General features: G+C 45.4%; 1 protein-coding gene across 2 annotated transcripts; it reads right to left on the minus strand.

Moving 5' to 3' along the window:
- Positions 1 to 39708: 39708 nt before the first annotated feature.
- Positions 39709 to 52085, minus strand: LOC111147076 (spermatid associated). 2 transcript variants are annotated; one of them, XM_022502958.1, is made up of 3 exons: positions 52011 to 52085; positions 51629 to 51709; positions 39709 to 41088 (listed from the first exon to the last, which is right to left on the minus strand). In XM_022502958.1, exons 1-3 carry the CDS (start codon positions 52083 to 52085, stop codon positions 39871 to 39873), a joined length of 1374 nt encoding a protein of 457 aa, XP_022358666.1. In that variant the 3' UTR covers positions 39709 to 39870. The 2 variants fall into 2 exon arrangements, with proteins under 2 accessions (XP_022358666.1, XP_022358667.1); XM_022502959.1 differs by lacking the exon at positions 51629 to 51709.
- Between the last annotated feature and the right edge of the window lie 20004 nt (positions 52086 to 72089).

Raw genomic sequence — 72089 nt, forward strand, 5'->3', positions numbered from 1 at the left:
TAGAAAATTCTCCCTTCACACATGGGTGGTTCATGTAAAGATTGAGGAGTGAGAACCAAACAAGGTAGTAGGAGCAGCAGAGCTGAGTGATAGCCAAGAGGCTTTCCAGAAGACAACAATTTGTAAGGAAATGTTGTTCAACCTATTTGAATGGTGTCCTTCATAGTTGTGCAGTGTACAATCTCAACAGCTGTACACAGCAGCCTTGAGTGTGAACCATGCAGGACACATAGGAAAGGGGAGGGTATATCAGCCAAGTTGCAGACAGTAGAACCTAGTTTAGCTAGTTTAAGCAGGAAGAACAAGCAGGAAATTCACAGAAGGTTCAGAGGGAGTCACACAGTCAGAAATAGAGCCAGAGAAAATTCTTGGCTACAGTACAGAATTCTTCTAGCAGAAATACCACTTGTAGTAGCCTTCTGCTGCTTGACACCTTAATGCTAGGGACCAAATACTAGACTCAGAAACTCTGTCACAGCTGCCCCAGAAGAGGGAAGAGGAGCAGAACAAGCCACTCCAAAATATGCCTATAAGAGCTGAGGACATGCCACCCTAAAATATCACCTTGGTATACTGATATTTTGAGCTGTGGGTGGTTAAAAAACATGAAATGCAGGGAAAGGCTTTCTCTGAACTCCCTTACAGGTCCTCCAAAACGAACTCAGTTGTCATAAACATCCTCCCCGAGAGCTTCAACAATGGGAGAGGACTGACTCTTACCATGGAGAGGAGACTTTAAGTTAACACCGCACTCAGACAAACTTCGTCACAAACTATCATAACTCCCTACTACTTTTTAAAGATGTATGTATTAGTTTAGAGAGAGAGAGAGAGAGGGAGAGAACGTGGACAGGGGAGGGCAAGAGGGTTGGGGGTTAGAGAGTCGTAAGCAGATTCCCAGCTGAGGGCAGAGTCAGAGGCGATGCTCAATCTGACGACCCTGACATCACGACCTGAGCCAAAACCAAGGGTTGGACTCTTAACTGACTGTACCACCCAGGAGCCCCTCCTCCCTACTACTTTTCTAAAAGCCCGTTCATCTTTATGAAAAATCATTCCCTTTTCCTAAGAGGCCGAAGTCCCTCCTTTCCTTTCCCTATGAAGATGGTATTTAACCCTGAATTCTACAGCCGTCTCTTCAGCTTACCCATACCTCCTGAGTATCTCCCAGGGAGACATGAGGTGTACATATTAATGAACTGCTTTTCTCTTGTTCATCTTTTATTCCAAGGGTCTCGTCTGAGAACTCAGACGGATAGAGGGAAAATGATTCCTCCTCCCCCTGCAAGAGTCAGATGTCCCTTCCTCCATGCCTGCTTAAAGATCAGATCCCTAAACTCTACGAAGAGCCCTAAACGCCAGGAAAGCTACAAAGGAGAGGTCTCAGCTTTCAGGCTCAGATTTGGTCAAGAAGGCAAACTGAAAGGGGACTGGTGTCTGCACTAAGCAAACCAGCCAAAGATGTCACAGTAAAGGACAGAGCTTCAGGAACAAAACAGGGGATACGCAGCAGCACCGGAATGGTCATCTGAGTTCTGGACTGTTCCCATGCTGGTGGGGCCCTGGGGATCAAGGGGTTAATAATCTGCCCTAAGAAGCACCAAAACCCTTTAAGTAGACTGCATTTTGCCAATAGATCTATTCCTGAAACAATGAACGAAATCACATTCTAAGTGCCACATATGATATTTATTACTGAAAGAATCCCATTGTGAATCCTTTTGCAAAGTGAATAACCGTGCTTCTATATTTCTTTCACGTGAAGTGAGATTGAATATATTGAGCTTTCTTAAATCAAGGTATACCATCCCCTTGGAGCCTTTAAAAGAACGGAACATCACAAATCTCATGAAAGGAGGCCATAAAAAGTCATAGTTTTAACATAACAGGCATGCCGTAACTGCAGATGGAAACTGGCAACCGTCAATGCCATTGTCAGCTCCCTGCCTTCCAAATTAAGAGCTGGAACTCATCAGCTTGGACATGGAAGGAAAGCTCTGCGTGACTCTAATACCCGGCAGTGTCCACTCAGCAGCTAAAATCCTTGGGAGTACCAACTCACATGCAGATCTCGGGCCCCACATGTGCGCCATAAATACCAACGTGCTGGATGGGAGACATTGATACTTAATGCTTTCATAAAAAAGCAGCATGCTGATGGTAATTAATGCCTCCCCCTGTCCCCAACACACAAAGCAGGATTTCTATAGTGGCAGCAACCCGGATCCCTGATTTCCTTTTAAAAATTTCTGCCCAGAGAGCTGGAGGCCAAAAGCGGTGCATTATGAAAGATTTCTCTGCCAGCTCCCTCAGACCTCAGCTCATAATGGAGATTGGTTCTCGTTAATAGATTCATGTACTCCTTTCCCCAGTGCCTTGTCAAATAATAGCACAGTCAAAGCAATGAGAGAGGAGTCCACACTCACACACAACTCACAAGTCCAACGGTGGGAGGGGGCTTGTTTATTACCCTGTTTGGAGCAGAATCAAATTATTTATGGACCATTTAGATGCAAATGTATCATTCATTTAGCAAACATGCTGCATATGCAGACAATTTAGCCAAACAATGGATCTATAAGGACATCCCCACTAATCTCAGAATATCAACTGTGCCTTTTCAAAGGGGATTTGGATTTTCTCTGAATTGATCAAACTTGACAAGTAATTTCTACCTAATGTTCAGGCTAGCCTCTTCTCTCTTCACCATCTGTAGGTGAGAAATCCTATTTTCTGCTAGTGACGAGGTAATGCAAAAGGCTACAGATGCAGGTTAAAGAAGAGGAGGAGATTTTGTGCCCACAACTATGTCTCCACAGAAAATAAAATCATTCTGAAGGATCTATTTTGTTTGGTTGCTTTGAAATTACAGTTACCTTCGACACACGTCCCATCCCCCCAACCCCTTTATGCTTCCTGAGCTGCTGCAGGAGAGGAAGCTGGGAAGAAATCTAAACCATCTTTGTACAAAGAGAGTGTTCTCCACACCTGCTCTCGGGGAAGAATGGCTCTGTCCCTGCCCCTGCCTGGGAATTGTAAGAGAGTAACTCTCTGAATCAATGAAAACCATATTAGGGGAAAAGACACCAAATTTGAAAACTTGCCCCATCTTGGAGCTTACTATCAAAATGTCAGCTTGATTCAGTTGTACAAACCAATTGGCTGAAAGGGAGAAAGGCAAGGTAATATAAGCCCAGCAGGTCAGAGATGTAAAATGGAATCAGACGAATCCACCCCTCCCACCCTTGCCTGTGTGGGCTTGGAGGGAGGGACTGAGGAACTGTGCTGTGGGGGTGGGGGATGAGCTCTCAACCTGAGCCTACAAGTATTCTAATTTCAGGGCTCAGCCCCACACGGATTTCAATGCTGGTACTCTGTGATGGACCATTTTCTTAAACAAACAAACAAAAAAACAAAACCATACATATTTTTCTTTGTCCATATTCAAATGGAGAAATGATTTCTATCACCTGTCCACTGCCTCCTTGAGAAGTCTTTAGCCCAAGAAAGGCCTCCTCAGCCACCAAGAGACCCTTTGGCCTAGTCACTGGAAAACAATAATTAAATTGCCACTGAATCCTTTAACTAGGTTACCTCCATTTAACTGCAAGGCCAACCAACGTTTAGATTTAACTGACAATAATAAAGCGTCAATACTGTGGACCAAGAACACTGGGCTAGACGCCTTTTAAATTTCTTAAGGAAAAAAATTCCTTTTTTTTTAAATTAATTCAACAAGTTCTAAATAGAAATCAAGTCACATGAATTGTCATTTTCTATCCCTAGCTCCGCTCCCCACCAATATGTGCGCCTGCGCAGTAGCGTGAGAACGCACACATTCTGTTCGCATGCTCCTTTCCCACTCTCCACTCTTTCGAAGGATCCAGACTCTTAAAATCTGTCACTTCTACTTCATTAACTTCCAATATCTTCCTTTTTGCATTCCAATGTCATCCCTCACAACTACAGTTCTCGGCTTCCAAGTCACAAGCTACCACTTTCCTGCCAAATACAGTCGCCTCTTTCCAACTTCGTTGTACCCAAACTCTCTGCCACATTTGACGCCGTGGATGTTCATGATTTCCAGGAAATTCCTAAACACCACACACGGAGCTCCTCTAGACACTTCAAACACAGTTTACCCAGGTCAGCACGGACCTGCCTCTACCTGCCGTGGGGGGCATCCCCCCGCAAACGTTGCGTCCTTCGTGAGTCCCCTGCCCTGGGAAAGGCTGCGCTCTCCTCGCAGTGGCCTGGACGAGAAGCCCTGGAGGCATCTTAAAACCCTTCCCTTTTCCTCTGCAGGCTTCTCCAAGGATCAAGGATCAAGGATCATCCTCTTGATCCTTCCCTTACCCCACTGGCTCCCCAAGTCTGGTCCCACATCTCAGAAAATTCCATCACAAATGGCGGTATCACTCAAGGTATGCAAATCCCCACCTAAGACGCCCCACCGGATATCATGTTAGATTTGCAAGGCTGCACCTTCACAGTGATCTTCATATGGGTGAAAAGATCTGACTATTCATGTGGAAATGCATGTTAATTGACTGTAAATAACTTCCTTGCTGTTTTGCCTTTATATTACACTTAGTGCGGGATACTTTCTGAAGTTGCGAGGGTCGTTGGTTATGTTATCCATGAACTTCATTTCAGATGGGGTTGGTAAATACTGCTGGCTCTCAGCTCATATTTGATGTTTCCTTCCCAGGCCCACCACTTCTTTCCAGGTTCTTCCCTGGATCCTAATACTATCATCCGTCCCCTACCCCGTTCCCTGTGTGTCCAGCTGCTGGTGTCACCAGTCTGCCCTTTACGCTGCCAGAAAGATGATCTTTATCCAGAGCCCATCAGACCACGTCGCTCCTTTGGTGCCTGTCCTGGCATCCCACTGTTCTGAGGTGATTCATGTATAGCCATCACAATGGGTCCCTGCTACCTTTCAGGCTGTGTCCCACCACATGTTACCCATCAATACCCCAGATGAGCTTACTCCTCTAGACCTTTGCTTATGCTGCTCCCTCCCCTCGAACTCCCCTTCTCTCCTATCAAGTGTCTAAGCTTCCAGATGACAGTCACCCCTCAGTGATGCCTCCCTGCCCCCCAGATCCCCTACTCTCCTTGAATGCTTTACTTAAACCCCATTCGAGGGCCTACTTCATCCCTCAGAGCACATCCCTCCTTATACCATAGTTGAGTTGTTTACACACTTCTTCCCTAACGGGTGTGTCTTCGGAGTGAGCCAAGATGGTCCCATTCATTTCTGGGTCTCCCTCTGTGCCTAGCACTTTGACATAGTTTCTGTTCAAGAAATGCTTCCTGAGTTGAGTTGAAACAGCCAATCCTGCTATGCTCAAAGTATTTCTGGAGAAAGACCAGTTGGGCGAGCCTGAGGGAAGGGAAGTCTTGATAGCCCTATTAACGGAGCTAAATTCAGGGCTTAGAGTTCCCCCAGGAAAGGCCTCAGACATTTCTATCCTGTTATTTTAACAGAAATTAAAAGCACATGTCAATAAAACGAGGGAGAAAAAAATGCAGCACTCTCCTGAGAGGCCATATTGTAATGCCAATTCGACTTCCAGAGCTTGGCTTCAGAGCAACCCCCCACCACCCCCATTTCTGCCCTGGATGTCCCTCCCAGGGGTACTGTCAGAGTCCGGGGGACTCTACTGCCAATGTTGTTCTGGCTACAAGTGGGGTCCACAGAAGTCATTCAACAGTGGGCTTCAGGCCAGTGCCCATGGGGAAAATGCTTCCCACAGTCAGCTCTAACCAGTAATGATGCACACTGCCATTCACCTGTGTGCCTCCACCCACGGTCACCTGACCCCCACCTGAATCCTTCCCAGTGCAGGTGTCCAGTCTACCCTCCCTTCTGTCTGCCCACTCTGTCCACCTGACCCACACTGATCCAGCTCTCTCACCAGCCCCATTCATCCGCCTTCCCTCACTCTGTTCTCCCACAGCCTTCGGGCCCTTGGACGTGTATGACATACTCTATCTTCAGGGTCCTCACACTGTTGCCTCTGTCTGGAATGCTCTCCCTCCTGCACCCCACCCCAGCCACATTTATCTGAATAATTCTCACTCTTTCTCGTCCCCCTGGGGGGTGGGGGGTTACACTTGACATCTCTGTTTTAACATACAGCTCACACGGGTTTGTTTGTTTTTTAAGATTTATTTTAGAGAGAGAGCATATGGGGGAGAGGGACAGAGGGAGATGGAGATTCTCAGACTCCCCACCCAGCACGGGGCTTGATCTCACGACCCTGAGATCATGACGTGAGCCGAAACCGAGACCCTTGATTGACTGAGCCACCCAGGCACCCTCCGGGCTCATACTGCTTTAAATCCTCCTGCCATGTAACACTCATCACTCTGCCAGTACCGTCTCATGTCTCTTCCCGGATTTGTCTGTTCACCGTAGTACCCCAGGGCCCGACACAGGGTTTGGCACACAAGAGAAAAAGCAACATAACTCTTCGCTGAATTGAAATGAGTTGCCTGCCTGGGTGAGTCTGCATATTTCTGCCACATGCCTGACACGGTTCCCAGAGTGTTGGAAAACAGCCCTGAACAGGGTGAACAAGACGGCAGAATCCCTGTTGTCAAGGGCCTTATATTACAGTGGAAGGAGATGGATGTTAAGAGAGAAACAGATGAAAATGGAATATGATTACTTCCACCAGTGACGTTTTTGAAAAAGTTATACTCCTCCCTTTCTTCATTAACCTCTTTAGGTTGTCAAAGTTACATAAGATCGAATTCCCCTGATGCCCATGATCACCCAATATGGGGGAATCACAAAATGAGGGCGATTGTAGCTGGGAGGAAGTAAGACTGATGGCCTTTTGGTGGAGAGCCCAGGTGTCTGCCCCTCCCCCACTCCAGACTCCTCTCCTGTCACCACTGCAGCACACCACAGCTCCATCCCGCTGCTCTTCCTTTCCGGTCATTCACAGATATATCTCTGTCTCCAGACCTCGTTAACAGCAAGGCACGGACCACCACTTCTTCAGCCCTTACACGTGGCCCACCATCTAGTCGGAGCTCAATTAGCATTTGCTACTTTTGATAAAGCTGACTTTCAAGGCTCGTGTGCCAAAAGGTAAGTCCAGAGAAATACAGAAAGCAAAGAGCAACGTGACTTTAGCAAACGCTGCAAAGAGAATTCCACATGACTCCCCTCCTGGCCTTTCTGACACTGGGTCCCTGTCAGCGGATTTGAGGATTGGCGGGTGTGACCTTGGTACAATTCAACCATCCTAGCACTTTGGTTCACTGTGCTCCCTCTCCACGCCTAACCCCAGATCCACCACCCACGTTGACATTAACCCCTTCTGGGGCCGATCAGGGATATGCTCCCTACTCACACAGGTCTGGGAATACTGCAGTCACCACAGATTCTGGTTTAAGTGTGGCCTCCACATGAGCTCTCACCATTCCTATATAAGTCAGAGTCGAGCCTGATGGACAGGGGAGTCCAGAACGGGAGGCCAAGAAGGAGCATCTTGAGAGCCTAGATTAGAAGGCGAGTAGCTTTTCAAGAATATGACATCAGGTTGTCCTATTTCTCTACCCCATGGGGAAAAGGGGCATCAATAAGAAAGGAGAGGGAAAAAGTACCCACCATTAACACTCAAAGGTGGTAAGGGGGTAAGAGCAGAGATGTGGGACGCGGTGACCTGGAGAAAGAGAGCCAAATTTGAGAATCAGAACAGATGCACGCTTCTCAAACATTAGGGTCCCTGGGAATCACCTGGACAATCTTGTAAACACCCAGGCTCTGATTCCATAGGGCTGGGGAGTGTCTCAGGTTCAGCATTTCAGACAAGCCCCCCGAGGGACAGCCGTGCTGCTGGGCCTCGGCTCACAAACTATGTAATGAACAAGATGATTTCTGAGCCCGCTCAGTGTTGGGACTGAGCCTGTGTTTCTCTGAGGGGTGGGACCCAGGGTCACCACACTGACTCGTGGACGCTGGGAAGAAGAGTCCTTGCTTGTATGGCCACATGCCCAGAAAAACCAGGAGCTCTGGGTGCCACATGAGAAGGAGAGAACAGCTTCTGCAGGGAAAGCTACTGTCTCTGCCACACAAACACAGAAGCTTCACTTGGCACATGCTGAGCACTGGGCTTCCCACTTTCTACGTACAAAGCACGAAGCAGCAGAGCACCTGCTATAAAATGGGCATTCCTGTCAGTCCCACGTCACAGCTGAAGAAACCCAGGCTTCCTTAAGGAGGCTGAAGTAACAGGCCCAGTCACCCAGTTTGAAAACAGCCAAATTAGATTTTGAATGCAGTAGGGCTGAGCGCAGAGCCAAAGTAGTCTGTGACTACTTTGCTATGGCTGGGTGGCGTGAGTTTAAGTAGGACTCTATCTCCTCCTGGCTGTGTTCTCCTGAGCATCCACTAAGGGCTTGATAACAGGGTCTATTATTATGACCATTAAATTGTTAAGACCACGAGGCAGGAAGCCCATGGGATTTAGAAATCGGGAGGAGGGAGGGAGGATCTGGCCAGAATTAAATCTCTGTTCACGCAAAGTCCAGCCCCATTCTCTTGCCTGAATCTCTTATTCCTCCTCCTCCAGCAACCAACCCCCAGCGAAAGCAACACGTGGGCAAAGGTTCACCTCAACCTCAGAGCCACTGTTGTCCTCCCCAAGCATCAGCAAGGACTGGGATGCATTTATTGTCGTGGGAAGAGAACCAGAGAGACACGGCTGAGGCCCGAGTGCCCAGCAGCTGGTCAGCCCAGGCCGGATCACAGGGACCAGGCCCTGCAAGGCAGGTAGCAGTGGGTTAGAGAAGACCTCTCTAGCTGGCACAGGACAAGGAATAGGGTGAGGACCATGAGGTATTCACTTCAGGTGCCAAATTTAAGAAGGTGCCCCCAAATCAATAATGAATAAATACTTTAATGCAGTATTTTAAAAAAATTGATGCCAAAAAAAATCCATGAAGAAAAAAAATCAGAATTATAAATAGACACCAGCTCTGACCTTGCACTTTGGACAACGCTGAGTGCGAGCTACTCACCGGGTCCAGCCTTGATTATCTGGACATGGATAAGAGACCTATATTTGGTATAGAGACAAAATGAGGAAAGAGGACTCCTACCCTTCATTAACTCACCCGTTTGCCCCGCTGAAACAAGGAAGGAGTTGTTAACAACACAGTTGCTTGCTGGGCCGACAGAAGTTGGCGCAATAATTATGGAGAATAAAATGTCAACATCGGTCAAACCCTTCAAATAGGCAGGCACTTCAAATCAGCAATTCCACTTCTAGGAATTTATCTGGAGGCAATAATAACAGATGTGCACAAAGACATTCATCATTGCCCAGTTTGCACGAGAGAAATTTTCAAAGCCACTTAAATGGCCCAAAAATAAGGAATTGATTTTAAAACAATAACAAGATCCCTGTATAATAAAATACCATTCTGCCCTTTAAAATGATGCTGTTAGAAAAATGGTTAATGATGTGAAAACAAGCTCCTGGCATACGGTCAAGTGACAAAAGTAACTAAATATGTACGTATAAAAATCACTGCTAAAGAGCTAAACGTGATTACCTTGAGGGGCAGTGGGATTATTTGCTAGTTTACATTATCCTCTTTATTACCACCATTTTCTAAAACGAATTGCTCTTAGATCTTAGCGTAGTATATATATTTTTTTAAGAAACAAGGGCTTATTTACAGACTAGTAGAGCCCCGAGAGGAAGGAAGTGGGCAGGGAATGCTATCCTCGGGGCTGAAAAAGCCAGCCAAGAATGGTGGCCCATGAGAAGGGAGGAGAGCATTCCAGGAAAGGCCGTGGGCACAGGCAGGGCAAATGGCCAGTCTGGCTGGAGCAGGAGAAATGCCCAGCAAAGTATGGCATCCTCAACCACACTCCTGTGGCCAAGGGACACGGGAGCACAGAGCCAGGAGTGGAGGGAAGTTTCGTCGTGCTCAGAACCGGAAAGAGCTGAGCACACAGATGCCAACTCCAAAAACCCTAATAACCCTAGATCCTGCACACAAAGGATCCAGTGACCTGCTCCATCAGAGACGGAAGGAGCCACTGGCATCATTCAGAGGCCATGATGAAAGCTCCAGCAGCTCCTCCGATGAAAACTGCAAATCCGTAACTCTCTGCCTAATCCCTTGGTGAAAAGGGAAGATTAGCCTGTGTCCCAGCCCTGATAACTTCTTCTATCCCTTTAAGTTGCATGTAAAATTTCAGGCGTCTCCCTGGAGACCCCAAGCTGGGTTATTGTCATTGCTCTCCCACTAATTGGAAAACTATAATAAGAAAGTAAACATTGCCGATTCTGTAATAACCTGAATAATAGATCAGCCTGTCTTGTGCTCCCTGATTACTCTCTCCGTTTACTAAATACACTTGCATGGCTTGGAAGGATGAATGATGGGGGCTATTGTGAGCCCTTGATGTCACTGCATTTTTCATTATATTAAAACAATAACATCTGTAGTGGGAGAGATCATTTGGTCCAGAAAACCTTCGGACTCCTGCAGGCTGGGAAGGAGGCTTTGCAAATGTGAATGACTCCCTTTGGGGACATAAAGACATGCAGCTTTCTTTGCCCACAACTGAATCATTAAACCACAGCAGGAGGAGAAGGCAGCATGAACGAACGCAGGCGCCTGGGTGAGGCGATGGCTTCTTCCTTTCCTTTTTTGTTCCAAACCATTTCATCTCTGGCGTCTGCAGTGTCTTAGGAGGCTATGGCCATTGAAGGTAGAGGGGGCAAGGGGACTCCATGGAGCGGGGAGGCATGGAGCCCCTCCAAGCAGGAGTAGAAGATGCCCCCCGACCTAGTCACATGGTCCAGAGAGCTGAGTGGTGGCTGCAGCCTGCCTGCTGCACCCAGAAGAGACCCAAGCTGTCGCCAGCGCACCATCAAAAACACTGCATTCCCAGCGCGGGTGGCTCTTATTGGTCAAATGACAACACAGCAGTCCAAAGACTCCTAAAGCAGAACCCACTGATTTCCTGATAGTGTCCCAGAATGGCTACTCTTTTATTTTTTTCCCATATTTTATTTATTAGAGCATGTGGGGTGGGACAGAAGGAGAAGCAGACTCCCTGCTGCCAGGGAGCTTGACTTGGAGCTCGCTGGATCATGACCTGAGCCGAAGGCAGACGATTAACCAACTGAGCCACCCAGGCTCCCCGCAAGAGAATTGCCACTTTTATTGCTGAGTTCTACAGAGGTTGTCCTAGAGAGCTGCGGGAATGGGACAGGGCTGTGCCGAACACGGTGTCAGGATGTTTACGTTAGTTCAGTCATTCTCCAAGGCTTTTTTCTTGCATTAAGTGCACAAAGGTATTAAAACCTTCCAGAGCTATTAAAATAGTGGACAGTATTAATGGAAATATAATAGAGCAATACGCTTTTAAAAGTATCCCATTTGACACACTCGGGAAAGGCATTAATGAAATTTTAATGAGAAGTCAGATTGCAGTAATTTAAAAAGTAATGATTATCTTCATTCCAAAAACCATTTTGAGTAACCATCTCCACAGTGATGCATGGAGTTAGAGAGGTATCTATTACTAACAAAACCAGGCCACAAATCGGCCACAATGGTTATTTTTGCATAAGAGAGGTGGAGGGTGTTAACTGAGAGGCTGTCTAAGGCTTTACACAAAGGAATACATTTTTTTAATGTTTCCTTCATCTGAGATAAAATTACAGGAACACTTACACACATAACAAAAGAGGAAGCCTTTGACAAATGTCAAGCCGATTTCCGTGGCATGGGATACCGCAGATAACACCGTTTCGCTTTACCCAGAGCGAGCACTGGACAGTAAGCTGTACTTGAACCTCAGAGAATGCTCAAGTCCAGGAAAAAAATAGGAGCCCCCTGGCAAGGCATGCATTAGTCTCTAGGTAAGAAGAGAGGAAATTCTGGGGACAGAGCATAGCGGGAGGAGAAGAGGAGGCTGCTGTCTGCAGGTGTATGGCAGCCCCCAGCACTGTTCATCATTGGGCCTAATCCCAAGGCCATCCCATTTTGTAAACCCTTGCATGTTGGGGCTGCACAAAATTTTTAGAAAGAAGTTTTTCCAAACACGAGACAATTCTCCTCTACACCATAATTATAGCTAAAGCTTATGAGAGCGGTCTTTCTCAAGTTTTAACAGGCATATGCATCACCTGTGGATCTTGGTAAAATGCAGATTCTGATCTGATTGGCCTGGGGTGTGGCCTGAGAGTCCTGCAGAAATACCAAGTTCATAGGTGACATGAATGTTCCTGGTCCCATACACCATACTTGGAGAAACGACACTAAAGGTTATCATGAGCTAGGCACTGTGATACACGTTTTCTGCCTAGTGTTTGCTTGTTCCAACAAACCACTTCCTTACGTGCCATTATTTTTCTCCCCTTTCGTAGGTGGAGAAATGTGGGTACAGAAAGGTTATGCACCTTGCCTAAGGTCACACAGCCAATAAGGAAAGAGCCAGGATTTTACCCTTGGCAGTTAAATGCCAGAATCTGGATCTCTTTAACAGCTGACTTTTAAAAAAATCAGGTTTAATTCTTAGAAACAGAGTTCCCTGTATACCCCTAACCCACCATGAAGCCACACCTGCGGGTGCAGATCTCTGCTTGCATACATATCTTAACACATTTATTTGACAACATTTATGGAGCAACTATTGTGGGCCAGACCTGTTATTAAGCTCTAAGCTTGTAGACAGCCTGCCTAAAGGAGCAGGGGAGGCAGCGGGTGGGGGCACTGCAAGAATTCAAGTACAGCTCAAAGTAGCCCATCCTGAGATCACAAGAGACACCAGCCATACTCACGGTTCCAGCATGGCCAAAGCCAGGCTACTGTTTTCTTTTTTTCTATCGTAGAAGGGAAGGGAGGACAAGGGAAATTAAGATTTTTTTTCAGATCCCTAAAACATGATTAAGCCTTGTACATCTACTACCTCATTGACCCTTTACATCAACCTGAAACACACATGATATCTTCCCTACTTGAAAGCTCTATCAGACCCTGTCCCATGTCACCGAGCTAGCCAAGTAGGAGCTGACATTCGAACGGACCTACAACTGACTCCAAAACTGGTATTTCACCATATCCCGCTGGTCCAGCTATGTGCTGGTGTGAAAGTATCCCAAGACTCAGAGGCATAAAACAATACCCATCTGTCTATGCTCAAAGCTTCTATAGGTCAGAAATGTGGAAAGGGCACTGCGGCTCCACAGTGCCTGAAGGATCCCCTCTCAAAGGGGCTCCATTACTCATGGGCCTGGAGTCTGGGTCAGGAGGACTTCAGGTTGAGTTTGGTCAGATGGGACTTTCCCTTGGAGCACCTCCCTGGGGCCTCTCCAGAGTGATGGTCTCCAATCATCAGACTCTGTACCTGGTGGATCAGGACTCTGGGAGAGGGTTTCCACAAACAACACAGAAGCTACATGACAATCAATGACCTAACCTTGGAAGTCACATACCTCGCATTGCTTCCCCTTCCTCTCTTGGTGCACAGTAATCACAGAACCCACCCAGACCGAAGAAGGGACGTAGACCCCAACCTCTCCATGCGAGATGTGTCAAAGAACTGGGGAGCACATTTTAAAACCACCACAATCACTCTTACCCCGAAGGACCAGCCACATGTGTAGTCCTGGCCTTTGGAAAGCACAGGGAAGCCATTTGATAACCCAACCCACCAGGACCTCAACTAGTACAATGCAGGTATACTGGGTCCACACCCAGAAGGGTGAGTTCCTGAGTGGCTAGGAGATATCAGAGGATGAGCTCACCTCCAATCCACCCTGTGGGAATGCCCTAAGGACCACATGTGTAGGGAACCACGGAATTGATATGACCTCAGATCCAACCCCATGAACACCCTGTGCTGCTGTCGAACGCTAATGCGGAGGATACTACTGATGCAGAGATAGCTTTCGACCTATCCACATCTTTCTTGGATCTGCCTCCTCACCACAGGCAGCAGTGGCTCCTAGATGAGGTGCAAGGGATAAAAGCTTCACTTCAGGCTTGCATAAGTCGGAATCCCCACAAAAGCCTTGGTTTCCAAGGGACACTTACAGAGGGGACCTTTGGCTACCAACAGGGAGATTCTGTCCACCTCTACTTAGATGCGGGTCTTCTTCCATCCTCCTCAGAACCTTATCTCACAAACCCCCCACCTGTGAAATCTTGACCAGGAGCCAGAAGGAGCCATTCACCATTCAATATGGCTGACAGGTGAGCGCCAGAGATGATAACTGATGCAGAGTTGATTAGACAGGAAGCCATTTAATCAATCTGAGCAGGTGCTGCAGACCACTCATACAGAGTTCAGTCAGAAACAATTGACATGTGAGAAATGCCTCCTTTACTGGTTCTCACAAATGTGGTGCTCTTCTCTCCACTCGGTGTGGATTTATGTTGCTTTTGCCGTAATAACTTTGGTTGTAATATTGAGGGCTTCTAACAAAATGGAGTCCTTCCTTCTTTCTCCCCTCCCTCCCTCTTATCTTTCTTTCCTTCCTTCCCTCTCTTCTTCCTTCCTTAACAGTTTACTAGACAGTCTAGGCACTGGGAAAACATCAGTGAAGTGAACAGACCAAAGTCTCTGCCTAGGTTCCATTCTGGTTGGGAAAATATATGACCAGTAAGCACAATCAACAAGTAACATATACCTTGTGAGAAAGTGTGGTAAAAGCTACGAGAAAATTAGGGCTGTGCAAAAAGATTATGTGTGGCATGAGATGGTAGAGTTTTAAATTCAGTGGCCGGGGTGGGTGTGGAATCACTGTGAAGATGGCACTTGAGCAAAGATGAGGATGAAGCAGGGGGTGGTTCTCTGTGGGGCCCTTTCAGAGAGAATGGCCACCTCCTGGGGAGGGGCAGGGGTGCCTGGCATGACTGGGACATGCAATGTCCCTGAAGCTGACTGAGCAAGATGGAGTCACAAATGAGGTCACAGAGATATGAGAGGGCCCAGTTAATGGATTTGGGCTTTGATTCTTGGCGAAATGGAAGGAGAAGGAATTATAGGGGTTTTAGCAGCAGAGTCACATAATCTAACTTAACTTTCCAGAGGTTACCCCAGCTGCTGTATTGAAAGTAAACTAGAGGAGGATGAGGAGGGAACCAAGGAGACCATTACAGGGGGAGAACACTGCAGGAAACAGAGGATGGTGGCTAAGTGCAGGGAGGGGGCAGTGCAGGTGCTGAGATGCAGTCATATTCTGGATCTATTTTGAAGACAGCATGAACGGAATTTACTGCAGACGGGATATGGGATGCAAGAGGAAGAATGGAAAGAAAGGTGACTCCAGAGTTTTGGACCTGAACATCTGGAAGCATGGGGTGGCCGTTGCACAAGATGGTGAAGAATGAGAATGGAGAGAGGTGTGTGAAGTTAGAGATGTCCGCTAGACAGCTAAGAGGAGATGTCAAGTAGGCAGGTAGTGCGTATTAGCATTAACTTCTGGAGGAACCACCTGAGAATCGGCCATTTCTGGAATGATCGCTGGATGTTCACAGGGAACTGCCGGCAGGAGCAGATTTCCCTAAAGATATGAAGGCATTGGTCAAAATGGAGATCAAGTCTAAGGTCACTCAGTCAATTAGCAGGCATCTTCCGGGCCCCAGCCACGTGACAACACTGTTCTAGGCACGAGGGATGGAGCAGGAGCCTCAGACACAGAGGTTTCTTTCAAGATATCTTTCAACTTTGAACTGATCGAGCTGCACCAAATCAATGAACATATAGAAATCCAAAATACAGACGATGTGCTGGGGGCAAAGGAAACAAAAAGTGCCAGGACACAACCAAGAGAGTCATCTGTAGTCAAAGGGGCAAGACATAAGCTGTGAAAACTTAAGGAGAAATCTTAAGAAAGTCACTAATGTAAAATAAAAGTAGGAAAATCCCCAGCAAATGGCATTCTACTCAGCATGCTTACTGGGGATTTGAGTATAAAACTGGGGGAAGCTGATAACTACTCAGGTTTCAAGAAGCTCTCTGCCCATGGTTAGGCTCTAGGATACTCCTTCTCCAGTTTTTATAATCCTTAAAAGGTGTGAGGCTCCTCTGAGCTGATAATGGAGTTCAGGAATCATTTCGTATATGGACATTCAGTCAGTGGTTTTCAAACATTGGTGGGGTTTTTTTTGTTTTTTTTTTTTTTTTTAAGATTTTTTATTTATTTATTCGACAGACGGAGATCACGAGTAGGCAGAGAGGCAGGCAGAGAGAGAGGGGGGAAGCAGGCTCCCCGCTGAGCAGAGAGCCAGATGCGGGGCTCGATCCCAGCACCCTGGGATCACGACCCGAGCTGAAAACAGAGGCTTTAACCCACTGAGCCACCCAGGCGCCCCCAAACATTGGTGTTTTGAGACCTTGTAAAAACGAAGAGTCCTGGACTGCATCCCTAGAGATTTTGATTCAGTAAGTTAATTTCAGTCAGGGGCTTCTAGACTCTGACTCTAGTCACCCATCACTGCAGCCACAAGGGGAATGAGAGGGAAACCTGGCAGTTCCCCCAGAATTAGACTTGGGAAGAGGGCCATCCGCAGAACGTAAGGGGCCTTTGTTTTGGTAAAAGTCTGTGATTCTCCGTGATTTACTGCAGAACTCATGAGTCTCTGTTTTGACCACATATCATCGTCCTACTTCTCACTCTAATGAAACAGAAAATAAGAAATACGGTTTAAATCTATTTTCTGGAAAACACAATAGAGGATATTCACCCAACACTGCTGTACTCTTCTCTTTGATAACAAAGCAATAAAAGTAACCCCTTTACTTGGATTCTCTCCCTTCTTGCTTTTGATGTATTTGGATGTTGTAATTTTAAAGGTCAGGCTACTTCTAATCAATAACATGACAATATCAGCAACCCCCCCCCACCGCCCCGCCCTGGGCTATTTTGATATATCTCTTCTTGAAAGATCTTCTTACTAGTGTAAAAATAATTTCTACTTACTGATCCCCTCAGTGTGAAACACACACTGAAATATTTAACTACGTTTCTTGGAAGGAGAGACGGTGACAAGTTCATGTAGACATGTGTCTTCTGGGCTTCGTGATGGGACCTAAGAAGAGCCCCATGGGTTCATTGCCATGATAATGCTACTATAGTTCCTACCATGTGAGAATGAGAGACAAGGTCATGGCAGCCTACTGCTTTCCTTATTTTATGTCTGTTTAAAGAGACAAACTTCTGAAGCAGCTGTTGGCACTGAGTTTTGATAGTTTACAAAAGATGAAGAAACAGATCTGTCCAAGATCACAGGCTAATACACAGTGCTGCTAACATCTGAACTCAGTTGGTAGGACTTAAGAATCAATTCCCTTTCCTCTTTTTCCCTGTGGAAAACCCACCAAGATCTACCACGTTTGCAGTTCAGCCTTTTCCTCACAATCAGTCAAACCGAGACATAGTGACAGGTCTCAAACCTCTTCTGCTCTAGGTCAGTCCAGAGTCAAATTTGATGGTGAGTCCCTACAGGGTGAAAACCTGTATTGAACACACACGAAAAACAGTAGAGACAGAACTAAATGGTTCTATTGCACGAAGGGTGGGGAGGGAGTCTCCTGGAGCCCCGTCTGTGAACACAAAATCAGTGGGTGGTGCATAAAATGTTTACAAATATATTCTTATTCTTTACCCTTTGTGATCCCGCTTTCATTCAACCTTTGAAATCACAACGAATGAAAGCTGTCCTGAAGCCTTGCCTCATGCCAATTGAACAGCATCGCTATTACAATCCTGGGAACTGGCAGGTGGATGGGGGATGAGAGGAGGAGGCATGCAGGAGAAAATGGATGGAGCAGTCACTGAAATCAGGAAAACAACCAGCTCAATTGAGTGCTCTCTAATCTAATGCATTTAAGTCAGACTCGATGAAGCTTGGCACTGATCCCAGTTCAGTGTACTACCAAGATCTCCGCGGATTCTGATTAGTACCTTGCAAGCTTTCCAAAATCCTCTTTCTCGTAGTTGTGCACACTGAGCCATGTGGAGGTCATTAATGTTGTTTGCCAACTATGGCTTGTTCTCCCCTCTTTGGGTACATATAAGGACTGCACTTCCAGATCTCCTATGGTTGGATGAGGCCACGAGACCAGTTTTGGCCCAGGAATTATGTGTTTCTTCCAGGCAGAACCTTTAAATGCAGGTGTAAGAGCTTTCAGGGCATTCTTTCCTATGGCATAGCTACTGCCATCTTTAAGATGGCGGCTGCTCTGTCATCCTGAGTCCTTGAAGGATTTTTATGAGCAGAGACCACTTGGGAACCTGGGATAGGCATGTAACATGCAAGCATCTCTCTACACACCTAGGACCTAGGGGCAAGTATCGTGAAAAGCCTTTGTTATAAAATGTTATACTATACAACATACTATGTTTGCTATGAAACACATGCTAGCCTATCCTGACTGATTCAGAAACAAAGCTTTTAAACCAGGAACAATCAAGGAAATGAAGCTTTGAAATTGTAGGAAGGCTTTGCAGGAATTAAGAGGAAATTGCAGAGCACTAGGTCTGGGGAGCCCGGGTGGCTCAGTCAGTTAAGCATCTGCCTTTGACTCGGGTCATGATCTTGGGGTCCTGGGATCCAACCCTGCACCGGGCTCCCTGCTCGGTGAGGAGTCTGCTTGTCTTCCTCTCCCTCTCTGCCCCTCCCCCAGCTCGCTCTCAAATAAATAAATAAATAAATAAATAAATAAATAAATCTGTCTTTAGAAGTGCTCAGTAGACCTCAATATAGTCTGAAAAGTAAGTAACTGGGGCAAGGGTAGTGCTGTCCTCTCAACTGTGCTCCCCACTAGGATTATGAGCACACAGTTGGGCTAGACCACATGGGTTCCACTATTTACTAGCTGCATGACCTATGGGCAAATTGTTTACTCTCAGTTGCTTTCCTCTGTGAAGAGGATATGATATACTATGTCTCCTAGGGGTGTTGTAAGAAATTAACAAATCAGTATAAGTCCCATGGACCAATGCCTGGCACATAGTAAGTATCAGTTATTCATATCGGCAATGTATAGTTAGTATTATTATTAATGCCTTTTTCCAGCTATTAGTGAATATCTTCTTTATTAGATAAGTGAGTTTGAGTTAGCACATAAAAGATTTTCCTAACTGTAAAAAATATATATTTTTAAATGAAAATACAGATTTTAGATACTTTTTTTTTTCCAGCCCCAAAGAATTTGCTAGCATTTCTGCTGTAATCATTCAGATAAAAATACCTTGGCAGGACCTCACTATAAAGCACTCTGTCACCACTAGCTGCACACACGCATCTGCCTGGTGCTTGCTGATTCACAAAGCCAATATCAGCTATTGGTTATTGGCCATGAATGGCTATCATCATTCTTGGCCTAGACACCATCATTTTAAGAGCTCGCCTTGCTGGACAGCATACAAGGCCCCCCAATTCAATAGGACATATTGAGACACTCAGACATTTTGAAATGGAGACAATTTTTAAACTTCTGATTGGACTCGGCGCTCCATTCTATCAAATGACCATGGGTTTAAGCTCAATAGGGAAGCCCAAGGCACACCAAATGGCACATCAACATTTTTCAGGTGACACGCAGTCCCCCTTGACTTTCCAAGTAACTGTCACCAAAGCCCATAACACTTTGGAGGAACTCCCAGAGCTCAGTGTGCTCACAAACACCATAGGCTTCAAGAGTACCACTCTTCCCTTGCTAGCCTTCCAATTACTCTCCAAGGTGCTAGGGACCCATCATATGATACTCAAAATGTGGAGCACCGGCAGCCTGATCCATGCTGGAAAGTTCTGGCAGCTAATTGTCCCTACGTCCTCTGTCCCACTCAGCTTCTCCAGTTGTGTCCCCTCACCCTAATGTGAGTCTACTCAATGGGTTAGAGTGAAAAAAGAAGAAAGTACATTAACTCTAATTTCATCCCTGGAAAATTTAAGACAGTTCTGCTTACCTACATATTTTTAAGTCACATGGATTGAGGTATAACTTTTCCAAGAAACATTTATGCTTTTGAGGGGCACCTGGGCGGCTAAGTGGGTTAAGCATCTGCCTTCATCTCAGACCATGATCCCAGGTTCCTGGGATCGAGCCCCGCGTTGGGCTCCCTGCTCGGCAAGGAGTCTGCTTCATTCTCTGCTCCTTACCTCACTCATGCTCACTCTCTTGCGCGCTCTCTCTCTCAAATAAATAAATAAAAATCTTTTAAAAATTTTATGCTTTGGGGGCGTACACATCTCTGTTGTTTTTAATCCAAAATTTCAGAAACTTCTTCTCCAAGGATGGAGATGCCAGGGGATTCACTTAGAACCACAATAAAGCTCAGGTCTCTAACTTCTGCACTTGCATTTTTGCCCTTCAAATATCCAGACAAGTGATAAGAACCACTTTAGAAAACTTAAAAGGGCATATAATTTCAGTTTTCTATTAAGCCCTGAGAGACTGAAATGCCACCTTTGAACTCAGTAGAGCCATTTATATATGTATTAATAATGCCTTTTTATTTTTTGTATTTCTGTTGCTCTGACATCTGGGGCTTTGCTGACCCCGGAGGGACTGTCCCTCCCACAGCTAGCCAATTCTCAGAGGCAGGAAAGGACTCCTCTGCAGGTGTGTCTTTTATCTGCAAACCAACCAATCCTAAGCCCATACCCCCACCGCCTCCTCTCTCAGACTCTCTCCACGGAGCTACTATCCCCTTGTCCCAGTCACCACACGGCCATATACCAGACGACTAAGGATGGTGCCCGTACCCCAGGACAAGCAGGAATTATTCAAACTAGCCAATCCTAAGCCTGCTTACCATGCCTTGCCTTGTATTTCCTGCAGGAATCATGATAAAAATGCTTTGCCCGCATCTTCCCTGCATGCCCTCTTGTCGCCTGACCCACTTTGGTGTTCTCCCAGGTGGCCCTCCCTATATGACATGGCATGCCTCCTCCTCTTTGGAACCATGAAAAGATAGTCATAAGCTATCTTTTCAATGGTGATCATCTCCTTATCTACTGGCTTCCCCATACCCAAATATTAATAAAATGCACATTTTAAAACAATATAAATCCACATGTTATGGACGTTTTACAAAGTACATGTTCTACTGACTACCTCCTTCCCAGGAGGCATGGTGATGACTTCCCAGTGCCCGTCAACAGCAGCATCCAGTTGGCATGTGGGCCTGCTCTACTCTCCGTCGCAGTGCCATTAACAAGATAAACAGTGCACGACACAGTTCTGTCAAAGTTAACACAAAATTCATTCATTCAGATATTTACTCAGCATCTACTATAAACCAGATAGTAACAGAAATTCAGGAAAAAATACGTTGTTGCCCAGACCTCCAAGAGCTTCTAGTATAAAAAACATTAGCAACTAAATATCACCTTACATTCTATAGGACATAATGGGCAGTCATCCTGTTCCTGGGCTCCCAGCTGTGGGGTCCTGGAAGGCCGGGGGGAGCTCAGGGACGCCAGTAACAAGGCAGCCAGAAAGGAAACTAACAGTATTGGCAAATGAGAAGGATGAACAAAAACGTCTTTTGCTCCATGAGGGCCTTTCCTCTGCTCCCGCACCTCAGCCTCTGGCCTACCCAGTCATCCGAATTCATCAGTATTTTTACCTCACACTTCCAAGAAGTTTCTGTTTCTAAAAATAATATGGCACACCTTCTGGGTCCTATCCTGTGATATTTGGCCTATCTGCCTCCCGTTTCTTGGCCAAGCAAGGAACGGAGTCAAGTCAAAACAGACAGCAGAAGAGGCACCAGCCAGTGGGGTGTCCTAGTGAGGGGCTGTAAGAAGGGTTTGCTGGTCATGCCTGCTTTTTGTCAACCATTCCCACCTCTCCGTGTTAAGACACAAACAAGGATCACCCCTGCTGGCTCCCTGTGGTTGCATGGAGCCACGCGACCAGTTTTATCTGGTGAAGTGTGAGCGGAAGGGATGTGTGTTAGTCACTTCTAGGTCAAGGAAGTAATTGTCTAAAGGGACCGTGAGAGCTTGCTGCCCAGGGTGGTAGCCAATCACAACAGATGCTTCCCGAACACTTACAGTGGGGCTGGTCCAAACTGAGAGGTGTGGGAAGTGTTAAACACTCACACTGGATCCCAAAGAGCTGGTATCCAAAGAGAAAAGTCTATATTAAAAAGCACTAATATATCTTACATTAATTATGTGTTGAAATTATAATGTTGGGGTCAATAAAATTCATTATTAAAATTAACTTCACCATAACCACCTTCCTTTTATGTTTTTAATGTGGCTAGTAGAAAATGTGAACTTACATAGGTAGCCTGTATCATATTTCTACTGGACAGTGCTGGCCTAGAGCTTTTTCCCCCTCTGCTGTAGCAACTGGGAATGTGCCAGACAAGGCTACTTTTGATGGTCAAGGGCCTACGGTAAGAATGACAATGATGTGGAGACAACCCCCAGCTCCCCTCAAAGGCACTGCTGCATAAGCAAGAGAAAACCTTTTATTAGTGTAAGCGACCAATAACCACAGCGTGACCTAGTCTATTCTAATAGAAACAAAGAAGGATGAAGACACCAGGAACCATTCTGGGTGAAGGTGAGGCAAGACATATAGTAGGAAGGGAACACAGAGAAATAAATGTTCCTGTATCATGACCTTGTCTATAACCATTTTTGTGTATGTGTATGTGTGTGTGTGTTTCTGTGGAAGAGAAGAAGCCAGGATACGAAGTTCTTTTTTGCCTTTCTGACACTTCAGACCACAGTTCTCATAAGGACCATGGCTTGCAGAAGTGGTCAATGTTGGAGCTGTTCGCTTGGCTATATAGTTCCCATGCATGCTGACAAGTTTTCACCTCACTCCTGTCCACAGAACCACCTCTGATATTTTACTTCTAGGGCTGACAGTCACCATAATGCCTCATTCACTTGAGTGGGATCTCTGAAGACGAGTTCGCCAAAAATCAGAAATCCAGACTCTTCCACCATTCACCTATCTGCTAGCTTCCCCATTCCTTTCTTCCATTATGGTTATTTTGGCAATAACAAAACATTTAGTTAACAGTAGTTTAACATAAGGATTTATCCTTCTCATATAACAAGGAATTCAGAAGTAGTTAGTCTAGAGCTAGTGTAGCAATTCAACAAAGTCATGAGGAACCCAGGCTCCACCCATCTTTCCTTCCACCTTCCTAAGCAGGTTAAAATGTCATTGCCTCATGGTTACAAGATGGCTGCTTAGCTTCAGTATCATGTCCACCTTCAAGACAGTAAGAAGAAAAGGGGAGGAGCTAGCCTCGGTCCCATCCCTGTGGTACAAATTGTGGGGCAGATGCCCAGGTCTCATACTTGGGGGAAGAGGCATATTTTAGACAGACAGGTACAGGAGAGATGTACTTTATTCTTCTGAATCTATGGGCCTTGACTCAGGGCTTCATGGGCTGGAAAGAAGGGACCCCTTTGTGAAATTTTTCTACTCAGAGCTTCTTTTTGCAATATGTGCAAAGCACCATATATGCTGGTGGCCTGCGGCTTAGTAACTTGCTTGAAGGGCCTCTGCTTCACATCCTTCCAGAGACGCCCCCAGCCACATGCAATAGTCATTTCTACAGGAAACGCGACCAATAGTTTAGAAAAAAGCACCTTAGGATCACAGTGTATAAGCCATGATGGGTCAGTCCCTGGACTGTCCCTAACCTCCTACCAATCCCACCCCTTGCGTCTTTCTCATACCATCACCCCCACCAAACAGCACCGCCCAAAAATACAACAGGTTCTTACCTCAGGGCAGCGGACTGGCAATTCATCCCCCACCAAAATCTTAGTGAATAATACCCAAGCATTACGCCCCCTAGGAGCAACTGATATTAAAAGGCTGCTGTAGAAGTACCAAAAGCTCTTCCTAGAGCTGCTGGGCCATGCCTCGTTACCAGTCTGACCAGAGAGAAGACAGCAGCACTCGGGAGGCAGCCTGTCTGGTTCCCTGCAATCCCACTGGCGGTTCCGGTTCCGGTTCCGGTTCCGTCCAGAGGCTGGGTGGGTTTTTCCACCACGCCGGATTCCAAGAGGCCAGCTGCACCCATTCAGCAAAGACAACTCTTACAAGTGGCGTTTCTGGCTGCGTAAATTGCCCTGCAGCAAAAAGAGCTGGTGCTAATTTAGTGTGCGCTTCTCATCAGCTGAAATGTTTTTATTTTGGGAGGGAATTGGTGAGCCATAATTATTATTGATCTCTGTGACAGCAATCAGAGAAAGCTTTCGTGTGCCCTCAGAAGAGCAGGACCAGAAATAGATGCAGTGTCTTTCTTGGCCAATCAGAGTTTCTTCTTGCTCTAAATTGATTTTATAGCTGACTTGCCATTGAAAGAAGAAAAAAAAATTGAAGTTCTACATAGTGAATTTGTATGTCTTAATCCCTCCCCCTGCCCCCATCAGTTTTTACCTGGCATTCGCTGGGACTCTAGCCATACAGTCTTAGAGAGTGTCTTACCTGACTTTCAACAGATGGATGTTAATGGGATATTTATTTACAGAGTAAAATTAAATTGGAGCCGCATCTTAATGCACAATTTGCATAATCAGCTTTGTTCTGAACTGATGAGCTGTTTTCAACAGCACTTGGGACCTTGCAGTCACAGCTGCCTCAACGCTGTAGCCACTGAGAATAGAGATTAAACGATTTCCTAAAGCTAGAAGTCTTGATGAGGGTCTATTATCCCATCCCGGAGACCTCATAATTTCTCTAGACACTGGCATGGGATCAAAGATCCGTGTTCACTTCTTGCCATCATTCAGGATCAAAAGAAAGATGTTCAATTTGCATTTGGAAACCATTACAGTCATGGGTAATCTCCACACGAGCCCTCACTTCTAAAAAGTTGACGACATTTCTCATTTTAGAATACCTCACACTCCAAACAACACACATAATTACCAACTTGCCACACCATGTGCTTGGGGAGCCTGGAGGAAATCTTTCTAATGATGAATTTCATTGTAATACCTGTGCACATAGAGCAAGGCTCCATGGAGAGCAGATCATCAGCGAGGCAGGTTCAGAGCCTAGAGAGGTACAGGGAGTAAATGTTTAGGGGGAGAGCCAGGTTCGCAAAATTGGACCCTTAATAATAAAGGGTCTCAATAAAGAATTGTCATCTCCTTATCCCTAGCCCAGCCCAGAAGGCAGGGTATTGACCATATACTTCCTGCCTTTCCAACCCATCTGATCTTGACCGACTCTCTACGAAAAGCATTGCTTCTGACGGAAGCTGTAACAGCAAATACTTCCTGAAAACGCACTCTCCAAGTTTTCTTGAACTCTCTCGACAGCCTTAAGAGATGGCACTATTATTCCCCTCTCCTTTTACAGATAAGAAAACTGAGTTCTAAAGAAATTAATTAGCCCCCAAGCCCCCCAGTGAATTAATGGAATAATCAGAATGGGAACCTAGACTGTCTGGCTCCAGAACACAACTTACCCACTCTGTTCTACGCAGTCTCATGGAGCAAACTGCATGGACAATTCTCTTAATAGACCTGAGGTTCCCACTTCTCAGTAAGAAGAGGCTTAAGTGAGACATCCCTTCCTCAGGGCTGTTTGCTAACATCAGATCTTACATGGGGCAAACACATAAAATCCTGAAAGAGAAGGTTGGTGTAAATTATTTATTTGTTCCTTCATTCATGTATTCACTACGAAATGTCTTGTAAGGCATGGTTGAAATATAATAGAGAGGTCAAAGCCATACCCCCTGGGGGGCAAGCAGTAGCGTACACCACCGGAATCTCTACAAATATGGGATTTTGTGATGTCAACTGTTTGTTGAAAGAAAGTCCAATTCTGACTGAAAGATTTATAAACATGAAACCTATTCCTAAAATTCACTGAGATCATTAGAGATAACCGAAGGTAGTAGGAGAAACATTCACCTGGGAGTTAGAAGCCCATAGACTCTTCCACTAGTTAGGCACTGGACTCTCAACTCACAGACCTATGTTTCATGATGGTATAAATGGCTATCGATATCCTGTTCATGCTTAAAGACCCAATTCAGTTCCATTGCAGGCTTCCCACTTGCTCTGGGATGCTCCAGGAACCAAGACATGAGGGCAGAAATGTGGTCAGTTTCCCTGGTCAGGTGGTCAGTCCAGGCAGGGGAGCACAGCATAAATATGACACCTGAGGAGGCACCTGAGTGGCTCAGTTGGTTGAGCATCCGACTCTTGACCTCAGCTCAGGTCTTGATCTTTGGATTGTGAATTCAAGCCCCATATTGGGGCCTGAATTAGGGCCAGCATGGAGCCTACTTCAAAAAATGTATTTGTGATGCAAAATTAGGAAAGGTCAAACTCTGCCTTTGCCTCCCAATGGGGGTGCACTTTCATGGGTTCATTCTGCTGGGGTACAAAGTCTTCAACTGAACACAGCCTGGTCCTTTACCCCATAATACCCGAATTACCAGACCATCCTTGCCTCTTATTGCTTTACTGATATTGGCCTTGTCTGTCCCCTTCCCCCAGGATCCTGCTCTCTACCCTGTACTAATGGGCACTAAATGTTCAAACGACCTTTCTCAGAGATATCTGACTTTTTAATAGGGGCCTGCTAGAGGTATAGTGATTAAATTTCAGTTATGTTTCTAAATGGTAGCAGTTTGGGGCCAAGACTGCAAGTTGGGAGAGAGATGACCACTGTAGTGTGTTGAATCATGGCCTCCCAAAAGATATGTCCATGTCTAACCCCCAGAAATTGTGAATGTGACCTTATTTTTAAAAAGGTGACCTTATTTGGTGACCTTCTATATCTTCATAGATTAAGTTAGGATCTCAGAATGAAATCATCCTGAATTACTCAAATGAGACCTAAATCCAATGATAAGTGTCCTTATAAAAAAAAAAACAAAAGACACAGGGCGCCTGGTAGCTCAGTTGGTTAGGCATCTGACTCCTGATCTCAGCTCAGGTCTTGATCTCGGGGTCATGAGTTCAAGCCCTGCATTGGACTCCATGCTGGGCATGAGCCTAGTTTAGAAAAAAAAAAAAAAAAGGAAGGGAGGGAAGGAGGAAAAAGAAAGGAAGGAGGGCCAGGGAGGAAAGGAGAAGAAAGGATATTAGGAAGGAAGGAAGGAGGGGAAGAAAGGGAAGACACAAACACAGGATGCAAAGATGGAGGCCGAGAATGAAATGGTATAACCACAAGGAAAGAAATGCCTGGAGCCACCAGAAGCTTAAAGAAGCCAGGAGGGATTCTTCCCTTGAGCCTTCAGAGTTTAGTCATGATCATGGAAGCTGACTCTCTGCCAGGTTGCAGCCCCACATTCTGTGTGGCATGGGTCCCCTCCAGCCCTATTATGGGCCTACATTGGAAAGAAGATGTGGAGTCAATGCCTATGTTCACTGCAAATTGGGGTAGTGGATCATGAACAGAACTCAGAGGAAAAAAATATATAATGCCAGAACATGCTGAAGAGAGAACATTATAATTTCCTAAAATGTTACAGGAAGGTTTAACATAACAAAGGAGAATAATAGAATAAAGAAATAATGGAATTAAAATGAGAAAAGACATACTTAGACAAATACGTGACTGCAGGAACTAAAATTAGTCTGCAAAATGACTTCTATAGGTAGATGATGGAATACTTGTCACTCAGACAGTTAAAGCTAAATCAGTCTGCAGGATACAAACAGAGAAGTGAAATGCATCACTGGGACCATGTTCACATAACTCTGAAAGAAAAAGAAAACTACTCCTTGAGATAAAACAGAGCTCTCATCTGGAAATCTGCACTTGATCTTTGTGCAAATCAAATTTACCCAGCAATTGCTTGTCTACATCTTTGTACAAATGCAGGTTTGTTTGTTTTTTTTAAGATTATTTATTTATTTATTTGACAGACAGAGATCACAAGTAGGCAGAGAGACAGTCAGAGAGAGAGAGAGAGAGAGAGAGGGAAGCAGGCTCTCTGCTGAGCAGAGAGCCCGATGCGGGGCTCGATCCCAGGACCCTGGGATCATGACCTGAGCGGAAGGCAGAGGCTTTAACCTCCTGATCCACCCAGGCACCCCCAAATGCAGGTTTTTCAGTGACTTCAACTTTCCTAGGAGTACCTAGTCAGGTAAGGAAAACATCTTCTACCGGTAGGACAACCAAATTACCGTAAAGATGATTTCAGCAGACTCCAAGATCTGACTTCTAAGAACCCACAGAAGGCAGATTATTCTGAGGGCAACCATGTGGTTGCTTGAGTGAACCCATCACTGGGGGCCACCTAACCAGCCTGCAATGGCCACGGTGGGCCATCTGCAGAAGGAGGCAGGATGAGGTGTCCTCCATGCTCCCAGCACTCAGGACCCGCTGCCCTCATAGATAAAGCCTACCCAGGGAACACACTTTGCCTGCCTCACAAATCAGGGAGGCTTTGCACAAGCTCCCCATGAGCAGGGATCCCCGTCAGCAAATAAGGGTCCTCTTCTAACGTGCTTGTTCTGATCCCATGTTACCATGCTAAGAGCCACATACAAAAAGGCAGTGACATGTGAATAATTTTTACCATAAATTTTCTGTCTCTGTAGTATGTACAAAGTTATTGGGAGCATGCCGTTTAATCTTGTCTTTGTCCCCAACATAAATAACTTATTTCCATTTAAAATGTAAAACCTGGGGACACCTGGGTGGCTCAGTCAGTTAAGTGTCTGCCTTTGGCTGAGGTCATGATTCTGGGGTCCTGGGATCAGGTCCCCCATTGGGCTCCCTGCTCAGGGCAGAGCCTACTTCTTCCTCTACCTGCCACTCCCCCTGCTTGTGCTCTCACTCTGCTCTCTCTCTCTCTCTCAAATAAATAAATAAAATCTTTAAAAAAAAATGCTTGCATACATAAAATGAAGAACAGAGAAAAATCCCCCCATGCTTCCTGCAGTGGGAGGGGAAACAGTAGCCATTTTGAAAGGCCTCAGAACACCCTAGTCTTCCTAACAAGGCCAGTCTTAGGAGAAATGATTTCATCAGAGCCTAACCTGCTGGGATTTTATCAGAGCCCACCCCACCTTAGTGAAGAAAGATACTCAACTCCAGCCCTCTCTGACCATTCTACCCCACCTAAGTGAGGAAAACCTAAGGGGCACCCGTGAAGGTCACAGCCACAGGCTCACCAAAGGACTAAGACTACAGAACACTCTCCTGTCCCACACCTTCCTGTCACATGAGTGGGGATCTTGTATAATAACAGGGGAATATAATTAAAGAACTGCACATCTTGGGTCTTATTTAAGAAGTCTCCAAGTCCTGTATAAAACCACTGTACACACTTTCCAGTCTAGCGGCTCATTTCCTATTTCTTCATAGCATTTAGCATTACCTAAGATCATCTTGTGATAGGATTCCTTGGTTATTGTTTGTCTCTCCTACTAGAATGTAAACTCCATGTCTGCCCTGAACCTCAATGAACCCGAGTGTCTATAACAAAGCCTGGAATGCAGTTAGGTGTTAAGAAAATACACGGTAAATGATTGAGGAGCCTATTAGCATATGCCTCATTAGCATGCCTTTTTCACTCATGACTTCATGATATATGTTTCGATGCATTACTCTTCTTTGTTTTGGATCTTCTTAAGATTATGTATATATAGGGACTCCTGGGTGGCTCAGTTGGTTAACCGTCTGCCTTCAGCTCAGGTCATGATCCCAGGGTCCTGAGATCGAGCTCCGCATTGGGCTCCTTGCTTCTCCCTCTCCCTCTGCCTGTTGCTCCCCTTGCTTGTGCTCGCTTTCTATCTCTCTCTGTCAAATAAATTTTAAAAATCTTTAAAAATAAGATTATGTGTATATATACATATATATGTAAAGTATGTATACATGTTAGGTAGACGGATAGGCAATATGTGCATTTACACTGTACTCTAGCTGTACTCTAGCTCTTTGTGATGAATGATAATATAGCTAAGCATGCACACACACACACACACCATCAAAACTCTTCCATCTTGAAAAATGTCAGCCACAGTCATTGGGCCATCTCTATCAGGTACCCAGTCGTGGAGACAGCAGAATTCTGTAGTGTGGAGTAAGAGTTAGGGTTAGAATAAGGTTTGGGGTCAAGTGACCCATCATATCCATAATATTTTTTTTGTAGTGCCACCATCCACTTGCTCTATTTAAGACAGATATTTTTTCCAGTGTATTGTAGCATTTCAGTTCTTGGATACTGAAATTAGTTAATTTTGAAGAAAGCCTAGTCATTTCCAACATTAGCAAACCCCTTGAGTCCCTGAAATCAAACAAATGAGTTAGGCTGTGATGATCACGTCTTCCCTTGCTAACACCGTAAGGATCTGTTGTACATAGCAGATGGCATACGGACACGCTCTCTGATTACACCTTCCCACAGTATACAACACACGTCAAGTCAAAGCTAACTATTCCCTACCAAGAGGGCCCATTATCAAAATCACTGCTGTAACTTCTCTGTCCTCTTTCTCACTCAAATATCCAGAGGCATCACTGCTTCTCTCCCTCCCACCAACGATGATCAGTGAAGTAAATAGGCCATTGTGACCTAACCATGGTGTCCTATTAGAGTTACCGAAGGAAGACATTTCCATCTTAGTGGCCTCTAAACACAGAATCTTGGGTGAACATTTCTACAGCCGTTGGTCTCCCACAAATCATGGTTCTAAAGGGAGCATGGCCCCCAAACTCATGAGTGTGTATGTATGTGTGTATTTGCAAGATCAAGATGTGAGATTTTTACAAACTTTGGTCTTTACAAATGACAGCATCACTCTCTAATCTTGACTCTGCACCAGTCTCTTTATATACATACATAATCTTGGAAATGGTAGTTTTCTACCAGCCAATAGCCTACAAACTCTAACAACTGAAATAACACTAAATCCTCAGGGCAGCAGTGGTGGTGATGTAAACCACAGTGTGCAATGGTGTTGGACCATTTCCTTTCTAATGGAGCAATTCTCCCTTCTCCGTCTCCCTGCTTGTGATGTCGTGTTTCTTCTCATCCACTGCTGTTAAAAACAGTAAGACTGCTGAGAGAGCAGTGTTCAACTGTAGGTTTTTGGGTTTTTGTTTTGTTTTGTTTTGTTTTTTAGTTGGAATGGCAATTTTAACTCATTTGTATTTGGTAGTCACTTTAATTTTTTCTTTCTCTACTACATCACAACATTATTTATTTTTTATTTTTTAAATATGTTTTTAATGATCCTGACTTCAGGATCCTGATATTTTGGACCTCATGAGCCAGTACTGGTGGACAATTTAGATCAGACCCCATTAGCAAAGGGCAGGAAAGCACAGGGTTTTTAGCTAAACTGCCAGCAGAGGACTATCATAGCTGTCCTCCATAGAGTCCCTGGTGTTTCTTATCTACTGAGCACCTACTGCAGGCCAGGCAACTGTGCCAGGCAGGCAGTAAGAATTTCTAGATGATGAACCTTGTCCTCAAGGAACTGTAAGAGAGGGAGGAGGGACAGATATAAAAACAAACCACCACTTGGCAAATATGGCAAGTTGATCTGGTAAAAGAATATGCCATAGTTAGGAATAGGGAAGACACAAAAGAGGGACCCTTGACTTAACCTTGAAGGTTAGGAACACTTCCCGAAATAAATGATTCTTAAATTGAATCTTGGAGGATGAGTAACGGTTGCAAGACATACAAGAGGTCAAGACATGTTTCAGATGCAAAGAACCACATGAGCAAAGAATGACTCCCAGAAGGCTGAAGACCGCTCCATATTGTGACCGCACAAGGCCAGGAGTCGCAGGAGGCAGAGCCGGTGAGAGGAGAGAGGTCTGAGCAGCTTGGATTTTATTCCATAAGCCTTTTCCCATCATGGCACAGAATATGGGGGGGACATGGGGAATATTCCCATCATGGCATGGAATACGGGGTGTACGGGGGGAATAAATGAGGCTGCTCCCAACCCTTTGAACTAAAGGGATCGATACTTCTGTACACCTACAACCCAACCCAGCATGCTAGTAGGGAAGGTCTGTAAAAGAAGGAAGGAGCCAATGAAAGCTTTAAAGGAGAGTTGTAACGTAGTCTGATCATGTTCTAAATGGCTCGCTCCTGCTGCAGTATGGTAAATGGATTTACCTAGCATGAGACCACGGTAGATGAGGCAAGAGCTGAGAGCCGGAAGTGGGTCATTGGCTGTACAGATCAAGAAAAACAGACAAGTTCAGGAAACTTTGAGGAGATCAAATTGGCCAAATTTGGTGATTTATTACATGTTGGGGGGGGGATGGAGTCAGCATAGCTGTCTGGTTTCTAGCCTAGGTATTGAATGAATGTATAAATACATACATCTATTTTATCCAAAGACCAAGATCTTTCCCCATTAATCATACCACACATACAGAAGTAGAGAGTTTGTTTGTGTTTTTAAGATTCTCTCCTTCAGACAAACATACACGAAGGGTGTTTGGCATCCTCTCTTCTTTTCCCCAGTCCTGACTACCAGAGCCAAACCCTTACAGAGACACAATTTTTTAAAATGTTAAGAAATAAATCTGATTTTCAGTGTGACATCCTGACATTAAATTCTCCTTAGCCTGGGGCCGCTCACCATCTGCAGATCTGAGAGCACCACAGGGGACCTTCCTCAGCACAAGCAGCTTCTTCGCTTCCAGTCTTCCCAAGACTTCAGGTGTCAAGATAACGCTGTGGGTTGTCTCAATTCTTTCAAATGACCTCAAGATTGATGAAGCTAACCATTGGTCAATATTGGGACATACATCACAACTCTAGTGAGCACCTTTCTGAATAGCTCTAAATCAATGGGGCTTTGGACACACCAAATGGTACCATTAACAATCCCTGGAAGATGCAGAAAAGGCTCAGGAAACAACACTGGTTTGCACCTATAGAGTATGTCCGGCCCATTTCATGTCCTTGGCAGGCTGGACATCGCATAATACCCGCCCTTTCTGGCTGCCCCAGGAATTGCACAAAATTCTCCTCCTGTAAAACACACTTGGGTTTCTTACACAATATATGCATCTAGTTTGACTCTGATGGACAATGGGAGAAGTTTTATTGTGAACTAGGTATTAGATAGTATTTAAGAATTGGATTAATTTGGATACAGGCATGACAATAATATGGTGGTTATGTTTCCTTAAAATGAAACAAAATGAAGTATTTATGTGACATCTGGGATTTGCTTCTAAAAACTACCAAAAGAAAGGAAGTAGGGGAGGATAAAAGAAGACTGGCCATGGATTGATCTTGGGAAGCCGCATAATGAAGGTATTGAGGCTCATTATACTTACGTGTGTGTGAGAAAATTTCCATCCTAAAGCTTTGTTCTTCTTCTACTTTGTGCATGAACCACCTGTTAGATCTGAGTTCTCAGCATCATTTGAAGCTGATCTGTATTAGTTTTGGGCGACAAAGTGAGCCTGGGTAAAAGGCAGATTTTTCCAAGTCACTGACCCTGTTGCAATAATAGAATAATCATAGCCACCATTCATTAGGGCTTATTACATTCCAGATGCTGAGTTAATCATTTTGCATACATTAATTTATTCAATCCTCACAATAAATCTGCATTTAAGAGCATAATGAGGAGCTCAGATGCCAACTTTGGACAGCCTTCCAGTACCACAAAAAAAGATTATTGTAGCTAAATACACCAAAAAATTATCAAGAAGTTTTCTGTGAATTGTTCTAATTTCTATCATTTTTCTTAAAGATGCACGTAAAAAAGGATTACTATGATAAAAATGAGTAAAACTTCTTGAGTGCTTACAAAGTGCTAGTCTCAGTTCTAAGCACTTCCCATGTACTTTCTCGCCTAATCCTCACCAACAACCCATAGATCCTATGATGGAATAAGTGCATTGGTGGTCCTAATCAATGGCTGCTCTATATCCAGGAGGCAGTGGAGTCATTTCACATCCCTCGAAATCTGAACTGGCCTCATGACTTGTTTTTGCCTCTAGAAGGTGGTCAGTAAAAGGACAGACCGGTTCCAGCCTAGATTTCAAGAGACCTTGCTTACTGCTCTTTCTCTGTCTTGCACCCTTGCCTCTGCCATGGGACTAAGCTTGGGGCAGCTGGCTGGAGGATGAGAGACCACATGGAGGACAGCTGATGGGTCCTAACTGCCAGCGAACCACTGGAATCAGAGCCACCTTGCAACCCGCCAGCTGACCGCAAGTGGAGTGGGTCCTGCCATGACCAGAACTGTCCTGTTGAATCCAAGCCAACTAAATAAATGGTTCAGAAGCCATTATGTTTTAGAACAAGTTTATGATGCAAGAACAGCTAACTGAGGTAAGCAGGTGCCATTTGTTTTCACTAGAAAAGGAAACCATGGCAGAGAGAGTTGGCTTGCCCAAAGTCTCACAATGAGTGGTGGAGCTTAGATAGGTACCCAGAGGTCTGCCTCTGAATTCCACACTGCTGGTGCAAAGCTGTTCAGATTGGAGATCTCCACGAAAGACAAGGCAAGGTGGGAAGCTGTTGGGTTCTGACACCCAAAAGCTTGATTGTGACCGGAGAAGTTTCCTTCCAACCACCTGGCAGCACAGATGTCCCCAAGTACATCTTCCCTAGCGCTCTGCCTGCTCTTCCCAGGAGGTGGGATCTCTCCTCTCTGGATGCAATCTCCAAGTGACAAGGAGATCATTTGGTTAAATTATATTGAATTCTGAAGGAGCCCAGTGGGGATCTTGGGAAACAGTGATGTGTAACAGAATTGAGAAAGCTAGAATATAAAGTATCAGCCACACACTCAAGTCAGGGACCCATAATAAAGTTTTATTTTATACTAAAGACCATGGAGGGACACTTGGGTGAGTTGGTTAAGTGCCTCCCTTTGGCTGAGGTCATGATCCCAGAGTCCAGGGATGGAGTCCCATATCGGGCTCTCTGCTCAGCAGGGAGCCTACTTCTCCCTTTGCCTGCTACTCCCCCTTTTTGTGCTCTTCTCTCTCTCTGACAAAAAAATAAAATCTTTTAAAAAGATTATTTGACAAAAATATTTTATTCATTTGACAGCGAGAGAGAGAGAGAGACAGCGAAAGAGAGAACACAGGCAGGGGGAGTGGGAGAGGGAGAAGTAGACTTCCTGCCGAGCAGAGAACCCAATGCAGGGCTCAATCCCAGGACCCTGGGATCATGAGCTGAGCCAAAGGCAGACACTTAACAACTGAGCCACCCAGGTACCCCATAAATAAAATCTTAAAAAAAAAAAAAAGACCCACCATGGAAAGGTAGTGATGTATTTTAAGTAAGGAAACAGTGGGAGAATATCTCCACATATAAGAAAATCAGTCTGACTGGTACATGGAAAATGGGCTGAAAGAAACACTGAAGATCCAGAGATGAATGCAGAGCTGGAGCAGTCACCCAGAGGATGACGGTGGCCAGGACTAGGGTCATGCTCATAGGAATCATGAGAAGTAGAAGGATCCAAGGGCTGTGTTGGGAGGTAGGAGGTAGGACCTGGTGAAGGATTAAATGAGTGGAGGAGAGGGAAAAGGCAAGGACAGCCCAATCATCGGCCACAACAAGTAGCTTACAACCCAGCAATTCTACTCTACTCCACACAGTGTTCCCGCATGAGGACTGACCGGTGTCTGAAAAAGATTTGGACTGAATCTTGCCATGGTGTGAGGATTTCTGATGGAGAGCTCTGAGTCACCCCATCTGCAAAGAATAAAGGCAGGCTTAGAGAGAGAAAATGTCAAAAATTAAACAGCCACTTGTCTTGGCAGCATTAAAAATAATCTGTCACCTGCTCCTAACTTTGTTCTTGGTTACAAAGGCCATTGTGTGAATGAACAAAGAGGGGAAGGAATTTGGAAAGAACTACTTACCCAGAGAAACTGATAAGAGCTCAGGCTGGAAGAGACTTGCATGTGAATGAGGAAGGGGGTGGGCAGCTCCAAACACAAACATTCTGTGGTCCGCAAACGGCTCAGGGGCTCAAAATTGCATTCATTGGAAGGAACATGGTTTCCAGCAGCTGTGTTGGCAGATCCAGAATATTCTGAAAATGACCTGGCCTTTCAGGAAGAGCCATTTTCCATCTGATGAATCAGAAATTCAACTCCATGGACAATAAGCTGATGGTGATTGAGGACTTTGGGTGTCCATGTTCCTCCATCAGACACCTCGCCCTCATGTGCCCTCCTCCCAGCTGCCTCCCTGAAGTCACACTGGACTCCAGCAAGCATTCACCACAGGCAGACTGAGGTCACTCCGTTTTATGAAAAGTCCTTAGAAAAGGGGAGAGTTCAAGAATAGAATCTGAGCATTCAAAGCTGGCAAGATTTTCTTCAGAGTTGTTTTGATTTTGGTTCTTCACATTGGCTCTCTCTGCTAACCTCAGAATGACTGTCCTCACATAGGGGATTTTCCCATTGGAATTCCTTCCCTGCGCTAATTCTGGGGAACTTCAGTTTCCATTAACTAGCCAATTGTTGTAGATTGTGAATATTCTCCATTTGACCTGACCCTTAATTAATGGGCGCTGCATAGTCCTAAGGACAGGATTCAGCCAATTCAATAGGAATGGTCAGTTGACCCCAGCTACCAGGGGCGCCAATTGGCCAGGCCAAAGGCCGAATGGCAGAGGGAGAATGCTTAGCTCTCTGAGGGCAAACCTTCCCTGCAAAGAGAAAATAGCCTCAGCCATTAGTGAGGGACTCAAGGAGGCAAACTAACGAGGGAGCAGAGGTCTTTACAGGAAGTGCTCCTTGAAGAGTGAAATTCACTCTGTTCCACAAGAAGTTAGCTCCCACAGAATGTTAGCTAATCTGTCACAGATTGCACTACACAATGAAATGTTGTTTTGAAGTAAATCTTCCCCACTCCATAAAAAATGACATTTTATGGCTTGTCTTGCTAATTTGTCACTCATTTAGATTTGGCTTGACAGAGAAAGTTGACATTGTTAAGTAGTATTAAGTCCTCTGAGCTCCCTCAGCTGGCTAGAAAGCTCCCAACTGCTGATACGTAGATTAATCCAAGTTAAATATTTCTAACACAAACATGGGGAGAGCCTGCCTTTTGTCTTCTAGTTGTCTGGAATCACAGAAATCAATTAGGTTTCATCAAAAAAATGAAGAAAAAATCCTACCCTCTGGGGTTATCACATTGACTAAAATGACTATGGCGTACCATGACATCCTGCATGACGCATTTGCCAAATGGAGAAAAAAAAAAAAAAAACTGCCAAGGGCCTGAGGTCCATTAGCAACAACTTCCTATTTCTCAGATTTGGGTGGCAACAGGGGAATGAATTACTGAGCCTCTGTGTGGACATCCATCCCCTCTGTTCCTATGTATAGACTAGAAATGTAGTCACCAACTGGTAAGAAAAAATACTCCTATCATCGTTCTCCCTCATTTGGGATCAATGATGCTATTCTGGATAGGACTCAACAACTTCCCGAATCTGGAAAATAGGCCCAAAAACCATTTTTAAACTTAACTTTTGGACACCAGCTTTACTTGGCAATGTGATCTAAAAGGAGTTTGAGATTTGCAGTCACAGAGTCTGTGTTGAAGTCCCAGTTTGGCTCTTACTAGCTGGCTAACCTCTCACAATTCTTGGCATCCCAGTTTCTCTAGCTGGAGAAGAAACAGTACCTCTTGCCTCCCATGAACCAAAGATTACAGGGGTCACATCAAGTGGCAACTGCTGGGTAACTGCCTTTGACTCACGTTCTGGAGCTTACTCAAAGCTCGGAAATCTAGCTAGCATGAACAGCAAGTTAGGAGTGAGGTTAGAGGAGTCTCCAACTCCTGTCTGTCCCAACCGCAAAGTGGGTAAACTCCTCCTTTCCCTCACACATCTCTCGTGGTAGAGACCCATAGCTAGCGAGTGGAGCAGGATACTGAGAATCAGTCCATTTAGCTCAAGGACCACCACCCTGGTTCCTCAACTTTGTTGCAGACTGGAACACCTGGGGAGCTTTTAAACATGAAAAGTAAGGAATTTGGAAACAATTATTTACCCAGAGAAACTGATCACAGCTCAAGCTGGAGAAGACCTGCATGTGAATGAGGAAGGGGGTGGGCAGCTCCATAGACCGATATTCTGTGCACTACAAACAGCCCAGGGGCTCAAAATCCCATTCATCGGAAAGAACGTGGTTTCCAGCAGCAGCAACAGCAGCATTTTTCAAAGCCCCTGTGGTGGTTCCACTATACAGCAAGGTTTGGGAACCTCAGCCCAACTCCCTCTGTAGTCACCCAGGGGTTCCTTTCAACCTCTTGGTTCTACACTCTGTCCAACTTTTGTAATGGGAATCAAAGCCCAGAATTTTGAGCCTCTGTGCCGCCCTCCAGTAAGCCTGGCAGTCATCTGCCCCACCACTTATATCCAACTGGGAAATGTGAACCATGGGTAAGCAGAGGGCAAGCACCTGGGAATAGGGATGTGAGCCGAGAGCTGGGGAAGAGCACAGGCTCCCCTTCCCACACTGGGTGAACAGCAGGATAACATAAAAAGAGATTTCGTGATCAAATAAAATTGAGCTATTCTGAGTTCCCCAAAGTTAAGGGGATTTCTTCATTGCAGGACTTCTCAGATCCTTCAACTTAAGAGTATGATTCTGAATCTGCCAGAGAGGATTGATTTTAACATTTCTCCCCATGGAAACCTTCATTTTCTCAGAGCATGTCAAGGACTGGTGTTTCAAAGAATATACTTTGAGAAACTTAGAGCAATGTTGGGGGTAAGGGACATTTGGCAATACCTGGAGACACCCTTGGTCGTCACAGCTGAGGGTTGGGTAGCTGTTACTGGCATCCAGTGGACAAAGGCCAGGGGTGCTGATAAACATCCAACATGCAGGAAAGCCCCCCCACAACCTTGATTTACCTGCCCCAAGTGTCACTAGCACTGCAATTGAAAAGCCCTAGCCTAGAGGAACTTCTTTTCCCACAGGCCACCATCCATGCCATAGCTTCAGAAATGGAAGATGATGAAAGAAAAAGACAAAAGAGAGAGCACAGGAGTAGGAGAAAAAAGGAAAAATAGGACAAAATGAGAGAGAAAAAACAGACAAGAATGAAGGAAGAGACTGGGGTTGGGGGGCCGGGGTTGGGGAACGAAAGAAGGCAGATTCATTAACTGCCAAAACTTGGAAGAGACCAAGTTGTCCTTCAGCTGGGGAATGGATAAACAGTGGCACAGCCAGACAATGGAATACAACTCAGCACTAAAAAGAAATGACCTATCAGGCCATGAAAAGACACAGAGGAAACCTACAAGCATATCACTAAGTGAAAGAAGCCAACCTGAAAAGGCTCCATACTGTGTGTTTCCAGTAGATGACATCTGGAGGAGGCAAAACTGGACACTGTAGGAAGCTTTGTGGTTGCCAGGGGCTTGGAGGGAGGGGAGAAAAGGCAGAGCACAGAGGATTTTTAGGGCAGTGAAAATGCACTTCTGCTATAATGGTGGACACGTGTCATGATACATTTGTGCAAACCCATGGAAGGCACAATACTGAGCGGGAACCCTAGCTGAAACTGAGAACCCTTGGCGATAACGACGTGCCGCCGTAGGCTCCTCGGAGGTGACACTGCCCCCACTTTGGTGGGATCGCCGCGGAGGCCGTGCACACATGGGGACGGGGATCTATGGGAACAATCTGTACTGCTGGTTCCATTTCACTATGAACCCACAACTGCTGGAAAAGGGAAAAAAAGAAGCCAGAGAAGCACACTGATGATGTTAACTGGCCCCAGCCTCCTCACGCCTTTATTACTTCCGTGAGTTTCGGAAAGGTGGTGGTTCTGCTCCTCAGTGGACACGAGCTGACGGCTGATGGCAAGGGAGATGGACAAAAGGCAGGTCTTCTTCTTTGGCCGAGTGCTCCGTGCCCCGTGCTCCTCGGAGGCTTCAGACCCTGCTGGGCTTCTTGGGGTCCTTGCTCTTGGCGGGCATGAAGGCATAGAGCTCCTCAATGAGCATCTCCATCCGGGCGGTGACCTCAGTCACCGTGTCGATGACCAGCTTCTGCTGCAGCTTCAGCTTGTTGTTCTCCCACAGGGCCTTGTTCTCCTCCTGGAAGATCCTGTGCTCCTCACGCAGCACATGCAGGGCCCTGTTCTCCTCCTGCAGGAGCCGGTTCTCCTCGCGGAGGATCTGCAGGCTCTGGTTCTCCTCCCGCAGGGCCTGCAATGCCTGGTTCATCTCTCTCAGCAGCTCCAGGGACTGGCCCCCATCGGGCAGGCTGGAGGCAGCCTTAACCTCCTCGTCCCCAGAAGAGCCAGACAGGTTGCTGACCATCTGGCGCAGGACCCGGAGTGTCTTAGAGTCCTCCTGGGCGGTCGGGGGCCCCTTGGATTCCTCGAAAGGGGAGGAGAGGCCTGTGCTCTGGTCTGGCAGCAGCCCAGGCACGTGGGGCTCCTCATGGGGCGAGGCGATGGGCTTGGTCTCCTCCCCGGGGCCCACCTTCTCCTCCGTCTGGACCCAGTAGGCCTTCCTCTGCTCCAGCAGCTGCTGCAGGGCCCTGTTCTCCTCCCTGAGCAGCTGAAGGGTGCTGTTCTCCTTGCTGCGGTGCATTTGCAAGGCTGTGTCCTTCTTCACCACTTCCAGGGCCACGGTGTCCTTGTGCAGCAGCGGCGAGGAGGCCCTGCTCTCATCCCGACCCAGCGTGGCCTTGTGCTCCTCCCAGAAGACCTGTAGGATCTTGTTCTCCTTGCGCAGCGTCTTATTCTCCTCCCGCAGCGCCTTGTTCTCCTCCCGCAGCGCCTTGTTCTCCTCCTGCAGCAGGTACTCCTTGGCCAGCCTCTTGTGGTGCAGCTTGTGGTGGAAAGAGGAGGATGGAGAGAAGTAGGGGGACTGGAGGCGGCAGTTCTCGTTTACCCACCGCCCATCCTGGAAGACAAACATCTCATCGCTGAGCTGTACCCGCGGGGGGTTGTAATCCAGCTCAAGGTCCGCCTGGGAGGTGGGGCGCTCCATGGGGTCCAAGGGCACCGAGGAGAAGCGATTCAGTGGGTAGGAGTGCTGGCTGACCACTCTGCGGCTCAGCCGGGGCAGGACGGCCTGCCGGGCACAGCGCGGGGTGGGGTACAAGTTGTGGAGCCTCAGGAAAGGCTCAGCGGTGCCCCTCTGTGGGAGAGAACAGGGAAACCCAGAGTTAGTGAAGGAGCTGACACCCCATCTGCCTCACACGGTAGCCCACAATTAGCTTAGTCTGATAATCCTGGTTGGCCACAGAGGACACTTCTGCGTTGGGCCTCGGGGAGTCCTGTCAAGGAAATACAACTGATCCTCATTTATTTGCAGTAGTTCTGTTCCATAAAGTGACTGCAAACACCGAAGTCACGAATACCAAACCACTGTTCCTAGGAGAAATGGAGGGCTAGGTTCCTGCCAGCCCATGGTTCTGTTAACCGGTCAATACGTAACCTTGTATTATATGTGTTTCTGTTGAAAGACATGTTTAGTATGGATTACTGATTCGTTAACATTGAACTTTCAGCCAACAGCGCGGTCTCTCATGCCTGAGCAGAGCATATCTAACCCATGTTTTCTCCATAAGGCACTTCATGCCTTCTTTCATTTAGGAATGCTAGACGACACTTCAATATACTGGGGGGCCATCTGAAACCATAAAATCACCCAAAAAAGCACAAAAAATGTCAAAAATGCGGCACTCCATAAACTGTATAAAGGACATCATTTTACAGTGTGGGAGCAGAAACAAGCGTCCTTATCTAGAATGTGGGCATCAGGGGGCTTAAGTTTTGTGTATCCTTGTGCATGTCTGTGAATGGTCAACAAAGTGCCATGATTGGGTGGTTACGGGTTTCAGTGAGTGGGCAAACACAAAAATAGGGAATTCAAGAATACTTGCCATCACATATATATTGTGTAGGTTGAAGGCATTGACTTGGAGTCAACAAATATCGTGATTCCCAGCCCCACTATTTTGTCGGTTACAAGAATATGGCAAGTTATTTGCATTTCAGTTTCCACATTTTCAACTTGGGATAACTCTATCTACTGCCTTTCCTCACAGAGCTATTTTTTAGGATGAAAAGAGATGTATGAAAGCATGAAACGTGGGCTCTGGCACACTTCTGTCACCTTAGAGGAGGAACAAACACGCTCCTTAATTGATCCCTGCTGCAGATATGTACCCACAATGGACACGGGCAGCAGGAATCACCCCAATAGACACCCAAATCACTGTGTCCAAAATGGCGGTGCTGTCCATCAACCTAGTCAGCTCCCCAGTCCCCTTCAGTCTCGTCCTTCACTCTTAGCCACTCTGAGTCTGTCCTTCCAGCAGCCCCTTTCACATCCGCCAACAGAGTGTTAGACTCAAAGCAGAATCCAGCATGTAATTTTGGAAAAGAAGGGCACCATCACAGACATATCACTGAGCAGTGAGAGGTCAACATGTGGTAATGAAGACAGGAAAGGACACCAAGGAATTCATAAAGAGGAATTCATGATGGTGACCCATACATTTCAAGACCATCATATGTAAAAGGGGATCAGAGCCACAGAGCTTAAATCCAATAAGCCAGTAGCTTTTACACTTTCCATTATAGAATAATCAGCTGAGTGTGTTTTAAATGCAGATTTCTTTTTTTTTTAAGATTTTATTTATTTATTTGAGAGAGAGGGAGAGAGCATGAGTGGGGAGGGAGGGTGAGAGGGGAGGAAGAAGCAGACTCCCCACTGAGCAGGGAACTGGATGAGAGGCTGGGATCATGACCTGAGCCAAAGGCAGACACTTAACCAACTAAGCCACACACATGCCTCTTAAATTCAGATTTCTGAGTTCCCTGCTTGTAAGACTGGATTTACTCAGTATGGGTCATGGTCCAGAAACCTGCATTTCCAACCAGTTCCCTCAGTGATTCTGGCTGCTGGTGGTTAGGACAGCTCTGAATCAGCTAGAATGTGCAGTTTGCCCAGATGAAGCTTACACCACGGTTAAAAGCCAAGGTGTTGAGACTGGGGGTCACAAGAATTCTCATCCTGGTTCTGTCGCTGATAGTGTGAAACTGGAAATTTTCACTCTCTCTGAGACCCCAATTTTTTGCTAGTGAAAAAGAGAGAGCCAGACTCCCTGATCTTAAAGGCACCTTCAAGGGGGGGCCTGGGTGTCTCAGTTGGTTGAGCATCCAACTCTTGGTTTCCACTTAGGTTGTGATCTCATGGCTCGTGGGATTGAGCCCCATGTCGGGCTCCAAAAGTCAGCCGGAATCTGCTTGAAGGCTCTCTCCCTCTGCCCGCACTCACACACACTGTCTCTCTCTGTCTACAATAAATATATAAATCTTTTTTTTTTTAAAGAAAAAGACACCTCCCAACATTTAAAATCAGTGAAATGTACCTGTAAAATGGAAATAAAAACATATGCCTTGTATGGTACACCACACCATTGTGAGGACTGAATGAGATAACGATTGCAAATGTGTTCTTAAAACTGCCAAGTGCCATCAAAATGTAAGCTATTTGTTATCAAGAAAAGTAGGTTTCGCTAATGGAAGAATTCTGAGGTGTATTCAGAAAGTGGTGAACAGGTGGGAAGTGTCCTAGAGAAAAGACAACAGTTGCAGCGATGAATTTAAATAAAAATAAGGATCATGATAGCTACTTCTAAATACAGCAAAAGCTTTCTTCTTAAGTACATTGCAATGCTCTCCAAATATCAATTCCTCATTTCTTAGGTTATTTTCACAATTTTACAGATAGAGAAGATAGAAAACAAGTCAGGTTATCTGCATTATATATATGGGTATGGAGAGAAAATATAATTTGCACGGTCTATCATGTTGGCGTGAATTCTTTAAGACCCAAAGAGCTAGATAAATAGGAGGTTTGGTTCTATGCTATTAACTTTGCAATAAGCACAAGTCGTTAACTTTATAAAGATGTGCTTAATCTTCTAGATAGTGAGGATCCAGGGGCATTGGGCAATCAGAACCTTATTTACTTTAAATAAATCCAGCCTCCGTGGTTTTCACCTTTCTCAATTGGGAGAGTCCCTTTGCTCTTGTGGCTGAACCTGTGACCAGAATGAACTTCACTGTGGACAGCCCAGCCTACTTAAGGTCCCTTGGTCACAGTTTTCTGGGGAAACTAGCCACAATAACTAAGGAGCATGTCGTGAGAGGTCCTCTCCCTCCTATGCGGGCCTCGATCACAGCAAGGTCTCGCTCTAGAAAACATTACTATGGAAATGGTGGCTTTAGTCAATAGTGTGGATCCCAATCTTGAGAAGAAAAAGGAAGAAGGAAACAAATATCGAGCTCCCATTTTGTGCCATGCCTGTGGACTGAATTAATTTAACCTTTGCAACCCTGACTTCATGAAGTATTATTATCATTATTCCCATTTTACAGATGGAGAAGCAAACTCATAGAGTCGAAGTTAAATAACCAGTGTGAGTTGCACCCTTTAAAGTCACCAACCCAGTCCCAGCTGCCTGAGCTTACCTGGGTGAAGCACACACCCAGGAAATCACCGTGTATTTAACAAAACACTTGCAATAGTTAGGGGGTGAAAATAGTTTTGTGTTAACTTTGTATTATGGAAAACGTCAAACATACACAGAGAGAGAGAAGGGCCCAGTAAACGTCCATGTACCCCTCACCCAGCTTTAGCAGTTACCAAGTTCAGGCTACCCACGTGCCTTTCAGCTGTACGGCCACCCAACGCCGCCACCACGCCCCCGCCACCGCATTCTTTTAAAGCAAAGTGTAGACATCATGTTATTTTACCCATAAATACATTGATACATATCTTCTCAACAAAGCGTCAATACCATTAACAATGATCACTTCATATCGGCAAATACTAAATCAGTGTTCAAATTTCCCCAGTTGTCTTTTCTATTTTATTACTATTTCATTTTTTTAAGATTTTTTTTTTTAATTTGGCAGACAGAGATCACAAGTAGGCAGAGAGGCAGGCAGAGAGAGAGGAGGAAGCAGGCTCCCCATGGAGCAGAGAGCCCGATGTGGGGCTAGACCCCAGGATGCTGGGATCATGACACAAGCTGAAGGCAGAGGCTTTAACCCACTGAACCACCCAGGTGACCCTGTGATTATTTCATTTCAATCAGAGATATGCAACTTGATCTAGCTAAACATCTGAAGAAAAACTAGTGCTTTCCACTGTTTATTACTGTTCAGAGTATCCATGATGGTCTTTAAATCACCATATCCAGCTGCTTTGATTCTGCCTTGGTTACCCAAGGACCTTTTGACTGTCCCCTCAGCAGAAATGCACTAAATAAAACCTTACCGGTGGGTGACAGATCTCTAGCCATGAATAATCTGAGTACTTGGGCCCTTATCCTTATGCATGCCATCAGGTGACTTTGGTCTTGTCCTCTCACCCTCTGACCTTGGTTTCCACATCTGTCTTGTCCTCTCACCCTCTAACCTTGGTTTCCACATCTGTATGAGGGGTTAGTGATACGATCTCCAAATGTTCTCTTGACCTAACTTTCTCTGGTCTAATGGATCTATGTTTGTAAGTGGGCACTACTATGGCCCTAGCAACCCTCTTTACTAATGTTAACATCCTATCCCCTCCTTTAAATGGCCACTGCTTCCCACACAGACTCTGTACCTTCCCAGTCACATGCCCACAGCACTTGATCCAGAAAACACTGACAGGCTAATAGGACCACTTTAATTCCTTCCCCAGAACCCAATGCTCCTCTCGTAATTAGTCCTATATCTTCCCTCCGGTTCCCAGACAGGTTCAAGGAGGGGGTCAAGTCCAATGTTACCTCATAGAACACAAAAACATTTTGGGGCGCCTTGGTGGCTCAGTTGGTTAAGCAATTGCCTTCAGCTCAGGTCATGATCCCGGAGCCCAGGATCAAGTCCTGCATCAGGCTCCCTGCTCAGTAGGGAGTTGTCTTCTCCCTCTGACCTCTCTCCTCTCATTCTCTCTCTCTCTTTCATTCTCTGTTTCAAATAAATAAAATATTTTAAAAATTTTTTGAAGTTTAGAGAATATAAGGGTTTGTTTCATCAAATCCACAATCCTATGGATAGTATCAAGAGGCTAAAGTAAATCAGTACCTTCTTCTGAAACTGAGATTTAAGGAAAAATGTCAAATATCCAGGCATTTCAGAGATGCCAGGAATCATGATTAAACTCTAAGACAACACAAAATGTTAAGACAAATTCTTTCTTTCCCCAATGCCAATCAGACCTAGCTGGACTTAATCCTTCAAGAAAGGCTCCTTCTTGGGCGTGCCTGGGTGGCTCAGTTGATTCAGCCTCTGCCTTTGGCTCTGTCCCACATCAGGCTCCATGCTCAGCAGGGAGCCTGCTTCTCCCTCTCCCTCTGTCCCTTCACCCCCACCCCCACTTATGCTCTCTCTCTCAAAATAAATAAAATCTTTAAAAAATAAAATTTAATAAGGATTTAAAAAGAGAAAGAAAGAAAGGCTCCTTCTTGGCCTTGTGAAAACTCCCCACTTTAAGTCTATCTCCACTCTGAATGTTCTTGGACCAGTTCTTCCTTCACATTTATGTTGATGAATCAACTAACATTAATGTGGCATCTGGTCTCAGACCCTACCTCCAGGGAACTTCCAGTCAATTTGAAAATTCAGTGAACAGCACCCATTATTGTGTGGTGCAAATGAGGGAGGTCAAAGAGCAGCAGGCATTAATGTAGGTTCTAAGATATGGGGATCAGGGGACCAGGCATCACAAAATCCAAAATGAGTCCTGGCTCTACACTGTATGAGGGCATGAGCTTTACAGAATCATTTCTTTCTGTGTCTCCATTTCCAGGTCTAGAAAATGGAGATGCAAACATGACTCAGAGCCACCCCATATGTTTGTACAATGACCGAATCTAGAGGGTGCCAGTCACAGCTACTGTTGCAGTACCTAACCTGTGCAACTACCCACCACAACCTTACTAACATCTGCCCTCTTTCTTTTAGGGAGTTTGTTGTAGAGTTCAAAAATAAAAGGAGAATGTGTGACATTTTGTTTATAGAGAGCTACAAAGATGATTAGTGCAGATTCAGAGGAGAATGTGCTTAGATTTTCTTAGAGGAAGATTTATAGAACAAGAAAAGGGAATTAACATGATGACTAATGACTATTATGTGATAATATACTAACTGATTTCCATATTCACATGCAATATCTTACAGAGAAGAACTATCAGGTTTTAGCTAAGATTGCATGGCCAGCAAGGGGGAAGAACGAGGGTTTAAAACAGGATCTCTGCCTCCAACCACACGTTCACTCATGCTCTTCACAACACCCAGAGAGTTTATTTTGCATGTGTTGGTATCATTCCTTCCCAGTAGTTCTCTTTTGCCCTGTCCCATCTTCTCCCCAAATGGTAAATTACAGTTCTCTAAGAAAGTGAACTGTCCCTTAGTTAGTTAGTTAGTTAGTTAGTAAATTATGACATGCCTAGCACGCTTCACATACAGTGGAGGTATAATGAGTCCTTGCCAGTGAACTAATCAACCAAAAACCACAGAAAGGTAAGGAAGAGATATTCAATCGAACGATGTGAAACCATTGAGGCTGTACCGTCTATGGCCTACAAAAGCTGTGATTTCATATGTCTCCATATATTTAGTGGATTTCATGAAGTTATAGCTTCATTTCAATTCATATTTTTAAACTGCACAGCTGTGACTGTGTGGTGGAAAATCTAGAGCAGTGGGCTTTCCCATGAGAATTCCACAAAACCCTAGGTCTATGTAATCCTTAAGCGAGGTTACCCCCTGTGCCCAAGCCTGCTGCTTTTCATGTCCCCATCTGGAACCTATAATCCAGTGAGGGTAGAGGCCCCAAATTCCTGGCAGCTTTGGGCTCGTAAGTCCCATTTTTGAGCACTCTTGAGTCACTTCAATTCTCTAAGTGCCACCTCTGAAATGAACCTAAACATATATCCACTCTGTCTACTTCCTGGGGTTAGGGCAAAAGGCCAAGAAAGTGGTAAGCGAGCAGTCATAAAGACCAAATAGATGACCAGTTCTGCTGGTAAGACACCAATGTTCCTGGCCTAAAGTGCTATGGCAAATGCTAAATATAGTTATCTACCAAAGGGCTTTCCAAGGAGAGAACATGTTGAGGTAGGGAAACACATGAGGTCCAAAACCCCAGGACTTCTCAGGCTGTGTTTGAAGCCAGGCCCTTCTCAGTAGGCCTCTTCAGCCGGTGGTATCACTTCCTGGGCTAAATGAATCTGTCCTTGATGTCCTTGAGGCCTGATAGGAAGTCTGGGCCTTTCAGGAGACTTCGAAAGGTTCTTCTAAGCCTGGGAGGTAGAGCCTATGGCAACATAATCCAAGACCCCAGAGAACACATGGCCCCCATTTCCCATAGAGGAAAGATTGTCTCTACCCTGATCTGTGGGAAATGCCCTCCTACATGGATAGAGACCCAGTAGAGGAAAGAGGGAAAGCTTGGCTTCTTCATGAAAGGATGGATGCCTGTGAGAATGGATGTGGGAAGGGGAATACCATTGGCCATCACACCTTTCCATCATCTTGTTAGGAAGACAACCAAGATCCTCGGCCCTCAGGAGCACCGTGCTCACTGTTGTAACCTAAAATGCCTTGGTGTCAGTGATCCAGAGGGGGGAAAGACATTTCCCTTGCAGAGCCTGAATCCCACCAGTGGATGGGAATCCCTCCTTAGCATCAGGCGTGGCCCTCTCCCCAGCATCTCCTTTTTAAGTATAAGTGGTCTTGCAAGGAAAATGCTTGAAATCACCAACTACTGAGTGCCTTTGCCCATTGTCCTTGTGGCAAATGGAGAGCATGGAGGAAGAATGGTCAATGGGAAGGAGGGGCAGGACAAGGAACAAAGGGGAGGTGATAAGACCAAGGTCTCTTACGGGTACTGTGGAGTTTCTAAGGAACAGGACTCCCTGAGTGGGACCTTCCAGGGTGGAGCTCTGAGGTTAGATGGAGTTCTGAGGTTGGTGGCCTGCCATCTAAAGCATTTAGAAAGGATTGGACACTAAATACACGGGCTTAGCTGACACGCTCGAAAGTTCTCTCCACACCAGGAAAACTAGGGCTACACAGACCAGAGATGTCCAAATGCCCCAGTAGACTCCAAACCTCTTGAACCAAGTTTTTTAAACACCTCCTTTCCCAACATTATGGAGGGCTACAATCAGAGAACATCAGCCGTCTGAGGTACTGTCCAGACAGGTGAAGCTGGCAGGAAGAACCGGGTATGCTACTAAATTTCAGATGAGGGGACAAGGCTGAGTCTCACCAGCCCACCATTAAATTACTCAGATGCCTTGTACCATGATACAGCCAACGTTGGTTTTAATAAATGCTAACAGGTAAGAGGATAATTGGCAGGTCAGTGTGATTGATTCCAAGAGAATTATAAAATGAATAGCAATAACGATAAAAATGTCACCATATGTGATAGTTTTGGGTAACTGTGTCAGGATCTCCTGACATCCTCCTCCTAGAAGTTACTCCAACTGCGAGAGAGGCAGGGAGTGTCAGCAGATCCCATAGCTTCTCATTCTTGAAGAACAAGCCTGAACAAAGGAGAGTGAGAAGGGGAGGCCCGAGAGGGACCCTGGAGGGTGCTGTGGGAGCTCGTCTCATCTGGACCCTTCGCTAAGGATCCCGCTGGAAACAGTCCTCTGTGAGACTCACTGAGAGCACTCACTGGGGAGCGAAGGGATCCTGGGAGAGCAGAAGGAACCAGGTCAGTGAGCTGGGGCAGGAACGAACCTTGAGGGCTGGAAGGTGAATGCACTGTTGGAAAATAGATCAGAAAACACACATGTTTAATGTGAGAAGAAAAACTGAAAATCAATAAGACCTGAGAAGACCTGAGGATGCTAACACAGAGTGAAGCACAGGCACATGTCGGGTAGTTGAGAAGCCCAAGCTCGGTGTGACTCAGGGGCTGGGAAGCCAGAGGCACTTTCTGGACACACGGGAACGGATGGGCTCGGTGCCAGAAAAAGTAGCACATGCAAATACATGCAAGGATTCAGAAAGAGGAGGCACTATTTCCTAAAGGCAAGAGAACAGAGGATGTGACCCGGCCCCAGCAGGGGTGTAGTGGAGAGAGTGGGCGTGGGCCCTCCCTTCAGCTCTGCCCTTAGGGGGCTGTTGGGCGTCCCAGTTCCCATGCCTCTACAGTCCCTACCTCACACTAGCATCACCAGGTCCTTCTGTGCAGGAAGTGTGGGGGCCGGGGGGTAGGGGGCAGAGCCAGCTGGAGCCTTCTTAAAGCATTCCCCAGTTCTGTTCCCCTTCTCTCCTCCTCCATGCTGGTCGCCTACTGGAAGCTCAGCCGGGAGAGCTGTGTCAGGTGTAGACAGAAGACTTTTTCCGATCTCTCTCTCACAGGACCACTATTTCTAATCCTATTCCCTCCCCCATCCCCAGGCTGTCACCTTCTTCTTGTCCCTTAGTGATGCCAAGATTGATCTTTGTGGGCTGTGAACGAACAAACCATAGGAGCAACACCCCCCCTCAGGGGAGTACTGGCCCGCAGAATGACATGGCATTTCAGAGGCAAGAATCAGACCTAAAAAGAAGGCTCCTAGAGCTGTAGGATCCCTGTAGGCAAGCCCTCCTGTACAACCATCAGGACAAAGTCAGCTTACGTGCTAGGCTTCGGGAGCTGAAACAGATGAAGTGGCTGCTTGTTACAAAGTTACAAGGATGATGTGAAAAGAAAGAGCCAGAATGTTCTGGGGTCCTGTTTTTCCCTCCTACTGAACATACTTGTCGAGATTGTTACACTTATCTCCACCTATCAAAAGAATGCTGAAGGTCTTCTTTGTAATCTTGTTCTTTGGAAAATCCTTAAGAGCAGACTTTAGAAAACACATGAATAATTTGATTATATGTATTATATACCATTATGTAGTTATATACTATATATGGAGATATATTTAAATATACATGTTAGCATAAATGAATATGTATATAAAGGAGGCCCACAGGCGCTCCATCCTGTTCCTACACAACCTCATATCTAGCTTTCAGGTAGTTACCTCTGCACTGGATTCCTCCAGCCTACATTTCAGCCCCTCTGGCTGCACGGCCATGATCTTCCAACAGGGCCTTAGGTGCCTCTGGAGAAGCAAGGCTGCCTCCTTTGTGACATAGCCGCGGGAGGAACAATCCAGTCAGGAGAACCCCACCAAGGAAACGGCTGCTTAGGAGACCTGAGGAGAAGACCTGACACTGCAGCCTGTCCAGCCCTCATCCGTTTACCGGACTCCCTTCCGAGTCCCCCTTGCACCCTTATCTTTGGTAAACAGCTGGCCTCAATTCTCCTGGACCTTTTGGTCCAGGCCTTCGGCTTTCTACTCATGGATTCAGCCATCTGCATTTGGTTCCAGGTCCCAGTTCTAATTCCCCCCCAGAAATCTGGAGTGGTTGTCCAACAGCAAGAACCAAGATCGAAGTCTGGGAAGAGTGGTTTATTTCAGAGGGTCATAGAAACTTTAAGTGGTATGAGGGCCTGAAGGTCTTACCAGGTCACCAGACCCACCTTCCTGCTTTGTAGGATGACAAACCCAAGACCCATGGTGGCTAAGTGAACTCTGCTCATTCTACAGTATCTTATAGTTTTAAAAGAAGAGGGTTATTTGGGCTATAAGGAAGCTAACCTCTTCTGTGATTTTCCGTACCTGAGGCAGAACCACATTGATTGGGATTTCTAGGCTTTCAGGTCTGGTATCTCTTTTTCTTGTAATATTTGGCCTCGAGTGCTGTGGAAAAGAGAAAATAAGACGATTTCTGCTTCCCAGCCCATCCTCTGAGCCTCAGTTACTCAACCTGAAAAAAAAAGAATATCTACTCACTTAACCCCTCTTGTCAACTATGTACATTATGAAAATCTGAGTCTGAGAATGTGAAGATGTTGTGTGACAAGATGCTTCTCTCTGGACAGAAATTTAGACATCTATTATAATTGGTGTAAAAACCTTCTAGAAAGTCCTTGGAACAGAGATACCCACACCTACTATCTTTTCTAAGATTATTACTTTTAGCTCAAGGAAAAAGCCATACCAGTGTTAGGTGCCAGGTATAGGTCCTATGCAGGAGTTGGTCACCAAAACACTCAGAACATTCCAGAGGTGACATCACAAAACAATACGGTGTTTTTCAGGGCTCATGGTCTCTCTGAGCATCACAGGTGGGAATGAGGCATCTGACCATTAGGAAGAGTTCACCCTGGTTGTGTCTACCTGGCTGGTCATGATCAGTGTGACACACAATAACCCAAACATTAGCCCCTGTTTGGTCATCCTTGCTGCTATTCCCATCCTCACTGCTGGCTGGCCTGAGATCCCTATCCTCTCTCTAGAGCTAGCATCTTCTACTTGGAGTTGTATCACTCAAGAAGGAAGAAACCCAAACTGAACTCATTCCAGACCAAGAGAAGATATGGAGTCTGAGATATTTTCTGACACCAACCAATCCTCCAGTTCTCTGAGGCCAACTGGATGGCCTCATTCAATTCTGACACAATCTCTCTGGAGTTGGTGTCAGGTCAGCTAAGTTTAAGGGCTCAGTCCCTCAAGACTGTCCCCACTTCAGACACTAGTCACAACTCCCAGGCCACCAGTGTCTCTGACTGACCAGCTATGAATTAGGGGTTCCCCCAAACCCGTCCTCAGCTTTAATAACTTGCTAGGACAGCTAACAGAACACAGGAAAACACCTTACTTACAATTAGTCTTATTATAAAAGACACAACTCAGAAACAGCCCAATGGAAGACGCTTAGGGCAAGAAATGGGGAGAGAAGAACATGGAGCTTCCACATCCTCACAGGTCATACCCCCCCTCCCAGCTTCTCCATGTGTTCAACACAGAAGCTCTCCTAACCCTATCACTCAAGGGTTTTTATGGAGGTTTCATTAACTGGTCGTGACTGATTAAATCACTTGCCATTGGTGATGGAAAATTTCCAGTACAACCCTTTCCCTTCCCAGAGGTGGACGGGTGGGATGCTGAAAGTTCCAACCCTCTAATCACATGGTGATTCCTCCCACAACCAGTGCCCATCCTAAAGCCATCTACAGGCCACCAAGAGTCAATGCTTGAGCATGAACTCAGGTATGTTCCAGCCAGGCTCCTTACAAATAAAAAAAGGCACTTCAATCACTCAGGAAATTCCAGGGGACCCGGGTAGCTCAGTTGGTTAGGCAACTACCTTCTGCTCAGGTCATGATCCTGGAGTTCCAGGACTGAGTCCCGCATCGGGCTCCCTGCTCAGCGGGGAGTCTGCTTCTCCCTCTACCCCTCCACCCCTCATGATCTCTCCTTCTCTCTCTTTCAAATAAATACATAAAATTAAAAAAAAAAAAAAGGAAAAGAAATTCCAGGGGTTTAAGGACCTCCATGCCAGGAACTAGGAACAAAAACCAAACATGTGTTTTTATTATATCCCACAGTGGGTATAATATCAAGACCACAGTCCTGATGCCTGGGCATCGTGAAAGGGGCAGCCCAGTCCCTGGCCTCAATTCTGTCCAATCATTTGCCTCTACAGACTGTAAGTGAGAGCCACCTTCTGTTTCCTAAGCCTCTTATTAGGCAGAGATCTCCAAATCCACATTATTATGCCGTCCTGGATCAGGCTCAGCAGATCCAGGGATACCATAACTGCCCTGGAATCTTCCACACCCAAATGGCAAGCAAGCCTTGCTTTAAGAAAATCCAGTGTACAGAATGCAGAGACACATGCATGGCCAAACCAAGAAGGTAATTAATCACATCATCAAAAATGGATTGGTCACCTCCAGCAGGTTCAGTTGAGGCCCTTCCTCCCACAGAAGATGCTTCTAGGGCCAAGGAGCATGAGCTCTGCCCTGCAAAGCAAGGTTCTTCCCAGAGAAAGGAATCTGCCAGTAAGCCTGATATGTTTTATTAGTATTATATATATATATATACATATACATATATATATATAAAATAAATCATTCATATTTGTTATTACTTTCATTTTAAGGGGAACTTCTCCAAGTGTTTCTTTTTTTAATTTCATTTCATTTTTTAAATTGTGGTCATAAACATGTAACATTAAATTTATGATCTTAAGGGGCGCCTGGGTGGCTCAGTGGGTTAAAGCCTCTGCCTTCGGCTCAGGTCATGATCCCAGGGTCCTGGGATTGAGCCCCACATCGGGCTCTCTGCTCAGCAGGGAGCCTGCTTCCTCCTTTCTCTCTCTTTGCCTGCCTCTCTGCCTACTTGTGATCTCTGTCTGTCAAATAAATAAATAAAATCTTTAAAAAAAATTTATGATCTTAAGCATTTTTAAGTACACAATTCAGTAGTGTTAACTATATTCACATCACTGTGCAAACAGATCTCTGGAAGTTTTTCATCTTGCAAAATTGAAACTCTAATTCCCCCTCCCACCTCCTCCCAGCCCTTGGCAACCACCTTTCTACTTTCTATCTCTGTAACTTTGACCAAGTTAAATACCTTGAAGGAGTAGAATCACACTGTATTCGTCTTTTCATGACTAGTTTATTTTACTTAGCATAATGTCCTCAAAGTTCCTCCATGTTGCGACAGGCTCTCCTTTTTTAAGGCTGCATTATATTCTTTTGTACTGATATATTTTCTTTACCCATTCACCTACTGATGAGCATTTGGGTCGTTCCCTACCTCTTGGCTATTGCAAATAATGTTGCAGTGGGTATGCAAATATCTCTTCAAGATCCTGCTTTAAATTCTTTTGGATATATACCCAGAAGTAGGATTGCTGGATTATATACAGTTTTATTTTTAATTTTTTGAAGAACCTCCATACTGTTTTCCTATAGCTCCCACGTCACCCTTTTACATCTCCACCAACAGCTCACGAGGGTTCCAGGTTTTCCACATCCTTGTCAACACTTGTTTTCTGTTTCCTCAGGGGTCTCTAAATCTCCCTGGTAGTCTAGTGGTTAGGATTTGGTGGTCTCTCCATGGGTCTCTAGAGGTTCAATCTCGTATTATTAGAAAACTCAGTTCAGTTTTCCCTTATAGACGCACTTCACAGAAGCACCTGCATGTCACCCTTCGGGGCTGATCTGGGAAGTCTAAATAAAGAGGGAGCTCGCTGTGTTCATTTCTGAGGGCTGCCCCAACAAAAGACCATGAAATGAACGGTTTTAAAAAATAGCAATTTTGGTCTCTGAGTTCTGGAGGCCAGAAGTCAAAATCATTGGCAGGCCCACAATCCCTCTCAAATCCATAGGAGAGAACCCTCCCTTGCCTCACCCGTGGCTTCTGAGGGTTGTTCACAATCCCTGTCCCTCCTCGATTTGCACCTGCCCCACTTACCTCTCTGCCTCCACCATCACATGGCCTTCTCCCATCGTGTGTCTACAACTGTCCTCCCTCCTTCTAGAGATGCCAGTCACACTGGATTAAGGGTTCACCCTACTCTAGTATAACCTCATCTTAATCACGTCTGCAATGACGCTATTTCCAAATAAGGTCATATTCTGAAGTACTTGGGGGTTTTTACTTCAACGTATCTTTTGGGGGTTGCGGGATACAACCCAACCCATAACAGAAGATAACATTAAGGAGATGAGCACCAGCAGTGCCATATACTTCATATGTACTATTTAATCAGAGTCACTGGGACATATGCAAGTCCTCCCAGAGTGAGAACCCACCCTTGGGGTCCCTAAGCCCATCGCCCTGGCCCATCTCCAACAGGTTCAATTGAACCCCTTCCTCCCACCGAAGATAACTCTAGTGCCAAAAAGCATAGCTCTTCCCTGCAAGGCTCCTCATGGACAAAGGGATCTGCTAGTAAGCCTGATGTATTCTATTACTATTGTACATACTACATATTATTTATATTGGTTATTATTTTCATTGTGTGATTTTTGCCTGCTCTCATTCTCTCTGCCTTCTCCACACTTTTGGCCATTTGGCACCTAGTTCCATGCAGTGAGGTGAAATCCTTACCCCAGCCCTGTCCTGAGGCCATATATGCAGAAAGAAACACCCCACCCTTTTTAGTTCCTCTTAGCTTTCTACTGTGACAACCCGCCCAAAATTATACCCATGATTTCAGGGGAAACTTAAGGAATAGCTCATTCATAGAAAGGAAGTCTTACTATTGGATGATCACAAAAACTCCCAGGTCCAGATGATGGTGTAAATCTTTCCTTTTTCCATTTCAGTGCCAAGTGGTCCAGCAGAGTCCTCCTCTGATGGGTATCTGGGGACCATTCTGTCTGTGGGGACTCTCTCCCTCCTCACCTTTGCCTTAGTCCTTTGCCTTTCTCTGGTCAGAGCCCTGGCTCCAGGTGAAGAGGCAGCCACCAGATCTGTGGCTGACAGTGGTGGCCCTCAAAGCAGGACAGCGACTCATTACCCACTGTTATCTGACCACAGACCCTCCCTCCCATCCTGAGAGGGGGTGTGCTCCAGGGAAGGGAAGAAAACAAATGGACACATGGACTGTCCTACCACATCAGTGTAAAAAGAACTTCTTTTATTGAACCCAAAGGAAGGACACGGATAAGAATAAATGAGGATGATGGGGCACCTGGGTGGCACAGTTGGGTAAGCATCTGGCTCTTGGTTTTGGCTCAGGTTGTTATCCCACAGTTGTGAGATCAAGCCCCATGGTCAGGCTCGGTATTCAGCATAGAGTCTGCTTGGGATTCTCTCTCTCCCTCTCCCTCTGCCCTTCCTCACCCCAGGACTCATTCATTCCCTCTAAAATAAATAAATAAATAAGTCTTAAAAGAAGAAAGAGGAGGAGGGGGAGGGGAGGAGGGGGAGGGGAGGAGGGGGAGGGGAGGAGGGGGAGGGGGCAGGGGGAGGAAAAGGAGAAGAAGAAGAAATGAGGATGCAAATAGTAAGGTCATGGACACTGGCTTCAGCAGACCGTGTGCAAATGGAGGCAAAGAAATAGTTACTATATGTCTTAGCTTATGCCACAGACTGGGTGACTTGAACAACAAATAATTATTTCTCACAGTCCTGGGCACTGGGAAGTCCAAGATCAAGGTGTTAGCAGATTTGGTTCCTGACGAGACCTGCTTCCTGGCTTGCGGTCAGCCGCCTTCTCACTGCGTCCTCACATGGCAGCAAGAGAGAGAGAGAGTGTATGTGTTCTGGTCTCTCTTTCTCTCGTATTAAGGACAGTAAGCCCGTCCTCAAGACTTCACTAAACCTAATGGCCTCCCAAAGGCCAAACCTCCAAATACTATCACACTGGGGATTAGGGCTTCAACATATGACTTCTGAAGGGACACAAACATTCTGTCTCTACACTATGTGAGTTGGGCAAGTCACCCCACCTCTCAGAAGCTCAGTTTCCTCATCTCCAAAAGGAGGAAATCAGCCTGCTTCCTCCTCTCTCTCTGCCTGCCTCTCTGCCTACTTGTGATCTCTGTCTGTCAAATAAATAAATAAAATCTTTAAAAAAAATTTATGATCTTAAGCATTTTTAAGTACACAATTCAGTAGTGTTAACTATATTCACATCACTGTGCAAACAGATCTCTGGAAGTTTTTCATCTTGCAAAATTGAAACTCTAATTCCCCCTCCCACCTCCTCCCAGCCCTTGGCAACCACCTTTCTACTTTCTATCTCTGTAACTTTGACCAAGTTAAATACCTTGAAGGAGTAGAATCACACTGTATTCGTCTTTTCATGACTAGTTTATTTTACTTAGCATAATGTCCTCAAAGTTCCTCCATGTTGCGACAGGCTCTCCTTTTTTAAGGCTGCATTATATTCTTTTGTACTGATATATTTTCTTTACCCATTCACCTACTGATGAGCATTTGGGTCGTTCCCTACCTCTTGGCTATTGCAAATAATGTTGCAGTGGGTATGCAAATATCTCTTCAAGATCCTGCTTTAAATTCTTTTGGATATATACCCAGAAGTAGGATTGCTGGATTATATACAGTTTTATTTTTAATTTTTTGAAGAACCTCCATACTGTTTTCCTATAGCTCCCACGTCACCCTTTTACATCTCCACCAACAGCTCACGAGGGTTCCAGGTTTTCCACATCCTTGTCAACACTTGTTTTCTGTTTCCTCAGGGGTCTCTAAATCTCCCTGGTAGTCTAGTGGTTAGGATTTGGTGGTCTCTCCATGGGTCTCTAGAGGTTCAATCTCGTATTATTAGAAAACTCAGTTCAGTTTTCCCTTATAGACGCACTTCACAGAAGCACCTGCATGTCACCCTTCGGGGCTGATCTGGGAAGTCTAAATAAAGAGGGAGCTCGCTGTGTTCATTTCTGAGGGCTGCCCCAACAAAAGACCATGAAATGAACGGTTTTAAAAAATAGCAATTTTGGTCTCTGAGTTCTGGAGGCCAGAAGTCAAAATCATTGGCAGGCCCACAATCCCTCTCAAATCCATAGGAGAGAACCCTCCCTTGCCTCACCCGTGGCTTCTGAGGGTTGTTCACAATCCCTGTCCCTCCTCGATTTGCACCTGCCCCACTTACCTCTCTGCCTCCACCATCACATGGCCTTCTCCCATCGTGTGTCTACAACTGTCCTCCCTCCTTCTAGAGATGCCAGTCACACTGGATTAAGGGTTCACCCTACTCTAGTATAACCTCATCTTAATCACGTCTGCAATGACGCTATTTCCAAATAAGGTCATATTCTGAAGTACTTGGGGGTTTTTACTTCAACGTATCTTTTGGGGGTTGCGGGATACAACCCAACCCATAACAGAAGATAACATTAAGGAGATGAGCACCAGCAGTGCCATATACTTCATATGTACTATTTAATCAGAGTCACTGGGACATATGCAAGTCCTCCCAGAGTGAGAACCCACCCTTGGGGTCCCTAAGCCCATCGCCCTGGCCCATCTCCAACAGGTTCAATTGAACCCCTTCCTCCCACCGAAGATAACTCTAGTGCCAAAAAGCATAGCTCTTCCCTGCAAGGCTCCTCATGGACAAAGGGATCTGCTAGTAAGCCTGATGTATTCTATTACTATTGTACATACTACATATTATTTATATTGGTTATTATTTTCATTGTGTGATTTTTGCCTGCTCTCATTCTCTCTGCCTTCTCCACACTTTTGGCCATTTGGCACCTAGTTCCATGCAGTGAGGTGAAATCCTTACCCCAGCCCTGTCCTGAGGCCATATATGCAGAAAGAAACACCCCACCCTTTTTAGTTCCTCTTAGCTTTCTACTGTGACAACCCGCCCAAAATTATACCCATGATTTCAGGGGAAACTTAAGGAATAGCTCATTCATAGAAAGGAAGTCTTACTATTGGATGATCACAAAAACTCCCAGGTCCAGATGATGGTGTAAATCTTTCCTTTTTCCATTTCAGTGCCAAGTGGTCCAGCAGAGTCCTCCTCTGATGGGTATCTGGGGACCATTCTGTCTGTGGGGACTCTCTCCCTCCTCACCTTTGCCTTAGTCCTTTGCCTTTCTCTGGTCAGAGCCCTGGCTCCAGGTGAAGAGGCAGCCACCAGATCTGTGGCTGACAGTGGTGGCCCTCAAAGCAGGACAGCGACTCATTACCCACTGTTATCTGACCACAGACCCTCCCTCCCATCCTGAGAGGGGGTGTGCTCCAGGGAAGGGAAGAAAACAAATGGACACATGGACTGTCCTACCACATCAGTGTAAAAAGAACTTCTTTTATTGAACCCAAAGGAAGGACACGGATAAGAATAAATGAGGATGATGGGGCACCTGGGTGGCACAGTTGGGTAAGCATCTGGCTCTTGGTTTTGGCTCAGGTTGTTATCCCACAGTTGTGAGATCAAGCCCCATGGTCAGGCTCGGTATTCAGCATAGAGTCTGCTTGGGATTCTCTCTCTCCCTCTCCCTCTGCCCTTCCTCACCCCAGGACTCATTCATTCCCTCTAAAATAAATAAATAAATAAGTCTTAAAAGAAGAAAGAGGAGGAGGGGGAGGGGAGGAGGGGGAGGGGAGGAGGGGGAGGGGAGGAGGGGGAGGGGAGGAGGGGGAGGGGGCAGGGGGAGGGGAGGAGGGGGAGGGGAGGAGGGGGAGGGGGCAGGGGGAGGAAAAGGAGAAGAAGAAGAAATGAGGATGCAAATAGTAAGGTCATGGACACTGGCTTCAGCAGACCGTGTGCAAATGGAGGCAAAGAAATAGTTACTATATGTCTTAGCTTATGCCACAGACTGGGTGACTTGAACAACAAATAATTATTTCTCACAGTCCTGGGCACTGGGAAGTCCAAGATCAAGGTGTTAGCAGATTTGGTTCCTGACGAGACCTGCTTCCTGGCTTGCGGTCAGCCGCCTTCTCACTGCGTCCTCACATGGCAGCAAGAGAGAGAGAGAGTGTATGTGTTCTGGTCTCTCTTTCTCTCGTATTAAGGACAGTAAGCCCGTCCTCAAGACTTCACTAAACCTAATGGCCTCCCAAAGGCCAAACCTCCAAATACTATCACACTGGGGATTAGGGCTTCAACATATGACTTCTGAAGGGACACAAACATTCTGTCTCTACACTATGTGAGTTGGGCAAGTCACCCCACCTCTCAGAAGCTCAGTTTCCTCATCTCCAAAAGGAGGAAATCATACATAATTTGAGATAACATACATAAAGAAACTGACCTTAACAAGTTCTCAATAAATCCTCATAATTATATAATACATAATTTGAGATAACATACATAAAGAAACTGACCTTAACAAGTTCTCAATAAATCCTGGGAGCCCTCCTACCAAATCATCTTGCTCCCTTTGGCTTATGATCTCAAGCAGCTGACACACGACTGGTGTTACCGTTAAAAAGTCTTGATACTACAGTTTACATGAAGGCTTTATGTTTGCCTGATTGATTGATAGGTTGGTAGCTTGGTTGGTTTTTGCTTTTAAGGGAGGAGCATTTCCAACAGGGCCGTCCTAGTACCGGCATCCACAGTTGCCCACTGGCTGGGTTCCCTCTTCCTCGGCAGAATACGTGTATCTGTGACCCAGTACTGAGACGCTTCCTTGAGATTGCACCCAAAATGCCTGTTATTACTCAGATTAGCACCATCATCAATCATCCGCGTTCTGTGAACACCACAGTTGGTGGACGCTACGTGGAACATGGAGGTAGACATGCCTCATGGGTTTCTAATCTAAACAGACAGGTAGAGTGGAGACAAAGGAAAGTGAAAGCATGCATCTGAGACTCTACAGACTTTCTTTCCTCACCTGCAACTGTCAGATGATGAATCACAGAGAAAAATTTAGCAAGCAGGAAGGTCCATTAGAGAGCACAGGGCCCCTCGCCCTTCTCTGAAGAGTCATAGAAACTGCAACTTTTGGATCAGGAGTCAGAGGTGGGAGGGAGGAGGGGAGGTACTTTCTGACCTTTCTCTCCTCATTGGCGGAGAAGGCGATGGAAAGTTGGATGCGTGTAGTAAATTATCATGATGCCTGTCATCTCCCAATTGCATGACGTGGTTGCAAATGTGTTATTTTTGCTACTTAGGGAAGGGTAGCTCAACTTTGGTGTCAGAAACGCAGCCTGAGTGTAGCAAGGCTTCAGGCCAAGCTCTTGTAGGGACAGCTGGGGGCCCTCACCTTTTGAGGAAGCAGAAGGCGGCAGCCAGGAAGTGCAAGAAAGGCTGCTGGTCAGTCTATCAGGCAACAAATAAAGGTCAACAGCTGGAAAAATCTAAGAGGGAAGGAAGTAGAAAAACAAAATGGCAGCTATCAGGAGCAGCTGGCTGAAGTGAATGGTTTGTTACTGCCAGAAGAGTCACTCATGTGTGGGAATACTAAAGGAAAACAACAGAGGTACAATGCCCTAGAAAGTAGGATAGTTGGCATTTCAAAGTTCCAAACAGAATCAGGATAAGTAAATCCTTCTTGAAGTCAGGAAGGAGATCATGTGCCAGACTGATCCTCATAAGTAATTTCAAAACTTGGGGGTCTCCAGAGCTGTGTGCCATCTTTACAACCAGGCTCTCCTTCTGAACCCAGAAGCTGCAAGAAATTCCCCCAAAAGTTCTGACATTTTCCTGGTATTAGACCATTTGTTCACTTGCTCCAAGAGAGAGACTCTATCAAAAGAAATCCTATGGAAAAGATTTTCAGTCTCTAAGAAATTCTCCTTCAGCTTGGAAAAAGTCACACCAAAAACTAATGTAAATTGTATGTCAATTATACTTCAATAGTTAAAAAAATAAAATAAAATAGGTGTGGGGCGCCTGAGTGGCTCAGTCAGTTAAGCGATCAACTCTTGGTTTTGGCTCAGGTCATGATCTCAGGGTGGTGAGATGATGTTTGGTGTCAGGCTCTGCCTGATGCTTATTCTCTCTCCCTCTTTTCCCCTCCCCAACACCTGCTCATGAATGCACTCTCTCAAAAACAAAACAAAACAAAACAAAAATCAGTGACTATGTGAGCTCTGGCCCCAGTCAGAGACAATAATTGGCCTTGTCATCGCAGGTGGTCAGAAGCCATCGGAGCGGACGCTTCTGAACCAAGAGGCAGGTGGTCTCTGCTTCTGACCAACGGAGGCAAAACTGAGTCTTGTTTATTAGCACAACTCTAATTGTGATTTATGTGGTTCTGTATATTTCAATCTAACCAAAATTTAAAAATCATCAAATTAGTTCTGTGTGTAATCTCTTCAATTAATTACCCATTAGTCACTCCTTAATGATAATGGAATGCTTATCAAATAGCGTGTGATCTCTGAATAGTGCTCAAAAAAATTGATTTAGTATTTTTTCACGAAGTAACAAGGATTCCATTTGTTCAGTTTGCTTAGTGAGGTTTTTTTTTAAAGATTTTATTCATGTATTTGAGAGAAAGGGAGAGAGCATGAGAGAGAGAAAATCAGCACAGGGAGAGGCAGAGGAAGAGAGAGAAGCAGACTCTGCTGAGCAGGGAACCTAACGTGGGGCTCGATCCCAGGACCCTCGGATCATAACCTGAGCCAAAGGCAGGTGCTTAACTGACTGAGCCATCCAGACGCCCCTTCTCAGTGCATTTTAATGTGTTCAGTCTCCAAAAAGTGGGTCTGAGATTGGGCTTGCATCACTGTGAAGAAGGACCACCTCTTAAAGTGAGAGCATTGGAGGAGACATTTGCCTCCACCCTGGGCACTGGACAGGCGTGCAGACTCTGAGTCAGACTACCTGTGTTGGAATCCTGTTTCCAGCCCCAGCTACCTGTGTGACCCTGCCGCTGTCTTTTGCTGAGTCTCAGTTGCTTTGCAGAGAGAATGACCACGATCATTCTCACACTTTAAGGTGGTGATGAGGATTAAATGAGACCACACAGGACAGAAGAACTTCAAAACAGTGGTGCACAGGCTTCACCCACACTGTCACTCAATAAACATTTACTGATTGTAAAGTTCAGAAGAACTGAAATCCTTATTAACGAATGCTTAAGCATCATCTCTGAGCAAGACAGTGTGCGTGGTAGTGGAGCTAAGGAAGGAGAAGGGGAGAAGAATTCAGAGGCCATCTGTTGCTCCCCAAAGGACTGTAATCGAATGAGAGAGCAGCACTGGGGGAAACAGGAGCTAGGAGGATAACAGCTAATATTTATTGAGTGCTTACTATATTCCAGGCAATATTTGAGCCCTTTAAGTACCATTTAATCTTCTCAACAATTCGGGAAGAGAGGTGCCTATTAATTTTATCCCCATTTTACAGGTAAGGAAAGCAAGGTACCAAAAAGCTAAGTGATTTGCCTCTCCTCACCCAGCAAGCACCAGAGCTGAGATAGAGCTCCAATTCTGCACCCTTAACATTGCCTGCCTATGGGGGAACAAGGGAGGATCCTGGACTTGGACTTGGAAGTCCCCAGTTTGCATTTTCCATACTATCTTTGTAGCCCTACATAATTCCTTCACCTCAGAGCCAGGATCTCCTCATCTGTAAAATGAGTTAACAGTCCCCAAGACATGGCTAGTTGTGATCACGAAATAAGACACGTAGGAGAGTTCTGCGTTGTGTCTGGCATGCAGTAGTTATCTAATAAAAGTTTAGATACACCTGATTCTACATTGCCATCACTGCTTATAAACCAGAGTTTCTATCAGTTAAAGACCCCTTGCATCCCCCAGATAAAACCTAAGCTCTAAATATGCTTCAGACTCTCATAAAGTTGACCCACACTATTTCAATCACTGTATCATAGAATTACACCTGATCATCAGTAATCTACAGTCGGCAAGCTACAAAGTCTTTTCCTAGTAAATCCTACCGGTCAATTACTCTGAGTGCCACCCCTCACAGGTGTATTTCCTAATTTACAAATGCAATGCTTTTTTAAACATGTGATTAGGGTACGCATATTCTAAAACATACCCAAATTGAAATTTTTCCAAGATAAATGAAGATAAAGTGATTGTTTTTGTAATAGTACTGTTGTACCTGACTCATCAATAATACAAAAAATATTTTGCTCCCACAAAAAATTCTCAATAATGTTTTCAGGAAGCACAGTGTAACTAAATATGGTCCCTTGTTTCTCAAAATCTCAGTTTAACACAGTGAGCCCAAAGTCAAGTTCTACACTCAGCTGACTCAGAATTTTAAATTTAATGGCTGACCTCACTGGGTAGGGTACCTCACAAAGAGCGTAGATCCAAATGGTAAAATACATTAGTGACTGCAATTTCCAATACTCAGTATTCAGCCTTATCCCCAAATAGTGCAAAATTTTTTTACTAAAATTTGCATCCATTTTCAAGACGTTTTCTTCATTGAATAAGTTTGGCTTTGTTGTTGTTTTTTAAAAAAAAACTCTAAACTCTCTCACTCATTGTTAAAACATCATCCTTTCCATGAAGACAAAAAATATCTGTGGTTTTTCTTCTTTTTTAAAATGGCTCCTGGACAGCACACTGTTAACAGTCATTGATCACCCCAAGAAAGGGTCAGCAAATTTGGACCACTTGGTTTATTTGTAAAAAGAGAGAGCTGCAAAACTCCGTCCAGCACAAAGGATTTTTATGGTTATTCTCCACCTTGGTACAAAGTACTGCAAAAGTCCTGGCATTTTATACAACTTTCTCACTTGTTAAAATCAGATTAATTGCATCCATAATCTCTTCTATCTCGCTGCACACTTCTGGCTTTGCAGCAAGAACCTGACTATGACTCCCCGGAGGGGAAGGGAGTCAATTGTGAGGTGATGGATGGTGACCAGACTTAGGGGCGATCACTCCGTTGTGGACACAGATGTCAGAGTATGATGCTGTCACACCTGAAACATAAAATGCTATATGCCAGTTTTACTTCAATAAAAAGAAAAGAAGAAGATGGTACCACTTGGAGAGAAGCAACGTCTAAAGTCAAAGGGCCAGAGCCCACCCAAGGAGGTGAGGCAGGCCCCGGGAGGCGCGTGGAGTCAGGAGAAGGTTGCCTGACTGCATTACCTTCCTCACTCTTACCTCCTGCCCTGGGCTCCCTCTGATCAAGTCCAAGAAGCCGGAGCGCAAGAGCGCTCCCAGGGGAGCCAGCATCTCAGAGCAAAGAGAAGGGCGAAGACTACACGCTCGGAACAAACAAAATAACCAGCACAATTCCCAAATGGGAGGAACTGACTGCATCCAAATCTACGTGAGGCACATTTTTTAAAATATATGAATTCCCCAGTCCCCCCACCAAAAAAAAATTCAGAGTTCATATGTCTGGGGTGAAAAAATAAATAAATAAATAAAAATAAATAAGTAAATAAAAGTTTAAAAACATATATGTCTGGGGTAGAGCCTAAATACTTTTCTTCCCCCTCAAATTCCTTAAGTGATTCCAATGCACAGTTAAGTTTGGAAACCCTAATGTTATAAGACACACAAATGACCTTGAAGATTTCAAAAGAGGTCACATATTGCCTTCTCACCACCAGTCCAAACCAACAGGGGTAAATCACCTTAAGAATGCTCTATAAAGGGACTGCGTCTTGACCTATATCCCCCAACTGGAGCAGCACTTAACCTGTCAAAAAGAGAGGACTGTCTTACTCTCCACCCTCAAGTACTAATCCTGAGGATAGCTGTGCCTAAGGATACAATTTGTACACTTGAACTTTATTGTCCTTTTACCCCCTGAGTACAAAATACAATATCTCCACGAGAAAGACCTGAGTCCTTGAAAACTCTTCATACAAATACAGACTCTCAACTTTAAATGGTAGCAGGCTTGAGTGGGCTAAAGGGATTGTATTTTCACAAGGACCATCATTGGCAAGGCACGCTGCTCAGAAGTCTCACTTAAAGATCATTTTTTCCATTATAATCATTGAAGTGAAGCCAAGAGGGAAAAAATTTGGCATTCTGAACTCTAGAATCTTGGCTTCAGAAATGCCTATTAATACAACACAATTCAATTTAATAAAACTTACAAACTCCCAGTAATCCTCAAGGTGCTCTTAAAATTGAAATTGATTCTGTGAAACTGCTTTCACCTACTATCATTAAAGAAAATTCCATTTTAACTCAACTCTTAATAGGGAGGTCATGAAGGAAACTATTAAGTCCAGGAATACAGAATGTAAGGAGTGTGTGGCCTGGAGGAAACAGAAACAGGGTGGACACCCAACCCAGACCTTACCCTCACCTCAAACTGCAGGTTCTGGGTCTAGCAGATGCTCATTTCCCTAGAGCATTAAGTGAAGGAAATCGCTCATAATTTCCAATCACACAGCATTGTTAAATGCCAAGTGGTTTTCCATAAGGTAGTTTCACCATGAACATGCCCGCCATTGAAAGAAGTTTGATGGGCAGGTGGGGGGGACATTTATCGACTAACATGGCCAGTGCAACAACAGGACTTCATCGACCTGCAAAAGTGGGAGCCTGAAAGCAAAGCTTAGGTTTATCCATGTGGTGAATGGGTCCCAAGGGCTGTGGTTGGGATCGCTGGGCTCCTGGGTCCTGTCCCTGACAGTCTATTAATCTGCCGTGTAACCTTGAACCAAGGCTCTTAAAGGTCTCTTATCAATTTCCCACCAGAATAAATGCAAATAAAAATAAGCCTTCCTTAGAAATCCTATCATGGTCTAACTTCTTTTTCTACAGGTATGTCCTACTCTACCCAGGAGAGATGTTCCAAATAGCAGTGAAATGCTTACAATGAATGAGAAATCAAATGGTTGTCAAGTGGTAATTTTTGGATGCTCTCTGGGAGTTGACTTTAAAAGCACTCATCTATAGGAATGGCAAAGAGACCAGGTGCCAGAGACAGACAGCTGTTTTCTTAATGTAGCAAGCAACTGTTTTTGGTAGATTAACCCACATTTTTCCCATCCCTTTAATTCCTATTAACTCATGCCCCTTCTTCTTCACATGCTAGGACCTTCTACATTTACTACTGGGTCTGTGACAGCTTACCGATCACCAAAGAGTTGCACTCCTTCCCCTGCAGAGAGTCTAGATATCTCTGGGAGGGACTGTATCTCAAAGCCCCCATGAGCTAGGCTGAGGCCGTGCCACTGAGTTCTGCCCAAAAGATGTGGGTAGAAATGACACATGCTGCTTGGGACCACCTCTGCACAGTCCCTAGAAAGACAAGGAACTGAATAGGATGCCTCATTCAGTAGTGAAATTCCTCGAGTCAGTTTAAGTCAAGAAAATAGGCAACAGACCTTTTTTGTGAGTCCTTCAGGGTCCCATACTTCCCTGAGGACCCATGTAGCTGACTCCCTAGCTGGGACCAAGCACATGCCTCTGTAGAAATCCGACTAAGCATCTACTTAGTGCCAATGATACGCCAAGATCTCCCACATAGAAAAACAAAATCTCTCATTTTTTTTTAAAAGATTTTATTTTTTTCTTAAAGATTTTATTTATTTATTTGACAGACAGAGATCACAAGTAGGCAGAGAGCCAGGCAGAGGGAGAGGGAGAAGCAGGCTCCCCGCTGAGTAGAGAGCCCAATGTGGGGCTCGATCCCAGGACCCCGGGACCATGACCTGAGCCGAAGGCAGAGGCTTTAACCCACTGAGCCACTCAGGTGCCCCAGACTTTATTTATTTGACAGACACAGATCACAAGCAGGCAGAGAGGCAGGCAGAGAGAGAGGATGGGAAGCAGGCTCCCTGCAAAGCAGAGAGCCCGATGCGGGGCTCGATCCCAGGACCCCGGGACCATGACCTGAGCCGAAAGCAGAGGCTTTAACCGCTGAGCCACCCAGACACCCCAAAATCTCTCATTTTTAAGAGAGGTAGAATTATCTGCATTTAACAGAGGGGGAAACTCAGGTCAAAGACACGCAAAGGACTTGCCCAAGGTCATTCACATTGAATACAGCCATGCTGAGGTTTGAGGCCAGGTTTTCTGGCTTTGAATGCAGTGATGGTAACACTACCCTACCGCTTCCTCAATGGACAGGGTGCCCAAAGCGATCTCTAACTCTCATTCAACTGCTAGCCCCAAGGGCCCAGCCATGCAACGTAAGATATGAGCATGACTCATTGCAACCTACCTGTCTCTAAGGACATCCTACTTGAGATTCTGAGAAAAAAAATTAAAATGTTCTTGACAAATTGTTTGAGCCACGTGATGAATGCATGGGCCATGGGGCCTGACCATCTGTCCACCATTATCCTTGTATGCTTGACCACTGCCAGGTGCCACGCCAGCCGGCATGGATTAATTAGCTGGTATAAAACAAGTTCAATGTAATCAATCATGCAAACTTGAGTCCTATATATCCAGTATTACTAAAAGCATACCGTAACCTTGGGACGCTAGAGGACTAATGACCAAAGTGGAGATATGAATAAGGCCTTAAATGCACCTGATTCATGTTCGAAACAGGTCTGATACTCGCTTGCCCTGCAGGGACTCTCCCAACTGACTATTATAATCAATGAAAAATTCATGTGCCCCAATACATATAGATTTCTGATCATGTGACCCACTGCAGCAAAGCCTCTGACAACCCCGCAATGAACCCTCCTTCCTTTTGCTGGTTCCAACCAATTAGCCCCATACATTCCAGACCTACTCGTGAGACACAAGGAGCACACGGCTGAGGTTACCATGGCAGCCCCCCAATGTCCCCCTTGAGAAGGGCCTCCATTTGCAGACCCCATCCCCTCCATTATGGGACTACAACACATTTATCACCTTTACTTCCCAAGGGGGCCTCCAGACTGTCTGTGCTATTGATTGCTTCAGCAATTTACCAGGTAGGGAATTAGAGTTATGGGTTAGCAATTTCCTGCGTGCTTTTTGCTTCACTTCGGGAAGTTTGGTGCTAATTTAATCCTCGTAAGAATGCTGTGCTGCTGGGATGCCCCGATGGCTGGCTGATTGTTATTTATCTGCACGACTTAGCAAAACTCACTGGCGGCCCATATGTCCCTGGGTGATGTCAGACACAAGTTCAGACACCAAAATCTCGCTCCGCCACAAGAAAGGACTAAGAACAAATAAAAGACCCAAGTAGACAGAAAATGCCAAAGGCAAGGACAGGAAGCTGGGCATTCTCTGAACCATCACAGAGCTGGATTTTGCCCAGCAGTGGGGAAGGACGGGACTGAACTCCTGCAAGGGAGACCACACGAGATGAACATTTCCCTCCCCGGGTTTGGTTCCCAAACCAGTGTTCGAGTTCAGCTCGAAGCATCATCAGTCAGATGTACTCCACCAAAACAAGCCAAGAAACAGGGATGAAGAATCCCTCCTCCTTCTTCTTCCTTGTCCTCCCATTCTCCCCTTTCTTCCTCCCTCCTTCCCCTCCTCCTCCTCCCCTTTCTTCGTTTTTTTCCTAATGCCTTTTGCATAATTCTGAAAACTCTCCTTTCCTGGGCTGGAATGACTCATGGCACTATAAATTCAAATCTTCACCTTATTCCTAACCCATGGGTAACTGGGACCAGGCGCTGGTGCCTTCAAACTCTTTACCCCCAAAAGAGGTGCTGGCAAAGAGTCCTGCCGCAGATCTGGCCTTCTGTGCTCCTTTAACTTGGGCCAAAACCCTTCAATCTACGGGAGGTTTCCCACGTGCCCCCACCACCACACTGGGTCCTCAGACATCTTTTTCCTAATTGCTCCCCACCTATGACATTTTAATACCACAGAAACATAGATTCTGTGTCTGTGTGTGCATTGTATGTTTCTCTGTACTTTATACATAAAAAAATAAGATTTTTTTTTTTTTTTTTTTTGCCTCCCAAGAATAAACTTCTGTTCTCTTGGGAGTGTGATCACTGCCCCCCACCACAAGGAGGGAGAATGGAGGCCTTTGTGTACATTTATAGGTGTGATGGTTTACGAGCATGCCCTGTCGAACGTAGAAAACCGGGAGCCTGCTAGATGGAAGAAGGAGTCACTCAGGTGGAAAGGACAGAGATAGAGCAGGGTGACCCGAGACTCATTTATATCCTTTCTAACAGTGTCAAGGGCTGGATTTGAAATTAAGCGTATTTACTGGCACAGCGTCCATTTACGAAAGCATAAATATCACCTTGATTTCTACAATGACTGCTTTTCCCTGCAATTTGGCAGGCTCTAAAGGAAGGTTCCATACCAGGGCCGATTTTGACTAACAAGGAACACCTTCTTCCGAGCTGCTCCAGACCTTTCTTCTGCCCACCCTCATTCTCTCCCTCTGTTCTCCCCCTTGCCTTGTGACACCCAGCTGTCCAATAGTCCCCAACACGAGCCTCAGGCCCTCCATGGTGCTCTGGGCCATTCAGAGTTTATTACAGCATTTTCTAATTAGCCAGGAGTATTTTAGGCCCATATTTTTATTCCTCATCTCTCTGATTGATTTTCTAAATTATGTGTCAGCACGAAGGTGTTAAAAAAAAAAAGAAAAGAAAAAACACTTAACTCAGCAGCAATTAACTGCAAAGCTTTTAAAGCTTCCTTTTCATTTCATAGGTCTTCAAGAGCCAGAAATAATATCAATAATACTGAAATCAAGTTGTATTTTACCCCTGGTTAAAAAGGCAGCAAGTGGCTTGAGAGGCACTATTTATCTAAGGCAACATTTGCTAATCTTTTATTTTCTGCCTCATGCCTAACTGTTCGAATTTCCTACACACACACACACACACGCGCGCGCGTGCACGCGCCATGAAGGAAAATAAGGTTGGGCAGGATTAACTGAAGTGGACATTGCTCATAAAGACGGCGTATGAGAGAATGTTCTCGATCCCTGAACACTTTTGGAATGCCAACATTTTGTCTTGGGCAATGCTTAAGTTTAGGGCAGTTGGTGACAACCTCAATCCATTTTCTAGAACCAAAAAAGTCAAGCCTCTAAAAACATAACCTTTGAGGTTATTCTCAGACGGTTTAGAGTAAAAAGCATAAGCAAGAAAGACCGATCTGGCCAGTTGCCTCTTACCTCAAACACTGTTTAAAGAGCCCCCAGTTTGCAGGGAGCTTGGAGACCTGTTATTTTGCAGCAACAGGGAGCAAAGAGCTCTTTCTGGAATTTGGTATTCATCTGGAGATCCCAGTTTGCCCCTGGGGTAAAAGTCAAGATAACCCCCCAGGTTCATTCACAGTTGAAGATTGTAAACACCCAAGCAATACTGTAAGTCAGGAAGAAAGACATAGACATCACTGGGATAAGAGGAATCATATATTGCCAGAAGAGACTGATACCTGGAAAAAACGTCCCCTCCACTGCCTTCCACCTGTCAGTCACCCAGGGCCCACCTACAGTTTTCCATTCCTATTGCGCCTTCTAAGTCCGCCCTCGATGCTAATTTTGACCACATTTCACCTTCAACTTAGAAGGACTGGAACGTGAGGATGAACGGGTGGGAGTGTGTGTGTGTGTGTGTGTGTGTGTGTGTGTGTGTGTGTGTGGTGTTTTGAGACAAGCACCCAGCCACTCTGACACTTGGCCTTAGGATACTCCTTCAGAAGAAGCAAAATTAAAACTTTGCTCCTAGGCTAATTTGTAAACTTGAGCTCACACACTTAAATTCCTCTTATTTCCCAACATACTGTATTTTCATGGATAGAGACCTTCATAAGTCATCTAGCTTTCCTTTTCGCCTTGACTGCCAGGAATCTCAAAGCTGAATGCTATGTTCAGTTGTGGTAACTGGCTTTAGCACACTCCCCACCACCATATTTCACCCCTGCCCCACCAAGGCCCCCTCCTTCCTGTTCGTGGCGTGATATTTGGCCTTTGTTCTTTTTTTTTAATTTTATTTTTTATAAACATATA

Source organism: Enhydra lutris, unplaced genomic scaffold (assembly GCF_002288905.1).
Source record: "Enhydra lutris kenyoni isolate GAN:26980312 unplaced genomic scaffold, ASM228890v2 scaffoldscaffold15, whole genome shotgun sequence".
Taxonomy (NCBI): Eukaryota; Metazoa; Chordata; class Mammalia; order Carnivora; family Mustelidae; genus Enhydra; species Enhydra lutris.

Excerpts from the sequence above, each read along its gene's own strand:
- LOC111147076 (XM_022502958.1), bottom strand. The coding sequence starts at position 52,085 with ATGTCACCTCTGGAATGTTCTGAGTGTTTTGGTGACCAACTCCTGCAT. Across the intron at positions 51,710-52,010 it reads ATACCTGGCACCTAACACTG|CACTCGAGGCCAAATATTAC; the intron begins GTATGGCTTTTT and ends TCTTTTCCACAG. Across the intron at positions 41,089-51,628 it reads TCAATGTGGTTCTGCCTCAG|AGGGGCACCGCTGAGCCTTT; the intron begins GTACGGAAAATC and ends TCTCTCCCACAG.